This window comes from Malus domestica, chromosome 12, assembly GCF_042453785.1.
Source record: "Malus domestica chromosome 12, GDT2T_hap1".
Taxonomy (NCBI): domain Eukaryota; kingdom Viridiplantae; phylum Streptophyta; class Magnoliopsida; order Rosales; family Rosaceae; genus Malus; species Malus domestica.
Genome location: NC_091672.1, coordinates 7661933 through 7734021, shown reverse-complemented (window position 1 = coordinate 7734021; position 72089 = coordinate 7661933). Strand labels below are relative to the sequence as shown.

The 72089-nt window shown below is 36.0% G+C and overlaps 2 protein-coding genes and 1 long non-coding RNA gene across 4 annotated transcripts; 1 reads left to right on the top strand and 2 right to left on the bottom strand.

Moving 5' to 3' along the window:
- Positions 1 to 24020: 24020 nt before the first annotated feature.
- Positions 24021 to 24580, bottom strand: LOC139190022 (uncharacterized). The gene is made up of 2 exons (XR_011573989.1): positions 24306 to 24580; positions 24021 to 24207 (listed from the first exon to the last, which is right to left on the bottom strand). It is a non-coding gene; the product is annotated as an uncharacterized lncRNA (long non-coding RNA).
- A 1566-nt stretch (positions 24581 to 26146) lies between these two features.
- On the top strand, positions 26147 to 45264 carry LOC103454361 (DNA-directed RNA polymerase I subunit 1). The gene is made up of 21 exons (XM_029090480.2): positions 26147 to 26305; positions 26466 to 26641; positions 27171 to 27330; positions 27481 to 27753; positions 30429 to 30626; positions 30795 to 30965; positions 31544 to 31706; positions 34529 to 34719; positions 34798 to 35061; positions 35713 to 35801; positions 35918 to 36065; positions 36195 to 36413; positions 36635 to 37042; positions 37166 to 37310; positions 38058 to 38269; positions 39810 to 40012; positions 40874 to 41072; positions 41185 to 41447; positions 41916 to 42056; positions 43300 to 44113; positions 44390 to 45264. The coding sequence occupies exons 1-21, from the start codon at positions 26291 to 26293 to the stop codon at positions 44984 to 44986; spliced, it is 5049 nt and encodes a 1682-aa protein (XP_028946313.1). The 5' UTR covers positions 26147 to 26290; the 3' UTR covers positions 44987 to 45264.
- Positions 45265 to 45710: 446 nt separating this feature from the next.
- On the bottom strand, positions 45711 to 49425 carry LOC103454362 (target of rapamycin complex subunit LST8). 2 transcript variants are annotated; one of them, XM_008393957.4, is made up of 11 exons: positions 49297 to 49425; positions 48892 to 49014; positions 48467 to 48568; positions 48220 to 48332; positions 48009 to 48078; positions 47744 to 47821; positions 47145 to 47261; positions 46959 to 47056; positions 46637 to 46716; positions 46454 to 46513; positions 45711 to 46111 (listed from the first exon to the last, which is right to left on the bottom strand). In XM_008393957.4, the coding sequence occupies exons 1-11, from the start codon at positions 49306 to 49308 to the stop codon at positions 45984 to 45986; spliced, it is 981 nt and encodes a 326-aa protein (XP_008392179.1). In that variant the 5' UTR covers positions 49309 to 49425; the 3' UTR covers positions 45711 to 45983. The 2 variants fall into 2 exon arrangements, with proteins under 2 accessions (XP_008392179.1, XP_028946314.1); XM_029090481.2 differs by having other exon boundaries at positions 49155 to 49371.
- Positions 49426 to 72089: the final 22664 nt, after the last annotated feature.

Genomic DNA, 72089 nt, shown 5'->3' with positions numbered 1-72089 from the left:
TCAATCTCATCCATTGGTTTATTTCTTTAATTGACACATTCTCCGAAATCAAACAAGATTTTCATTTCATAACAACCATTGGATTGGATTATCTTCTCACAATTTAGTAATGTTATTTGTTTATATTTTCAGTTTAGGTCTCTAAACTACCAATGTTAAATTTCATTCCTTTTTTTTATGAATTGTTCAATATAGAAAATTAAACACAAAGCACTACATTTTTTTCTAAGCAATCACACAAAAAATAGTCGTTGTTTGTATATGTTTTCTTAATCAAACAAACGGTTGAAAATAAACCCTTAAAATCCTAAACGGTTGAAAAATAAACCCTTAAAATCAAGTTTTGGAATTAAAAATCGGGCTCACCCATTTCTAAACTTAAAAAAAAAAAAAAAAAAAAACCAAGATTGGGCCCTCAATTTGGTGTGGGTCCCCCTAGTTTTTAGGGCTAGATATAGCCTACTTTTTGCTACCCAAGGATTGAAGTTGCTAGTCCATGTGGTGGATGTAGCCCCATTTTCCAACCATTGGGGATGAAAATTTTCATTAGAGTTACAAATGCGGTAGCCTCAAGGAGGATAAAGCCTCCATTAGAGATGCTCCTATCACATGTGAAATGTTAAAAAACTTTGGGTTGTAGTGTACGAATAATTCTCAGACTTGAGGCATCATTGAATATCTTGTGCTTATAGATAAGAACTCAACTTCACCTCAAAGCATTTACTACCTCGCAAGTCCCGATATTGTTGCTTTGGTTCATGTGTATAAGTATAGAGATACATGAATGCACAATAAGGAATCTATAATCTTCTGGTAATTGTTCAATGAAAGGATATCCCTTGCAGCAATATAATGAAATCCCTTGAAGCAATTGAAAAATCTTTGGACAAATTACTTCTTGATCAAGCTATGTTTGTAACAACTGTTTCAGAATGGGATTTTACATTATTCTATACCACATAAATCTTGATCACAATACCAATGATAGAAGAACCAAATTGCATTGTAATTATAATCAAGGTTCAAAAGCGTATCATGATTATTTCATAGATACTTCTATCTAATTTGGGTAGGCATGACATATTGTTAAGTCTCATTCATAGCTTGTGAAATTAAATAATTTCAATAAAAACTTTTGTTAGAACCTAAAAGATCACGCACCTATGATTTTATAGACCATAAATTCTCACTAATCAGAGTAACGGAATGAAGGAAATACGCCTCTGGAGTTCATTCATGGACTAAATGACTCCAATTGGGTTGGGCCATATAAACGGACCAATAGTACCACCACACTTAATTGGACCCCAGAATGGTAGATAGGGCTTGCAAGCCTTGTCGAGAATGACATATTTGTTCTGCAAAACACAGAAGCTTGATCTGACTGGATCATTGGTTTCCTATATTCTTAATGATTCCTCCAATCTAGAGATTAGCTTGAGTTACAAGTGATCAAAATCCTAAGAAAAAATAATATATAATGCTAGAGATTATTTAGGATTTTGCCTATTTATTACTGATTCACTATCTTAAAAGGTTTCTCTCTTGACTAGTAAAAATACACCTTTTTAGTCTTCATAAGAGGTAATTTGATATCAAGCATCTCGTATATATATCACTCTCTCGCTCTCTTGCCCACTGAATGAGTTTTATAAATCCTTCACTAACTTGAACGTTGGAGAACCTTTGGCCGGTATCTTAGGGTTTCACAGCTATTCGTTCTTTCTTGTAGGTGGTCAATCAAAGGGCTCCACTGCCCACACCGTTGTGAAAGTTTTTTTTTTTTTAGTATAACGATATGTTTTACACTAAGGAAAGAGAGAAATTCGCGAAGCCACATAGTAGGCAACCTAATTTGGTATCGAATTCGTTATCTATGAGATTCGAACCTAAGACCTCTCACTTACAAGTGAAGAGAAATATCACCAAACCGTAGTACTGAGTGACACTATTATGAAAGTTTGGTTCCAACAGATTGTACTAAGGACATATGTCCATAGCGATTAGATTTGTCCCTCATGGAAAATGAGAGAAAAACTCCATAGTCGTTTTTCCTAGTGTGCCCCAAGAGATTTAGTCTATAATGATCTTGCTAGCACAGTCAAATCATTCACTCCATCTTCCGTCCACTACAACACGAATTGTCATTAGTGAGGTTCAAATGTCGTAAAAAATGGCGTTTGTTGTCGGAAAAAAGTCGTCGCTGGTTGACACATCCCGAATCAGATGTCCAGTTAGACACTGAAGTCATGGCATGCTGGCCAACATCCCGAAGGTAACAAAGCCATATTATGAAAATGTTGGGTAAAAGTGAGAATAAATTAAAACGGAAGCCTATAATTATTGGTGAGAGTGTGCAGTGCGAGATACACATGTATTACATAAATATAATATCAGAGCATAGATGCAAGTGCAGTAAGGGTAAGAATATTCTAATCCTAGGTAGTACAGATATTATACAATTATAAAAATTAAAAATTTCTACATTAATCGAAATGTATGTCAAAATCGCCCAAGATCCCTCGCTTGCCATAGAAATCTAGCTACTAAGTCCTTCAAGGGCGGGCAACAGAAAGTGTGAGCGGGAAAAAAAAGATTTAGTAAAACCTTTGTTTTTCTCAACATAATATCCTCTCACTGTAAAACCCGCATATAGTTTCCAAAATCATACTACCTATAAGTGTGAAAATCAAGTACCATATAAAACAATTATTTCCAATTATACGGTAAACCACAATATCATAACAACAGTCTAATATGCTTTATTCATATCATACTGCGTAATAGTATGAAAATCAATTACCGTAAAATCCAAATATTCAAATGTACGGTAATTCACAACATCTCCACTATATAATTTAGTATACTCATCACAATTATGCAGACGCAAGTCCATGCAGAAAGTAGCTACGTGGAATAGGCTGGGTGTAACAATCTACGCTCAAGTACAAACATACACGTGAACCTGCGCTAAGCGTATCAAATACGAGTCTTAGTTGCCCTATTGCAAATTAGTACAGATTGACACCTAGAATGGATCCAAGCATGAGCGAGTCTTAGTTGCCCTATTAAAAACATCACTGCGTAACAAAATGGAAAATCAGTGGTTGAGTAATAGTATGATTGTTGACATTGAGAGAGATATATTTGGTTTTATTGTTAATGAGCCTATTATACGACGTTTTCATGACAAGAAATTTTGTTGGCAACAATTGTACCTTGTTTGTATTGATAAATTATAAATGACATTAATATTGTGTACTATCTAAAAGGATTTGGTTGTCTATATTTTTTTGGGACCCTTTATCTTTTTAAATTTTGCCCCTTCCTGATAATTCCTGATTTCATCACTGATTCAGCCCCATTGGACAAACCCAGCACAAGGTAACCCCAATTTTCATTCCATTCTTTGCGTCCTCTTCGTTTTCGTTTTGTTTTTCATTGTTTTGAATTATACTCTGCAGACACATAATTCAAATGGGAATGCGTTTATTTTATAATTTTGTTTGGCCCCATTGGACAAACCCTAAATGGTTTGGTTACAGTCCTAAACTGAATTTTTTTTTTTTTTTTTTTTGTCAAAAGTCTTAAACTGAAATTCAATTGGTTCTTTTTAATTAGTGATAAACCACAACAGCAGTCCAGTCAGCAACCTCAGGAGTTGCTGTCTTCCCGCGGCTCTCAACCACATCTGCAATATCAGAAGTTGAATACAACTCCATCTCAACTGATGGAATCTGTTACACATTTCAAATAGATCATTTATCTTATTTACCTATGGATTTATCCTTGTAAAGGATTTGTTGCTGGAGATAAACCTCCATTGTAACTCACTCTCTTATAACTTATACATAATCAATACAGTGGCCGCACTCAGAAATAGTTTTTGATTTTTGATAATAGTATACTAATATCAAAGTTCTATGCTACTGTTCTAAAGTCTACTAGAACCATTAATATAAATATACATATATAATTCTACTATGCTTTGAGGACCAAAAATCGAATCATAAGACATCCCAAAACATAGAAAGAAAAAAAAAAACTTTATGCAAAGGGATTCCTTTTTTTTTTCTTTTTCAAAGAATGGAGATTAGGTGTGGGGCTTACTTCACATTGAACTTGAATGATCCGAACTGTCTATTTTGTAAGTCTCGTTTTGTAGATGATTCTTACAAAATTCAATTCAATCCGAAACCATTTGCCTATTTAATTATTAAGATAAAATTTCATTATTTCTTATATAACAAAGTATTCGTTAATTTCTTTGAACTTAAACTCAATTTATGCCATAAACATTTTTTATTTGGCTAATATTTTGTAAGGATGATATATGAAGTGCAACTTAAAAAATAGACGAATAATTAAAATTTGATATGAAGTGGGTCTACAACTAATCACCATTTTAACAAAAAAATAGAAACCCTTTGGATAAACGGCACACATATATTATATATATATATATATATATATATATATATATATATATATATATTTGGACATGATAACTGACAAATTTTAGGGTTTCTGGGAGACGACGAACTTCCTTGTCCATTAGGAATCTTTTCTTGCAAGAAAAGAAAAAGAAAAACTATCGCATATAACTAGAAATTCAAATTTCCATATTTAGTTTTTGTTTTCAGTTTTGCAAGAGATATTTTATTTTTATAATACGAAGATACTCTACGCTAAAGTGTGGAGGGTTCATACTAATTCAGACAAAAAACTGAGCGTAAATAATTATACATGTCATCCGAATGAAACGACTCAAACTTAAAAATTCCTACCTACAAGAGGAAAGAGTTATAGAATACCACTAGATAGTGACTTTGTTCTACAAAAGGATTAAGCTAGTCCTTGTCCAATTAGGACTAGAAACTTAGAATGATGTACCTATATATACAATAAAGATCGCCAACCCTAAACATCCACGTAAACTCTTCTTGCTAGGTTTTCAGAATTTTCTTTTTCTCATTAAACGCTTTCTCCGTCCACTGAAAATATCACAAACAGAAAAGCAAATAGTTATTGAATTCTTAATCTTGTAGCATAACCATGAATTGTGTTCGTGGTCGAGGAAGGCCCAAAAAGTGTTCTTCCACCAAGTACGATAATCATCGGTCTATAACTGAATACTTACCCCAGAATATAATTCGAAAACCAAGGACTAAAACCAAGTCAATACAACGAAAATTTCCTTTAGGTTTTCAAGTTGAAGGTTTGGCTGGATTCCCAACGAAAAAAAGGAGCGGCACGTCGCAGATTATGACTCCGGTATTTCTTCTAAATCTTGATTTATAATGTTTTTATTTACTCAAAAGAGGATGACATGATATTCTAGTCAATTTATCTAACGTACATCTGCAATATTATGACTAAAAGTTTAATATAACCTATAAGTTCTTACTCCTATGGTCTTCCAAACCCTAGAAATCGTGCTACGAATATCACTTCCAATCCAAAATTGCTCACAAGTTTTTTTCTTCTGTGAACACATTGCTTACAAGTTTCAAATAATTTGTGTGTATCAGGTGAAGGATATTAATGCACAAAGTGTGCACTTGAACAGCAAGTCAATGAACTACACAGACAACTCCATCACCAACTATGGCAGTGAACTAGATATCGAAAAAGAGAACAACCAAACAAGAGAATCTGACGTTATGGAATTTGAATCTGATTTCTTCCGAGATGTGCCAGAGGAAGATGAGTTGCCTTTAAATTTTGAAATACCCGGGCCAATTCCTGACTTGGTGGACTTGTATACTTTTGGAATCTAAAATTGTAGAGGAAGATGATTTGTATATATGAGTTTGGAGGGGTCGTTTGGTGTCCAAGATTCAATTAGATTGTTTATAACTCATAAAAGAGAAGGTATATTGAATTTAGAGATGAATTTTCAGTTTGAGGATTAGAAGCGGGATCAATGTCATGAATGAAACTTATCTCTTCTAATCCTACTATTTTAATTAAAGCAATTGTTGGATTACTTTCTTTAATGAGTAACTCATCTTGTACTTTTTCCTATGCAAACTTTCTTCAAACGTTAACCTAATCACTACAAACATAAACTGGACTCTTAGATAAAATCGTAATCAGCCATTCTAGTGGGTAAAACATGTATGTACTCCCTACATTAACTTTCTAAAGAAAAACCCTTGAGCTCGACACAATTGTTCCATTTTTTTTCCTTCAACATTCCTTGAATTTTGTGAGTTATTCAATCGAGTTAGTCATATACAATAAACAAATGTTGAAATAGCAGGGTTAAGTCGAATACTTGTATAGAGACTTTTAGTTTTGATGTTTCATCAACAATACAAGTATTAACAAATCAGAGGAATTTAAGAAAGAAGTTAGTGATGAAGTTGTCAAGATATTTTGAAAAAAAAAAAATGATGAGCGACCCACTACTAATTACCAAATACCAACCATCCAAATAGACTCTGGCCGCACGGATTCTTCAACCGGTAACAACTACATCGATTTGATCTTTTACATGTTAATAAAAGTAAATTGTTCGCCATCTAAACTACTAAAGGTCAGGCATATCGTCAAAGAAATCGTCATCAAGAGAATACGGATCTGTCAACAATTCATGCATCGAGCAGTCCTTCAATATGTGGAAGAACATTGCCATAATACTCGGCTGCAGAGACCATTTATTCACTGTTACTGTCATTCACTGTACGTTCTCCTTTCTTGCACCTTCGAGTTGGTGGCTCTTGCTCTTGGGTGCCATTATTGCCAAACTTATATAATTCCAACAAGATAGGAAGTGGCCCATCAATTTCATAGTCCCTTATCTGAGTTACATGATCAGTTACTTCACCCTCATACAGTCATACTTTGCCATTGCTTCTATATGAAAACAAAATTTTCAAAACGAAAAAAAGCATAATATAATGAATATTAGTTACTAGTTTGGGCTGGAAGAAATAATATGGGCTAAATTTATCTAAATTATTGGGAGGAAGATCAAACATAGAACTTCGGGTGTAAGCACAAAAACTTTTAACCAAGTTACAAGCCAAGTCATTTGACTCACTTTATCCCATAAATCATGTTTTTTTCTTCCCACTTTAACGCATTTAGCTGGATAAGATAAAGTGGGACAAAAAAAAAATCATTTAGGGGGTAAATTGAGTCAAAATGACTTTGTTCTCACCCATCTGATCTTCCAAAACTACCCTTCAACCAAATAAGACTAACTTTTACACTCAATTTTCTTGTTCTGACCCAAGCACAAATCCACCACCCACCACAGATCTAAAACCCTCATTTGGATTGTACTAAAACACTCATTTGGGATGGTCTAATATGTGAAGGCGGTGGGAAAAAAAGTTATCAACCAGCGAACCCAGCCTATGGAAGGCGGTGGGAAAGAAAGTTGGAATATTTTTAGGGTATGTTATGGAGAAGAGGGGCTGGAAGTAGTTGGGGAAATAATGATAAACAAAAAGTGTTCTTCCACCAAGTACGATAACCATCAATTTGATCTTCTAGTTCATTTTTATTTCAAAAAGCAGGAAAAAAAGAGTAGATTATTCACCATCTGAACTAGCTAGAATCGTCAGGAATCTCTTCAAGCACTTCTGGTAAAGTCTTGGATCAACATCTGAAAATAGATCTGAAAATTTCCCAAGAAAATTTCCAAGGCTCTTTTGGTGTCGAAATCACTTCTTCATCACTTACCGGAATCACATTTTCATCTCCTCTCTTGACCCTTTGAGCCTCTTCCACTGAAACGTCACAACCCTTTTCTTCTTTGGTGTAGAAATCGCTTCCGCTTTGTGCAGAAATCACTTTCTTGTCATTTCCCGGAATCACATTTTGATCTCCTTTCTTGACCCTTTGAGACTCTCCGCTGAAACCTCACAACCCTTTTCTTCTTCGGTGTCGAAGTCGCTTCCACTTTTGCTTTCCAGTGCAGAAATGGCTTCCTTGTCACTTCCTGGAATCACATTTTCATCTTCTTTCTTGAACCTCTGAGCCTCCACTGTTGAAACCTCACGTCCCTTTTTTTGTTGGGTGTGGAAATCATTTCTGCTTTCGCTTGCAGAAATCGCTTCTTTGTCACTTGCAAGAATTACATTTTCATCACCTTTCTTGACCCTTTGAACCTCTACCTTTAATACCTGGAATACCCATTCTTCATTGGTGTAGAAATCGCTTCTGCTTTCGGGTGCAAAAATCACATACTCTTTAGGTTCTTTTGTGCAAGTACTAATCCTCCTTAGTGTCGCTATTATTGAAACAAGTCACTCATGGGAGGAATTGGATCCGGAATTTCAAACAACGGCTTTACATTGCCATCAATCTGCTCCTTTTCGGTGTTTTTTATTAGCTTTGTATCTGCAATAGCTTCTTGATCTTTTTTCTGCGTGCCTTCAATTTGATCATGATCTTGATCAGCGTCCGAAGCAGCATCAGGTTGATCGTCAGTATGATCTTCTTCATGTCTCTGCTGCAACTCCAACAAGTTCTGCGTCAGGACTGGTTTCTTTACCCGCATTCTCTGCCATTTTGAAAATGAAGAATGAGAGAGAGAGAGAGGGGCAAACTTGGGGTTTGGGTAGTATTTGGGCGTACATAGAGAGAGAGAGAGAGAGAGAGATATAGGCTGGTATTTCTGTTAGTGACGGTTAGCCAAAATGTTGTCTCTACTTTCAAAAAATGTCAATTTTTATAATATCTTTCAAATATAGCAGAAAACCTGTTTGAACAGACCTAAATACCCTTATAATAAAACCAATTTACAAAAGCTAAAACCTATTTGATCTTTTGCGTTTGTTCAAAGATGGAGACTAGAGTTTAACAAAATGAAAATTGACAGAGACTGCAGAGGCTCCACCTTTACAAGTTCTCACCAGTAAATACTAGAGTTATTTGGATAGGAATTAAAAGAGGATTAACGTCTATAATTTTTTTTGGTTCCATATAATTTTTTTTGGTTCCATAGGTACTGTTTGGTACATGGGACGGGACGGAACGGAGTGGAACGAGGCGTACCGTCCCATGTTTGGTACGCCTAAAACGGGTGGAATGCGCTGTTCCACTGGACGAATTTTGGATGAATTTTCGTTCTACCTCACCCACCTAGAACAACTCGTTCCACATCCGTGAAATAAAAAATTATAACTTCTCCGTCTCCTTCTTCTTCCTCCTTGTTTCCATCCGAGGGCATCTTTGCTTCCTCTCCGTTCTGTCCCGTCCTGTCCCATCCCGTGCCGTCTCATTCCTTTCCGTCCCGTCCCGTCTGCATATCAAACAATACCATAGTTACGAATATGTGTACATTGACATCAGTTTCTTGCAATTAGGTTTTAACTTTTAAGATATAATACGTCTTTTCTAGATTTTTTTATTTTATTTTATTTTTTACGTTGAAATTCGTCTTTTCAATTTGATTGGTATGTAGTTCAGCCTAGTTTCCTTACTTTTATGTTCTAATTTCTTTTCTTTTATTGCTATTTCGGTATTGAATTTCAATTTTTTGTGAGGGAATCATAGTGGTTGTTTGGCCTTAGCATCTACAGTACAATAAAGTTTTATTATTTTTAAAATTCTTTAACCCAAAACGATAGAAGTTCTCATCGGGCTACCTCTCAAATTAGGAAGAAACCAAATAGGTTTTGGTGTGTATGTTTAAAGTTGTTGAAATAGGGCTCGGCTTGAAGATTTGGTTTTATTGCAGAGGAAGAAGATGAAGAAGGGATGGGCTGGATGGCGAGTGAGCATCACAATAAAATGGGTTTTAATTTTATGGGTATTTAGGACAATCAATCAGATTTTTGGCTATATTTGAAAGAATTTGTAAAAATTGACATTTGTGAATTTATTGGGTAAAATTGTAACTGTAATTGATAAATAAGAGGAAGTGGGAACAGTCTTTTTACTTGAGGGTTTATGATTTGTGAAATTTGATATGTCTACTGAGATTTTTGTTGCTGATGATTTAGCTCATTTCGATTTATCTTGCAAATTGGGTCCGGAATTTTTAGAACAGGCTCCTTCATTCCGTGGATGTCTTCTAGTTGTTGATATCGCAAGGTCACTTGGCCTGGTGACATTTATTGCAGTCTTCCTTCTTTTCTCGAGCTTTACGTGGTTAACCAAAAACAAAAAGTGCCAATTTGGTTAGTAGGAACGAGTACATAAAGAATTGGTGTATTAGTATGATTGGTGATATTTTTTTCGTTTGCTAACACATAAGCAATTTAGAGTTACATCACATGTAAAATGCAATTGAGTAAGGTAGGGTTTCTAGGTTTAGGAGACGTTGAATCTTTTCTTGCAAGAAAAGGAAAATAAAATTATGAATAACATATAGTTAGAACATCAAATTTCCCTATTTAGATTTTTTTTTCCTTTTTGGTTCTACAAAAATATTTATTTTGTGGAGATTCGGGATAAGAAAAATAACGGGTCAACTATCATATTTAGATATCGAAATCATCATTCAATTGAGTCTAATACTCCTACTTGTTGCAAGTAGAGATGAACTAGGAACAAGGCTGATTTGCTACTAAAGTTTATAGGGTTGGGCTAATTTCCTTTTTATGTTCAACTTAGGCTAATTTTGTTAAAAAAAAATTAAAAAAAAAAACCGTACTAGTTTTGAATTAGACAACTTGGGCTTATAAAACTACATGCTATTTTTTAAAGGAGTAATTAGAATCCTCTGCATTTTTGTTCAACTTGTTTTTTTTTTACAAAACTGAGTAAATTACACAAAAATATCTCAACTATGGGTCGAGTCACAATCTCATACTTTATGTTTTAAACATTGCAGTGTCATACATCAACTTATGAATTTGTTGCAATGTTAGACCTCTGTTAAATTTTCTGTCAATTTGACGGTTAAATGATGACATGGCAGCAGCGGAGCCCACTCATTTTCTAACTAAAATAAAAAATTAATCAATTATTAATAAATGGGGTAAATCTCTGTTTACTACCCTCAAGTTTTGTGGTTTTCAACATTTAGTATATCAAGTTTTTTTCATCCCATAGTCATACCTAAAGTGTTAATTTTGGGACAGTCTCATACATCCGTTAGTCAAACTGTTAAGTTTGCCGTTAACTGATGATGTGACGCCCATGTAGACAATGACTGGGCGCCATGTGTCATTAAAAAAAATTAAAAATTAATTAAATCAAAGTACTAAAAAAAAACATAAAAAAGCCATAACCTCTTTTTCCCCCTTCGTCTTTCCCATTGGAAAAGGGGCCTGATTCTCTCTCTCTCTTATGTTTCTTTCTCCTCTCTCTCTCTCTCTCTCTCAGAGTCATGGATGGCAATTGCGGGGTCGAAGGAGGAGGTCGTCACGACGTGGTAGGCCTGCTGGTGGATCAGTTGGGAAGAGAGCCTATGCATCGTCTCTCTTCGTCCGCACCCAGTGCTTCCCCTCCCTCTTCGACTCATGCACTTCCACTCTCTTCTCACCATCACAAAACTATAAAATAAAAAAAAACCTCATCCCAAACCATCAAAAATTAGAAACCCACGAAATTCAACATCATCAAATTCAAAAATTGAAAACCGATGGTAAAAAATCTGGTGCGGGTCAACCCAGATCTGGGTTTGGTGTTGGATTGCGATGGGTTCACTCCCCTGCATTTGGGTGTGATCAAGGAGTAAGCTGTGGTTGTGGCCGAGTCAAACCGACAACAACTCAGATTTTGACTTAGGGAGGCGATGGTGGGTTGCACTTGTGTGTGAAGCATCACAAGCTGAAGGTGTTGAATGTTTTGGTGGAATGTACAGGGAAAAGGAATTGAAGGTGGGTGTGCGGAGTGGGTGTGTAGAGGAGAGAAAGGAAGGGAGGGGATCGGGGGTTGAGGTAGGAGTGATGCGAGAGAAAGAGTGTTGTGGGGTGGGAGAAGGGGTGGGTGATGGGAGGGTGGAAGGGTGGGCACGGGTGGGATTTGGGGAAGACGAAGGGGTGGATGATGATAGGGTGGGAGAGTGGGATTTGGGGAAGAAGGGTTTTATTTATTTATTATTATTATTATTTAAATTAATTAATTTTATTTTATAAATAATTTATTTCTAATTTCCATGTGGATGACATGTGACCCCCAATCATTGTCCACATGAGCGTCATGTCATTAGTTAACGGCAGACTTAACAGTTTGACTAATGGATGTATAAAACTTTGTCCCAAAATTAACACTTTAGGTATGACTCTGGGACGAAAAAAACTTGATGTACTAAATGTTGAAAATCACCGAACTTGATGATAGTAAACAAAGATTTACCCTTAATAAATTATTAATTTTTTATTTAACAATTAAAATTAAATAAAAATAAAATAAAATGATTATTTTATTTAAAAATTAAAATTGATTTTAAAAAAAAAATCTCTCCTCCTGAATTGCCAATGAAGCATTCTCGTTGCAGCCATCCCAGTGAGTCAGCGACCACACGACAACTACCCTGAATCCCACGCCTTTGTCGATCTCGCCATTGCTGTGCAAATTTCTTTTAGAAAGTGTGTGTGAAAATGCATCAGAGAATAAATGCTCAGGGATGTTTGAGGGGAGAGATTGGCGGGACCCCCAAATCCTTCAAAGCTCCATCCCCGAGAACCCCCAAATCTACGACACCTCCAACTTCCTCCCCCACCGCCGCCTTTCCTCTTCCTCCTCCTCTTGGCGGTGCTCCCTTCGCTCCAAGGACTCCGTCATCTTCCCGCGCAAATCCTGCTCCCCATCTCCCTCCCCGGCCTCCAGCGCCGCCTTTCACTCATCTCCAAATCACACCACTCTAGCCTCATCAAGCTCATCGGCGCCCCCTCTCCGGCAACTACACCATCCTGTCGTCGTGGCTCTCTTGGATGCAGATCGCGACTGAGCTCGCCCACGGCCTCGATTACATCCACCACTGCTCCGGCCTTGACTCCACCTTAGTCCACAACCACATCAAGAGCTGGACATCATCGTCTACGCCAAAATCTGCCATTTCAGCACGGCGGAACTCTGCGGCATACCCAAATCTATAAGGTGGAGTCTGGTCGTTCCCCCCGCTTTCGCTTCGGGTGTACTCCGCTTAGATGCGGTAGTCCAAATTTGGTTGTGTCTAAGGATGACAAGGAAGAAGGGAATGACAAGGATTAGGGGACGGAGGAGGGAGTGAGGGGAGGATGAAGGGGAACGATTTCTGGAGAGAAGAGGGACGATTTCTAGGGAGAAAGGAGGAAAAAACCTTTTTTTTTTTTTTTTTTAAATTTTAATTTTTTAAATTAATTTTAATTGTTAAATAAAAAATTAATAATTTTTTAATAATTAATTAATTTTTTATTTCATTTGGCAAATGAGTGGGCCCTGCTCCTGTCATGTCATCATTTAACGGTCAAATTAACAAAAAATTTAACGGAAATATGACGTTGCAACTAATTCATAAGATAAGGTATGATATTATAATGTTTAAAACATGAGGTATAAGATTGTGATTCAACCTATAATTGAGGTAATTTTGTGTAATTTATTATGAAGATGCTTTTGCCAACTCAGCAATTTTCTGTTTATTTAATATATATTCACTTAAGCCGGTTAACAACTAATTTCCTACAATTTAGAAATTTTATATTCATGGTTTTTTTTTTATTAAAAATAATAATTTAACTAATTCTTAACTATCACTAAAGAGAGAGAACTTTTAATTTTTGTAGTCTCTTCCTACTTTAAAAAAGTCATTAATACTTTCATGAGAAATGTTTTTCAAACTTAAGATAAATTGGGTATGTTTGGATTCTAAATGTTCCAAGAAACAAAATATACCAGAAATCCAAATGTATTAAAAACCAAATGTACCCATATTATAGGTAAACAAACGTATCGATATAATCAAACGATCATACATGCAAACGTACCTTCAGTGGCAGAACCATCATGAGGTCATTAGTTGTCCTTGACCCCAACAACTTAAAAAACTCCATGTATATATATATATATATATATATATTTGTTTGTATATTGTATTTGACCGCTATAAATTACAACATTCTCCTCCTACTTCTATTTTCTTCTACCATATTTATCTTCATTTTCTCTCTTCTTGTAAAAAATACTTTAGTTGAAATGCTTTGGCAGTCTTCAATATTACTACATAATATCCTACATTTACCGCCGATAAGCCTCTACAAATGTCGACATATGTCGGCATAAACTTCGGCATATGTTGACAGAGATTAGAAGGTGCCTACCAGATGCTTGATGAAATGGCCCAATAAAGTTTTTTTGATTGATATTATGATCCATTATTTGAAAATCCTAGTTATGTCACTGCGTACCTTTACCATGTTTATGTACCTTTACAATCAATCATACCAATGAGTTTTGAACATTCTATTTAACTCACTAATATAAATCTTATAATAAACAATGAAAAGAAATAAATAAAAAAGAACATGTAAAATTGAAGCTCTAATAAAATGAATTTCTAAAAGGAACAGATGTTTAATCAACGAAATTGAAAAACGAGGCACATATATCAAAATGCCAATTTGCCCTAGGTTATGGTTCACCACAACCAAATTGTGTCTCCACCCTTAATTAAGAATATCAATAGACTGTGATAGCTAATCAGTTCTACAAAAGAATTCACCTAGTCCATGTCCAATTAGGACTAGGAATTTAGAATGATGTGCCTACATAAAAGATCGCCAAACCCTAAACATCCATGTAAACTCTTATTTGCTAGGTTTTCAGAATTTTTTTTTCTCATCAAACGTTCTCTCTGTCCACTGTTAAGGAAACATAAACAGAAAAGCAAATAGGTATCGAATTCTTAATCTTGTAGCATAACCATGAATTGTGTTCGTGGTCGAGGAAGGCCCAAAAAGTGTGCTTCCACCAAGAACGATGATCTCCAGCCTATAATTGAGTACTTACCCCAAAATATAAGTAGAAAACCAAGGAGTAAAACCATGTCGATACAAAGAAATCATCCTTCAGGTTTTCAAGTTGAAGATTTGGCTGGATTCCCAACAAAAAAAAAGAGCAGCACATCGCAGATTATGACGCTGGTACTTCTTTTAAATCTCAATTTATATTTACAATGTTTTTATCTCAATTTATATTTACAATGTTTTTATTTACCGTGTAAGAGAACGGCAAGGTAATCTGGTCGTGAATTTGTCTAACGTACATCTGCAATGTTATACTAAAATTTAATATAACATGTAAGTTCTTTTTGACTCACTACTATGGTCATCCAAACCCTAGAAATCCTTCTACTAATCTAATATCACCTCCAATCGAAAATTGGTTTTTTTTTTTTTCTTGTATAAAAACATTGCTCACAAGTTTCAAATAATTTGTGTGTATCAGGCGAAGGACATTAATGGACAAAGTGTGCACTTGAACAGCCAGTCAATGAACCACACAGACAACTCCACTACCAACTGTGGCAGAGAACTAGACATCGAAAAAGAGAACAACCAAACAAGAGAATCTGACATGATGGAATTTGAATATGATTTCTTCCACGATGTGCCAGAGGAAGATGTGTTGCCTTTAAATTTTGAAATTCCTGGGCCAATTCCTGACTTGGTGGACTTGTATACTTTTGGAATCTAAAATTGTAGAGGAAGATGATTTGTATATGAGTTCAGAGGGGTAGCTTGGTGTCCAGGATTCGATTAGATTGCATATAACTCATAAATGAGAATGTATATTGAATTTAGAGATGAATAAATTTTCAATTTGAGAGGATTAGAAGCGGAATCAACATGAATGAAACTTATCTCTTCTAATCCTACCATTTTAATTAAAGCAATTTTTGGATAATTTTCTTTAGCGAGTAACTCATCTTCTACTTTTTGCTTTGCAAATTTCTTCAATATATTAACCTAATCACTAGAAATATAAAGGGGTGTGCTATTCACACACCATTTTTTACTTCATACACACCTTTTTAATTTGCGACCATCTGATCGACTGAATTAAAGAAGATTAAATGACAGAAATTAAGAAGAGGTGTGTGAGAAGTAAAAAGAGGTGTGTGGATAGTACACTCCAACATAAATTGGATTTTTAGATAAAACAATAATCAGCCAATCTAATGGTTAAAGACATGTATGTACTCCCTACATTAACATTCTTAAGAAAAACCCTAAGTCTAACGCAAATTTTCTATATCTTCTTTCAAGATATCTTGAATTGAATTTATTAAGAGCTTGTTTGGGAAGTGCTTTTAAATAATTGAAAGTGTTTTTTAGAGAAAATATTTTTGGATTTCAAAAGCATTTTATCTTGCATTTTTAGTAAATATTGGTTTCAAAAACATTTTTTAAGAACGCTTTTAGTCATTTAAAAACACTTCCCAACCTGATGCTTCTTGTAGGAAGTACTTCAAGTGTTTTTTCATGATTAACTTGTATTTTTACTAAGGATTGGTTTCAAAAACATTTTTTTTTAAAAACGTTTTCGATCATTTAAAAACATTTTCCAAACAAACCCTAAATTATTCAATCCTCAGTCATAAACACCAAACGATCCTTGAAATGGCAGGGTCAATTCCTAACTTGGTGGACTTGTATAAAGACCCACTAGAGACTCATGGTTTGGATATTTTACCAAGGACAATAGGAGTATTAGCACATAAAACGAATTTAAAAAAATATTAGGGATGAAATTATCAAAATTTTAAAGAGACGAATCATCATTCCACTACTAATTACCAGATACCAGCCATCCAAAGCAGATTATGGCCACTCTTATTCTTCAACGGTACCGGTGACAACTACATCAAATTGATCTTTCTGATGTTGCCAAAAGTACATTGTTCACGAAAGAGATCCTCTACGGATCTCTTCCTCCAAAGCCCACGGATCAAGTGATCTGAGCCTTTGAAATTTGATCTAACAGTTAAAAACAGATAAAGTAAAAACTTTTAAAAGTTATAATAATTTTTTACCGTTTGATCAAATTTTAAAGATCCGAATCACTTGATCCATGGGCTTTAGAGGAAAAATTCCAGAGAGGATCTCTTTCCCATTGTTCACTATCTAAACTACAAAAGGTCAAGTCCGGTCATGAACACCTCGGGCAGCCTTAGCCGTCGACGCTTCAAGCACATCTTCGGTGTCCTTCCTATTTTGTTTTGGAAGAGCCCACCTTGTTTTATTGCCAAACTTATACAATTCCAATAGGTCAGGGAGTGGCCCATCAATTTCATATAAGCATGTTTTGGGACCTCCATTTTGCTCTTCATTGTCCCTTTTCTGAGTTGCATGATCAACTACTTCACCCTCATGCTTTGCCATTGCTAATATATGAAAACAAAATTTTCAAAAGGAAAGAACATCAGAACACATCACACATCAGAATATTAGTTACTAGTGCGGGCTGATCAAAGAAATAATATGGACTGACATTTCAACTTTGACGATATTTTAGTCAATATATCGTTGTATAAAAAATAAAAATCAAAACAAAAACCAAAAAATTTCAGAATTTAAAAATTTTTTTTTTTAACAAATGAATCTACACTAAGGGGGTGGAGGTGGGTTAAGTCTTACAATGAGTTTGTCATAATAATGTAGATTAGCTTTGCATTTGGCGAGAATCGAATCTAAGACTTCTCACTTACCTAAAATTCACTTGAAGTCTATGAAATTTCATTAAACATCATAAATTTATAACTCTTTTACAAAATTTTAAAATCTCAATTGAATACAGTCTTAAATATAATACAACGATATATTTACACTAATGGGATGAAGGGATAAACTCTATAGAACTCGTCATTCATGAGTTTTGAATCTAAGACTTCTCACTTACAAATAAAAGAAGAATATCACTAGACTATTGTATTAAGTTTATTAAATTAAACTTTGAAAATAAAACTACAAAGAAACTCACTCACTTCAAGTTACTCCCTACTAACGCCAATGTCTTGCTCTTTTAACGTTTTGTTACTGTTTTCATTTGATTATATATCATTTTAGGCTTTTTAATTAAAATGATCTCTGAGATTTACATAACTTCTGACTTTGGTTCCTGAGATTTGAAACCAATAGAAGCGATCCCTGAGATTGTCCATCATCAACCATTTTGGTAATTCGATAAAAATTATGTAAAGTCAGAATCAAAATAATGAAAATGAATTTAATAAACAATAGGCTAAAATGATTTGACAAAGATTGAAGATATTTTTGTTATTTTATTCTTATTTAATAAAGATTTTTCAAAGAATACCAAAATGATTGATAGTGGACAAAACCATGGACCAATTCTATCGATTTCAAATCTCAATGACCAAAATGATGAGTTATGCAAATCTCAGTGACTATTTAGGCTGAAACGTCATCTTTTTATACTTACATATTTATTTACTCTACAAAAGATCATGTGGGTGCCAACATACTATTTACGAGATTTGAGCTCAGACAAATAGAAATCAGCTGAAGTAATTGGTCTTAAACAAATCATTTACGAAGTCGATTTTAAGATTTCTCACTTACGAGTAAATAAGAATATTAATGCCGAATCTAAAATCAAAATCAACAAATTAGAGTTAATCTTACCTCTGATGTATCTTCTTCTATCCTGAACATTAGACAACCCGAATGTAAGCGTTGCATGTATTAAATGAAATTGAATATGAATGCGCCCAATACTGAATCACAGGCACAACTCTGATAATTACAACAACGACAACAAAAAAAACACCTTAAAGGTGAAAATAGTCGTTGCAAGCAAAGAGAAACATCAATTTGATTAACTTTAACATCCATATAAGAAAGAAATAAATATGTAGAAGATCAAACTAAATACGAGCTACACTTCGACTACATGTAGTTGACTAATCTGAACTATAAGTCATAACAAAACAAACCTTAGAGGCACTTCAGGAAATAATACCTGAAATTTGGTGAGCAATTTTCACTCGAAATAAGTTTTCAATGAAGAAATCTCAAAGAAATCAGTTGTATATCGGCCTTTGATTAAAAGGTTGAAGCTGTTACTTCTGTTTTTCAGCCATCTTCAAATAATGTACATACATGCTCAGTAAAATCTACGTCGAGTTCTACTACTTTATGGTATGTTTTTAAAAGGGTATCTCAAACAACAAATAATTGTCTGTAAAACACCTAATTATCGTCTGGATTATATCATATTTAATGTTTCAAAACTTTTCTAGAATTAGAGTTGTTCAATTGGTCTTATCCTATCATGTATGGCCCTATGACACTTTACGGTGTAATATGAGAAAATTAAAATTTTGGCCCATTTTAAAAATTATCATAAACGTGGAGGGCGTGATTTTACAGCTGTCTCTAACTTTGTTATATTTTACATCCCCGAGGTTGTAAGATTACAAAAAATGCCCTTAGAAGGGACAAGTGGAAGTCCTATGTGGACATTTAAGCTCATTTTTTATCTTCTTTGTTGCCATATTCTTGAAGTACTTATCGATACGAACGTGTGAGGCCAAATGAGACGTAAATCAAACTTGTAATGAATTTGCATGTGGAAAATATTTTAACTCACATAACTGAGTGGAACCTTTCAAATTTGCATGTGGAAAATATTTTATTGTTTCTATTTTGGTAAATGGGCTATTTATAGAAACTTTTCCTTTAAGGAAATTCACTCCCACCGACACTCCACCTCTTCATCGTTCTCTTTTCACACCCTCGGTTCACACTTTCTCTCATTCCCTCCCTCCCGTAAACTCAAAAAGTGGCGACGACGCCACCGTATTCTTCAGTAAATCAAGCCTCGAAACAATCACCATCTTAATCTACTCCTCAAACCCAACAGAACTATACTTTCTATTTTCTTGAACTTGCAGCCAAAGTCTGAGAACCACGAACCTAGTCGGGTTTGACTTTTCACGCGAGTTTCTTGACAATTCAAGTGGCGGCCAACCTTAAGGTTGCCATAAATCGACTTCTTATCAACGCATGTAACTTCTTAACCCTTTGGTTGTGAGGATACCCATCATATTAGTGAGTTTCGACGCTAATCTTCACAAATCCGTTTTTTAGCGAGTTTTTGCATATCACGGCGACCCATGTTTTGTTTTAATCTCGTTGAGTTGGACGAGATTATTACCACCATAGGACTTACAATCACCTTTAGACTCATATTTGACCAATTTGTGCTCAAATCTACCTTGGAGTAAGAAGATTCAGAATTTCAGGTTTCTAGTCGATATTGTTCGACCATTTCAACCATTTTTTGGACTCCCAGTAAGTATTATCTTGTTACTCTCTTCATAAGCTTCATTTTGACATAATGATCGTGAAAATTTGTTGGTTTTGACTTTGTTATGTCTCTATGAACATTTATGTGAGATACTAAGAATTTAGCGAACCTCCTATCGACAGACGGCAATCAGCAACGTCTCTGACGACTTGGGAGAGAAAGAAGACAACAAAATGTTCTGTAACGATGACGAAGTATTCTTTAACAATGTCAATGCGTGGCCGTGCATGATTGATGACAAAAAATATTCCATCTAATCAACGACGATGAAATATTCCACTGTCGGCGCGTGGCCGTGCATGAGACAATTTTAAGCACTTTCAATTCTCGTTTTGAGTAAACAAAAGGAATTTCGAGTATTTACGAACTTTGAGCAGTTTAATGATTAGTATAATGATTTCACATAAAGGATTGGCAAACGGGTCCTGAACCCGTTGGTCGAGGTGGGTCCAAGTGATTGGGAAGGTCTAAATTTTCTAAATCCTGAATAGGCGGGGCATAACACACCCCGACCCGGAATGTCCACTAGGACTCCGAATCAAGTTATACTGACTGACACCCGAAAGGTGACAAAGCCAAAAAATGTAGTGATGTGGAAAATGTGAATAAATTTAAACCTAAAAATGCCTAAGTATAAGAGTGCGCTGGTGAGCGGGAATGAATGCATATCACACGTGATGTCAGAACATAAGTAAAGTACATTAGAGTGGATTAAGAATTATACCATTGAAGGTAATCGTCTACACCAAGATTTGCTAAGAATCATCGTCGATACAAAAGCTCAGCAATAAAACCTGGAGGGGCAAAAAATAAGGATGAGCGAGTCTAAAAATAAAGCTTTTCGAAAACATAATAACCCATCACTGTAAAACAAGTATAATTTCTAAAATATACATACTACGTATAATATGAAAATACTTACCATAGCCAACTGTATTTTAAGAATGCCATATGTCACAACTTTTGTAAATAAATAGCTGACGTCTGCAATCACATATTCTCGCATAAACAAACATATCATATCGAGTGCTCATCAACACATGCTGACACACAAGTTCATGCAGAGGTATTTTGACATGAACATGACTGGGTGTAACAATAATATACGTTCTAGTACTACAATCACGTGAAAACTGACGCTATGCACAACACATATGAATTGGAGTTGCCTAATGCAACCCGTACAACAGGACTGGCACTTACAATGGATCCAAAGTGAGCGTACGGTGCGATGTGCACATACATGTAAAAGACTGGCCCTAGCCCGGGTAAGTACCAACACCGGTGCAACAAACGATGAACAGATAACGTAAATATAGTCATGCCACAATGATTCAATAACTCTAGTCAACATCACATTATTCATAGCCGTAAATTTAATGATTCCCTAATTCTTTGCGTTACGTCATTTCCTATAAATATTAATTTAACTACAACATTCATATAGAAAATTCATTATCAAATGTATATATGGAAACCAAGAATTTATGTATGTATATATCAAAGAAAAGACCCACTCACAAATCATGTCATAGAGTCAAACTCGCCTCATAGCATTGAGAGTCCTTGCAATGCGTTTCACCTAGAAACGAAACCATTTATGTAAATAAGTAACGAACTAACGTATAAACGCATTTTCGTACAAAATATGGCTAAGAAAGAAACTATTTTAAAATGGTCAAATTTCGGAAAACTGAAGGTGGATTTGGGTCTGGCACGTTGAGAAACCTAAGGAGGGACCTCGGGCTTCTCCACGTGCCGCCGTATGTGCCGCCACAAGGAGACTGCGTTGGTAGCCATGCGCCGCACGTGCCACTCGCGGTGGCTCTTTCATGCACGCCCACGCGACTGCGAGTGTGACCGTACTCCCTTCCTCGCAAAGGTCTACGTTTTGCAGGTTTTGGTTCGATTTCCAAAGCTTAATTCGAGCTCGATACTCAACCAAAATCAATGATTCAAAAGCCATTTTGAAGTTAGAAATGTAAGGAACAAAACCATACCAAAGTGGGGCCAAGTAAAGGTTTGTGTTGGTCAGAAAAAATGGCCTGAAAATGACCAAATGGTCACGGATTTGAGTTTCCAGAAAATCTGGGGAGGTTCCTCCATGGGTTTTCTGCATTAGATCACTCATAAATCTCATATTTAAGGTTGAAAAATATCACTAGGAGTTCACCTATGAGTCGGAGTTGCCTAATGCAACATGTACGACAAGACTAGTACCTACTTGGATCCAAGGCGAGCGTGATTGTAGCACTAAAGCATATATTATGATTACACCCAGTCCTGTCGTACAGGTCACCGTAGGCGACTCCGACTCGTGTGCTAGCATAGATTGATAAGCATCAGTTCATTCATACAGGTTGTATTAGGCGACTCTAACTTGTGTACTAGCATAGATTGATGAGCACTTGATTTTACTTATATTACTGTTGAGATTTTGTGATTTTGGATGTCCTGCCTTTAGTTACAAGATATTGTGCTGTAATGAATTCTTGAGATTTTGCAGACTACGGTAAATAGTTTTATACTACGTAGTAAGTATATTTTGGAAACTATACTTATTTTACGGCGAGTGGTTACAATGTTTTCAGAAAGGTTTATATAAAACTTTATTTTCAGGCCCACTCACCCTTCCATATTTTAATAGCTGAGCTTCTTTATCGACGAGGATTCGTGGCAAATCTTGGTATTGGAGATTACCTTCAATGGTATGATTTTAAATTCACTTTACTGTACTTTACTTATGCTCTGATATCACGTGTGAAATGAGTTCATTCCTGATCACAATGCACTCTTATATTTAAGCACTTTTAGGTTTAAATTTATTCATATATGCCACTACACTACACTTTATGGCTTCGTTACCTTCCAAGTGTCAGCCAACACAGCTCGATTCGAAGTTCAAGTGGACATTTTGGGTCGGGTTGTGTCAGTTGCGCCCACGTGTTCGTAGTGATGAGTTCTACAAGGGTATGCTAAAAGAATGTTTCATACGTCTTGCAATACGATGGTCAACACAAGTCAACACCCTCGCCTTTAAGGGTATTTTCGTCAATTCACTTATTTAAAATTAATAAAATCGTAAAATGAGGGACGGGTTGTCACATGGCATGTATAAATAATTGAGAAAACAGGCCCCGCCTGGACTGACACCCCAATACAAAACTCCAATGCATTCCATGCACAACGTTCTGAACCATTAGATTGGAGTGCAGAGAGCTCCACAACACCCTTTTTCAGCTCTTTTTCATATGGAAAATGGCCAAAGTGATTCAAAACCTCCTCTTCCACTATCACTTACTTTATGATACAGATTTACAGAAAATGACAACAACCTAGAAAAAAGATCAGTGTTGTTGTCATATTCAATTTACTTGGTCCAGTCGCTCTAGTTTTGGGCTCAGCTAGGCCCTTACCTACCACTAATTTCACATATTAAGATAGACTTATCCCAAGGATTTTAGAGGCCAGGCAAGGCAAGATGGCTACGATCCTACGACTTAATAGTGAGTCAGCTTTGTTTTCTAACCTATACTATATTTATATAGTTTCCATAACTGCTTTTATGGAATTTTTTTACATCATGCCATGCTTTTACTTAGAAGCATTGATGATGACGTTGATTTATGAGATTTATGAAATTATTGGTGGCATGTCCATACACATTTCAGCTGCTCATCATGCATGCTTACCTTAGGCCTCGTTTGGCAGCTCGGACTGTACTGACTATTTCTGTCGGATAGGATAAATAGCCACCGGATAGTACTGACTAAATTAGTCGGGCGTTTGGTGCAGTATCGGATTAATGACCGTATTATTTATACTGTGTTTGGTTTTATACCGGATAGGCTAAATCAAACTTAAAATTAAATTAAACTTATAAAAATAAAAATAAAATCTGAAACCATCCCTTCTTCTTCCCTGTTCTCTCCGCCGAACCCCTCAAACGCCCTCCCTCTCTCTCCCTTCTTCTTCCCCGCCTGCCTGCACATTTGGTGAGCAACCATGAGTCATCAGATCCACATCAACCCAAATCAAGATGCAACAAACGAAACAAACTAACGATTTGTTGACAAGGTTACCTCCTGCACTGCAGCATCGCAAGTGGAATGGACTGGCGGCGGTTTGACAGAGAGAAGGAGAGTAGTTTGTTGGCGTTTTGAGAAGAGAGGTTTCCCAGACACCATGCCGGGCAAGAGAGTGCATGCTTCTTTGCAAGACCCAGTTGCAGGGGAGGACGACGACGTCAACGGGGAGGACGACGACGGCGACGGGGAGGACGACGATGGTGAGAGAAGGTGACGGGGGGGGGGGGGAGGACAACGACGCCTAGAGAGAGAGAGAGAGAGAGAGAGAGAGAGAGAGAGAGAGAGAGAGAGAGAGAGAGAGAGAGAAGGCCGAGAGAAGGCGAGAGAGAGAGAGGGCCGACTAATAATCCGGGCCTTTTGGTTGGTTTTATTAGTCCGGTGTATACCGTACTAAATAAGCACACCGGTTAATTTAATCCGGCGCTTATTTAGTACGAGTGAACGCCAAACACCCACGTCCGTATAATTAGTCCTATCCGATCCTCTATCCGATCTGCCAAACAGGGCCTTAGAGTCTATAGTACTCATTTAGGCTAGGACTAGCTTGTAAATTCACCTTGCATTGTTACACTTACATTGGATCCATTGTAGGTGCCAGCCTATACTAGTTACTTTTGCATCTAGGATCGTATGTGAAGCGTTTAGCGCCAGCTTCACGTGCATGTAGTACTCAAGTGTAGATCATTACACTAGCTTATTCATGTAGCTACTTTATGCATTGACTTGTGTATACATTTTTATGAGAACATTGTTTTATATTGTTAAGACATGATGACACAAAGAAGAAGAGGAATTATGAAATATTTGTAACATCCAATATAAAAAAAGGGAACGTGCCCCTGGACATGTTAAATGACTAAAATCACTTGATTTTGAACTTCAAGTTTGTTGGTGTCAAAAGCTCGAATAAAGCCCAAATAGCTTCAACGTGTGATTTGTTCTAAGTGTTCTTTCGGTTTGATGTCACGAGATGATTATCTTGGAGGTCGCCAATAGACATATTGTGTTTGGATTTGTGTTAATTTAGCATGTAGATCTAACTTCTTAACAATAAATTATTGTACACCAAATAAGACACTAGTTCAAATAAGTTATTTTAATGCCTCGAATGAATCAGAACTTAAAATCTAGTGTGAAATATGTTGCCTAAGTTGTAAATCAAAATACGATAAGAATAAAAACACAAGAACTAAATTTAACCATTTTATGATGGAATCAAGATTACAATTGTTCACAAAAGAGATTTATGGTTGATGACTCAATCTACATAACTGAAAAGTAAAGAGACTTCAAAAATGTAATGAAAGCAGTTATCTCCAACAAGATTTAGGCCATAGAAGGAAGATTAACGCTAGAGAGTCTATCGATGTCACTTATGATACATTAGACTGAATGAGAAACATTATCTCAAGGAGGCGATCACCGTTGGCTAGCAGAACCATAAATGTTTTAGGTCTGAGGGATTGTGAGTTGTGTTTGCTTTGAAGAAAGCTTGAGATTATGCTGAGATACAATTATTGAAGAATCACTTGAATTTGTATAACCATAGAGACTGAATTTGACGAAGACCCATTTCTTAAAGATCTCCACCCTATGTATGTATAGTGTAAAAATGCACAAGGAAAAGGATTTGAAATTTGACATATGTCCATACCCGCCAAACCAAACCGCGATTGTCTGATGTCTTAGTTAAAATCGAACTGATCCGTTTTATAATTACTGGTCGAAGTCCGCATTGATCGGACCGTGTCCTTCTATGTCCATCTAAACCGGACCGTGTCCTTCTATGTCCATCTAAACCGGACCGTGCACACCCTAACAGGGGTCCGGTCCAGCAAAAGAAAAGGAAAAAACCCCTAATCAGAAAGGAAAGTAGGAAACGGCAAAACCCTCCCTTAAACCCTCTCTTTCTCTCTCTCTAAAATCAAACGTTCCTCTCTCCTCTTCTTCCTCTGCCGCCCACTTTCGCCGCAGTCGCCATGGCTTCCTCAGAGGTATCTCCCTCTCTCCTCTCTTTTTCTCTCTAGAATATATGTCTGTATACGAATTGTATTCGATTTTTAATTTGTGGGTCGTGGAGTTTTTGCGTTGAGTCGATTGGGAAAGTCTAATTCTTTCGTAAATTTATCTGAAAAATCCGAGCTTTAATTGCAGGTTCCGACGGCGTCCACTGAGGCGATTAAGTTTGCTTTCTTAACTGACGAGGAGGTGCGACAGCACAGCTTTCTGAGGGTTACCGACCCATCTCTCCTTACTCAATTAGGAAACCCCGTGGCCGGTGGGCTATATGATAAGGCACTCGGCCCAATTGATGACAAACCTGGCGAAAGGTACCCCCAATTTTCATGCCATTCTTAGCATTATTTTCGTATTCGTTTTGTTAGCTTCATTGTTTGGATTATACTGTGCAAACATGTAATTCAAATGGGAGTGTGTTTTATCTTGTAGTTTTATTTTTGGCCAAGTATATAAAGAGGGAATGAGGAACGGAGACGGATGAAAGGACGCGGTAGGAGGAATGGGGGGAGAAATGAAGGAGGTTATATGAAAATAAAAACTTGAAAGTGAAAACAACATAAAATTGTTTTCAGTTTTTGGTTTTTGGTTTTCATTTTGCGTGTCACTCCATAAACATCCCTTTAACAATTCTTCCACCGTCATTCATTCACCCTTTTTCATTCCTCATTTATCCCATATACTTTTCCGGTGTCACTGTACAAAATCTAAAAGCTAAAAGCCAAAATAGTTATCAAGCAGGCCTTAAATGGTTGATTTTTGTTGGTGAAGTTGTCATAGTTAAAAGAGTTCCTGATGTTTTGACTTACAGTTGATTGATTTAGCTCTTCATTTTTTATGCAGTTGCGGAACATGTGGTGAGAAGTCGCGTAATTGCCCGGGTCATTGTGGTCATATTGACCTTGCGTTGCCAGTTTATAATCCCTTGCTGTTCAATACTCTTTTCAAACTTCTACAAAGAACGTGTTTCTTCTGCTACCATTTTCGGACAGACCAAACACATGTAACTGAACTTTGATGAAAATAAATTAGTTTCTTGAGGCTATAGTCTTTTGTGCCGTTCCGTAATTTTATTGCATTCTGAAGTTTATATTGTGACCATTTCCACCCTAATTTATACCATTCTCTTCTGTAATGTTTTTGGTTGATTAAGGTTGAGAAAGCTGTTTCCCAATTAAAACTCATAATGGAAGGTGACGTCGTTGGGGCTAAAATGTTGGATTCTGACTCACCTAGTGAATACTTAGACAACGAGGGAGATAGTCACAGTGACAAGCATGCAAAGCAGCAAGGATGGACTTCTCTTCAGTTTACGGAGCTAATGTCTGTTTTTGATAAGGCTTTGCCGAAACAAGGGAAGGACTGCAACAATTGCAAGGCGAAGAATCCCAAAATCATCAAACCTACTTTTGGATGGTTTCAAATGGTATGATCTTCCATGCTTTGTGCTTGAAGCTGCTATAGGAGATATGTATAATCTGTTAGTATCTGCTTAAATAGTTTTTAAAGGAGAAGCATGCTTTTTTTTTTTTTTTATCAATTTTTAAGATTATGGTGGAAAAGCGGTATATGAATAATTTACTTATAATTTTTGTTTGCGAGTCTTATCAGTCATTTTTCCAAATTTTGATGATTGCCTTATGAACTTTTCTCAACACACAAAATTGTCAACACTGACGGAGTGGAAAGTGGAACAAAAACTTTGGCTTATAGTAAATTATGCTCTTGGTCTACCCTATTCAACATAAGATAAACTTCTTTCAACTAAGTCTATGCTGATTTGTGGAGACAGATCTATTTTTTTCCACAATGTTTGCAAATTTAGGTTTATAGTCTTATCCATAGGCATCAATGTCCTTGGAAATATATCTCTTAGGTTATTGTTCATTTTTTCAGCTGTTTTGTGGTTGGGAAGGGTTTTGGAAGATGTTTGGTATGGTGAATGATATTTGCGTTCTTTTCCTTACTCATTATCTATAATTCTAGTATTTTCCCTTACTCCTTTGCTCCCTTATCTCTTAATATAGGTAGAATTTGAACAGCAGGGGATTTCCAGATCTCGGCTTGGGTAGTTTTGGATTAATAATGTATTGCTGAATCTAGTTAGGCTCATCAAACATGTATTCGTGCTTTTAGAGTTTCCTTGTTTCTTTTATTTTCTTGTAATTCACATTTTCGGCTCACTTGGTGTTAGAAAAGATATTTGCCCTTATGACTCATCTTCTTTTATAGGGTCTATCCGGGGATACTAAGCCTGGGATAAGTTTAATCTATGTCAATTTCTTTGTAGTGGGCAGTTAAAGCTAATCTAGGTGGCTTGGTTTCAAGCCCTCTAAGAGGATTTAGGGTTGGTGTACTTTCTAAACTGAAGATATTTGTAGGTTTGGCAATTCCTTGAAGGTTTCTTAACCAAAATATGATTAGGAAGTTTGGTGTCCCTTAAAACTCTAGATTTTTGTATATTTGGCAATCCATTAGAACAATAATACTTACGAGATACTCCAGCCAGGAAACCACGCACCTTCCTCTCATCATCCATGTTTTATTTGATGCTGATGGTTATAGATGGTTTATTTATTTGGTTTTTTTTTGCATTGCCTTTTCAGTTCTTAAAATTTTGCTAAGGTTGCTGTGAGGCGTGCAACTCTTTGGACTACTGTTTTGCCTCAAATTTATATTCTTTGTTGGTTGATGTTTTTATGGGAGTTGCTGCCGCTATGATGGAGATGTACTGTTTTGTTTGTTTGGATGACAATAATAGTAGAATTGTTCAAGATAAGGTGGAGGAAGTGAGTTTTCTATGGAAAGAGTAGATATTTTGGCGTCTTTATGGGTTCAACACCAGAGTCTTTTGATATTCCCTTTAATTTCACTTATCTTTTGCTGGAGGGATGCAGTTGTAATAATTTGTTATAGTTTTCTAGTTTTTATGTTTAACCAGAGATGCATTGATTTCATGTGTTTTTCATTCTATTTGAAAAAAAGTTTGTGTTTCCTATACAAATAAGTCACTAGTATATATCTTAAAACAAAGGGAGAAAGGTACACTTGCACTAGAAATGTCATATCACTAGTATCTTGCCCATTATTGTTACCACATGTGGCATGGGATTGATGGGGTGACGGTAGAGGGCCCTGACGTCCTAAGTTAAAATTTTCATGTAATAAAAATAAAATGTAAAAAAGAAGAACAAAAGGTGTGGAAAGAGAAAGGGACCTTTCAGTGTATGAAAGCAATTCTGTGTTTTGACTGTTCTCTTGTTCTTGGTTCTTAGGTTCTATTGTTGTTTTATGCTCCATTGTCCAGTTGTGTATGCTTTATGGACAAGGCTGTTTAGGGAGACAAGGTTAAGCTGGGGAATCCCTGAATCTTGTGCTCCATTACTTTGGAGAAGCCTATGTCTTTTGGAGAAAGGAAAGGGGGCTTGGTGCTAGGTCAGTGAGATGTACTGAAATTGCTTTGGGTTGTTTGGATGGAGTGAAATAGGAGATTTCTTAAAGGCCTAAGTTGGAAGATGTGGATTTTTAATGGGAGTGTATTTTTAGGATTCTTCACAGGCTTCAGTTTCTTTAAATATTGAGGACTGGTGCTATTTATTTATTCTAATAGGGATGCTGTTGTTAATTAGTTTTGTCCTTTTGTTTTGTTTCTGTTGGGTTTTGTTTTGTTGTTTCTTTAGCTGGGTCTGGGGTGCACCCTCCCCCCTCTGTTGTACGTTCTCTCTCTTTTTAATGAATTTTGACTTTTTATAAAAAAAAGAAAAAGAAAACAAGATTGTATTGTTATTATGCTTCTTGTTTATTTTCCTTTGTTTTCTTTTCATCAGTTACAAACACATTTTTATTGGCTTCTTGTGTGGCGTAAAATATAGACTTCTTGATTTGATTATAATGTTCTTCTCTGTCAGGTATTGAGTACTTTTTAGTTATCCTTTGCTATATATATATATTGAACTAAGATGATATCTACCAAATTACCAATCTATTTATCTCTGTCTTTAAACACATGGATGGGCCTATAATATATAGTATAATTTACACGTTTCTCAGCCTTATATTGTATTTATAACTAGCTTTCCCCTTTATGTGTTGGTGATTTAGAGTGGCGCTGAAAATGCGAGAGAAAATGTTATCAGAGGGTGCAACCTGGTGGGACCCCTAACTGGTCAAGATGAAGGGGATGAGAATGAAAATGTTGACAATAATGATATGGAAAAGCACAATGGAGAAGGAAGCAAAGTGCCAAGTGAGTTCCTTAATCAGACAACTTCCTTGTCGGGAGATCTATTACCAAAACAGGTATTTTCCATGCCAGTGTTGGCATGACAATAACATTATGATATGATATATGAGTGAGGTTAACCTATAATTGCTGTCATTGATCAAAGTCTATGCTATGTGGACATTCAAAATAAAACTTAATTCTTATTAGGAAGGAAGAGCTTTACAATCGCTCATTTCTTTCAGGTTCAAGACATCATAAAGCTTTTGTGGGAAAATGAAGCTGAGTTCTGCTCTTTTATTGGTGATATCCAATGCCATGGAATTGGAAGAAAAGCAGGTCACTCTATGTTTTTCTTAGAGACTGTACTTGTGCCACCAATCAAATTTCGTCCTCCTTCCAAGGGTGGTGATTCTGTACGTATATTTTACTTTAGGGACTCTCTCACTCTTTCTAAACTTATTTGTTTCATTAAAACTATATCCCACATTGGGAAATGGAAGTCTTGCTTAAGACTTAAAAGATCTTTGGGCCTCTCCACGCTTTGACAATTGGTTTCGAGTTAATCTTTGTGATTGAAGGGTCCTTCGGTAATTGGACAGTAGTCCAGTTGAAGAGGCAGTTTTGTGGGTTTGATTTAATAGACCTACCAATCTTAAGCTCAAAATTGATTTGCTCTTAAGAACAACTTTGCTGAATTTTTTACCTTTATTTTAAGTTGTTTTTTTTCCTTCAACCCTCCTCTGGCTTTCTTGGTTCATGCGCCACGTGCTATATTGTCATTGTGCATTTTATGGAACCTTTTCTTAGGAAAGCGTCTTCTTTTCTTTCTAAGTTGAAAATAATAGAATTATGGAACTCCTTTAGAGAAAATAGTACTCTTGTCCACACAAAAAAAAATAGAGAAAGTAGTACTGCAAGTCTGTAATACAATGATTTATGTCCCACCTCCTTCTCTGAATTCTATCTGTTTGGTCATGTTTTCACATTTTAGGTGATGGAGCATCCTCAAACCGTTTTATTAAGTAAGGTGGTGCAGGCAAATAATTCTTTGCAAGAGTCTGTTGTTACCAAGTCCGACCCCTCAAAGACAATTCGGCAGTGGAGGGATCTTCAAGAGTACATAAATGTGATGTACAATAGCAAAACTGCTACTGGTGAGTGAATGTGTATTTCAAGTTCTCTGTTAAGTGTTTTAATATTTAGTTCTAGAGTTTCCTATTTCTTTTGTTTATATAAATTCATTGCTTTCTGTTTGTTTTATTTTCATGTTCCAACTTATATTTTCATCTTGGTTAAATTACATAATACTACCTCAACTTTGTGTCTCATAATAATCTCATACCTCATCTTTTAAACATTTCAATGTCATACATCAACTTACTAATTCGTTGCAAAGTTATACCTCCGTCAATTTTTCTATTAAATGTTGTTGTGGCAAGCATGAGGTCCACCCCTTACCCAATTGGATTACAAAATTAATTTAATATTGATAATTAAGAAAATTTAATTATTTAAAAATGTAAAAAATCATAAAATTCAATTGAAAAAATACAATTGGTATTGGTACGGGATTCATCGTTTTTTTTTCTTCTTCACCATTTTTCTTTTTTTGGTCGAATTCTTCACCATCTTCTTCTCTGCTTGTTCTGGTACATGGAATGGAGAATTAAATTAGGGATTGGCTTATGGCTCAAACGGATGCTGTATATTAAATAGGAGAGCCATGGATGGGGGATCTACGAGGGTTCAAGGTTGGTCGGTTAACACCTTGGATTTTTGGAAGATGGCTGGGGAGAGCCATGGATGACCCCTTGGTTTTCTGGGCAGCGGGCATGTGCAAACCCGGTGCTCGACGAAATGCGGCAACCAATGTCGGCAGTACTGCGTGAGGGTTAAAGAACAGATAAGAAAAAACAGACGCAAAAACTCAAGCCTTTCTGTGTTGTGCGATTCGTCCCTTGCCGACTATTTTAAATCTTCAATTCTTGGGCATGTTCCGTTGTTCGTCCGCTTCAATTTCTGGTACTTTCATGTCTGCTCTCTAGCCTCTAGGGATTTAGGATTTGAAAGATTTTATGGATTTAGAGATTATGGGTTTATGGATTCAAATTTAAATTTTAGGGACTCAGATTCCTCGAGTCCTCCGCCTCCCTTAGTCGCGCTTGTAGTGCCATCTCCCTATTTTCCGGCGAGATGATCTGCAGTCACCTATGATCTATAAGTTGTCCATGACGACTAGTATTCTGGCAACGAGACAATGAGATGATGTTTGATGGAAGTGAGGATCGAGATTTGGAGTGGATGAGGGGGTTTTTTATTTCTGGAATTTGGGTTAGGGTTCTCGAGAGGTGGAGTTCCAGGTGGTGATCTTCTTGGATGCGTCAGACATGGCTTTGTTTCTCTGCAAGTGAGAAACAAAGCTAGCTGGTGTGCTGAGGTTTGGCCATGGCTGCCATTTTTGCAAGTGAGAGTAGCGAGAGAGGGAGGGAGACAAGTGAGAGGAGAGGGAGTGATGGAGGAAGAGAGGATTTTATTTAATTGTTAAATAAAAAAAAAATTTATTAATTATTATTTGATTTTTTATTTTAGTTGGGAAAGGTGGAGTTCCAGGTGGTGATCTTCTTGGATGCGTCAGACATGGCTTTGTTTCTCTGCAAGTGAGAAACAAAGCTAGCTGGTGTGCTGAGGTTTGGCCATGGCTGCCATTTTTGCAAGTGAGAGTAGCGAGAGAGGGAGGGAGACAAGTGAGAGGAGAGGGAGTGATGGAGGAAGAGAGGATTTTATTTAATTGTTAAATAAAAAAAAAAATTTATTAATTATTATTTGATTTTTTATTTTAGTTGGGAAAGGGTTGGGCACCGCTCCTGTCACGTCATCATTTCATGACTCAATTGACAGAAAATTTAACGGAGGTCTAACATTGCACGAATTCATAAGTTGAGGTATGACATTGTAATGTTTAAAACATGAGATATGAAATTGTGGTTCGACCTATAGTTGAGTTAGTTTTGTGTAATTTACCCTTTCATCTTTTGGTGGTGCAACATAGAGTAGAAGTGTAAAAACAGAACCATAGGCAGATACTGGAAAACGGTATGATACGGATAACCAAAAAAAGAAAAATATTTATGGTGTGAAAAGTTATGACAAAGATTGATTCAATTCCCCATTCACGAGGAACAAATAGAAATAGTGTGAGGAAAGAGTGAAATGAAATCAAAAGAAAAACGAGGAGGAGGAGAAGAGAGAAATTTAAGGCATCTTGCACTAGTATGATAATTTCAATCATACCAAGATGATATCATATATGGATGCTAAGTGTCAAGTGCGTGATTGATGTGGCTCAACAAGGCTATGTGTGGCCCCTGATTTTCACACTTTTGATGGTTCTTGATTTTTTAGAATGCGAGTGGTGATGAATTGAATTATCTGTGGGAAAATTAGGGGTCAAAGATGGGTTATGGTGGTAGTTACGAGGTTGTTGAGGATGGTAGTGAGTAGGATTGTTGTTTTAAGTAGGATAACCTCCCTTGAGTTCTTGTCCATTGTGTCAATATGTTTTATATTAAGGGCTTGACATAGTGGGTCCTACTGTTGATATCCTATCTAATGAGTCCAGTCCTTATTAGATTGCTTCTGACATATGACAACCACCAGCCCAAATGGGTAACCGATTAGTCAAGGCCAAAAAGTGATCCAAGCAAATCTCTCCAATGCAGCCAGAAATTATCAAAAGCCAAAGCGCTGGTGAGGGCTGCAAATCCCATGTATATCTCACTGACTTTGCCTTTTGGCATTCATACCAATGGAAATGGGACCCACCACCTGTTATGCAGGACAATTGAAAATGACCACTTGGTTTACAAGATGATAGAAATTTCCTTTTTTACACTATATTGGATTAATTAGTTCATGATCTTTCAAATTATTCCCTGTCTGTAGCAGTTAAGTAGTGACCTTTTGAACTTCTATTTAGGTAAAGGTCAAAAAGATGCAGATCCTGGAATATGTCAGTTGCTTGAGAAGAAGGAAGGCCTGTTCCGGCAGAAAATGATGGGCAAACGGGTTAATTATGCGTGTCGGTCTGTCATATCCCCAGATCCCTATTTAGCTGTTAATGAGATTGGAATTCCTCCGTATTTTGCAACGAGATTAACATATCCTGAGGTAAGGTTTACTATTGGCTTTGTAGCTTCGGACGAGCATCAATGTTTTCTTCTTAAATTGATGTTGAAATTACTGCAGAGAGTTACTCCGTGGAATGTTGACAAGTTGAGGAATGCAATTGTCAACGGTCCTGAAATCCATCCTGGAGCTACACAGTATGTGGATAAGTCCTCTGTGAAGATGTTGAGACAAAACCGGAGAGAACGCATTTCAACAGCAAGAAAATTACCTTCTTCAAAAGGGCTTGCTACACAACACGGAAAAGGATCTGATAATAGCTATGAAAACAAAGTTGTTTTTCGTCACTTGCGAGATGGGGACATTGTGCTTGTCAATCGACAGGTATTGCTTCATTGACTTTCGTATGTATAATGTCCTATGCATATATTTGTGATGAGGAGTTTTATATCCAGGCTGATTATAAGCATTATGGTATGAAGCAGTTGGTATTGTGCTACCATATAAGTGGATAAATTGCTTACATTGTTTGTCTTCCTTTTACATATAAAGGAAAGAAATTTTGTATTTGCCCAAAAGAGCATTATCTAATAGTTAAATGTTTGTTCATTTTCAATAAGTGGTCACATTGGGGCTTTATGTATAAATGTTTGTCTTCCTTCACTGAAGCTAAACGCTTATGGTGCTAGGCTTTATACGAAAATAATGAGATTGGCATTAAATAAATAATTAAGGTATTATGTTAGATAATATATTGTTGCACCTATTTATAAGATAAATTCTACAATTGCACAATGCAACATGCACGGTGAATAGTTATATAGATTCAAATATTTGTATGTATTCATAGATTAAACATAACAAATTGATGTGGTATAGACTATAGTTTCTTAACCTTTACATCAAAAGTTTGTTAGGTTAACTTTTCTTTTCTTCTAAAATATATTGTTTATGTAATGTAAATTCTGGATTATAATTTGATTAATCATTAGTTTTGTGGTTGAGTGCTTAGTTGGTTTCTGTTTCATATTGCAGCCTACACTTCACAAACCCAGTATAATGGCGCATGTAGTTCGTGTATTGAAGGGGGAGAAAACAATTCGCATGCACTATGCAAATTGCAGGTTGATATTTCAAACACATGCATCCATATAATAGTTGTTTACATATTCACTACCTGAAATTTGTTTTTGGCGTCTATAATCTATTGGCAAGTTTTGATATAATGTCGTGGTTTCAGTACGTACAATGCTGATTTTGATGGTGATGAAATGAATGTTCATTTTCCACAAGATGAAATTTCTCGAGCAGAAGCTTACAATATCGTAAATGCAAATAACCAGTATGTAAAGCCTACCAGCGGTGATCCAATTAGAGCCTTGATTCAGGTATTGAAAAACTATTGTGGTAATTGATATGCAACTTTAAGAAAATATTTAAGTACTTGTTATATCTTGAGCAGTTGCACCAACGCATCTTTAAATAATTGTTTATGGTTTATTCTTTTGAAAATTCAGGACCATGTCATAAGTGCTGTCCTCCTTACAAAGAAGGATACCTTTTTGCGCTGGGAGGAATTTAATCAGCTTCTTTATAGTTCATGTGTTTCAGCCCGTCGGTCAGATGCTTTGTCTGGAAAACCAGATCAAAAGGTTTTCATGTGTAACATTGAAGGCACAATGCAGCCCCTTCTTCCTGCTATTTGGAAACCAGAGCGTCTTTGGACTGGAAAACAGGTTATTTTAAATTTACTCAGCAAATTTGTAGCAGAAAAGTCAAAATGTGACTTCCACTGAAATCTGAATTTTAGATTTTTGAATGCATAACTTTTTGTGATGTCCTTGGGTTGTTAAATGTATACCTGTGTTCTCCTTTTTGTTTCATTTATTGTATGTTAATAGTACTGTTGTGATGTTCCTGGACTTTGATTTTAAAACTCAATCTCTCTTCTTTCCAGGTCATCACTGCCTTGCTAAATCATATTACTAGGGGTTCTCCGCCAGTTACTGTAGAAAAGGATGCAAAAATCCCACGTGGTTTTTTTAACTGTAATCTTGAAGAAGAGAAATTTGATGAAGAGGAACTACAGAAAAAGAAGAAACGAAGCAAAGGAAAACAAGCTGATGAATGTGGATCACAGGAGAAGAAACCAGACAAAAAAGTAGATAACGATAAATCAAAGGACACGGGGGTTGTAGATGAGAACAGTTTATTAATCTATAAAAACAATTTGGTGCGCGGTGTGATTGACAAGGCTCAGTTTGGTGATTATGGTTTGGTCCATACAGTGCAGGAGCTCTATGGCTCAGATGCTGCAGGAATATTGCTTTCTGTATTGAGTCGTTTATTTACTGTTTATTTGCAGGTTAGTTGGGTTCAATATTTGTTTTGCTGTTATGTAGTTAATTTTATTTCATGTTAACCCTTAATTTATTTTCTCTAGCAAGTAGCAACTATATAAGCTTGCATTATGTTGTGTATGGTTCAGATGCATGGGTTCACATGTGGTGTTGATGATCTTCTGGTGATGCCCAGCAAAGACACAAAAATGAAGGAACAACTTGAAAGTTGTGAAGAGATTGGTGAAAAAGTTTTCCGTGATTTTATTGAGGTCGAAGATGATAAAAGAAAAGGTATGCCATTGTTCTGTAGCAAACATTTCTGTCAAAAACATATATAGGTTGATGATTGTGAGGTCATTGTACAATGTGAGAGATCTAGGCTCACTTGACATATGCTTCCATTCTCTGCCTTCTCAGAATGTTCTGATATTTTTCATTCCTCCAAGTTCATCACTTTTCTAATCCGATTTTACCTTTAACGGTCAACACAGTAGAAGGTTTCTTGTTGATCTCATGCACGCATAGAACATGTGTTTCCTGAAAATAACAACCATTTCTGGAATTCTTAAGGTTTCGTAATTTCTTTGACACCGAAGTCCAAGCTATCTCATTCTTAAAACAGAATCAGTCAAACTGAGCCAACTTACCCATCTCTATAGCCCCATAGTCAAGACTAAGCCCATATTCGAACTGCAGATACATATGTTATTGTTGTACCTAATATATATAGTATCTTCGCTTTCAGCTTCAGTTAAAACATGGGAGATCGGAGTATTTAATCTGATTTTTCTTATGAAAAATGGTAGCGGTACTAATAGTTACTAGGGTAGCTTCAATTCGAATAATTTAAAATGCCATTCAATATCAAATTATCGTCTATTCGGACGAGCATTTCAATCTGAAGAAAAACTTTGTTGAAATGAAGATCTATAATTTCTGATCAGTCTTTCTTTTTAAGTTTTTACACCTTGTGTTTTCCCCCACTATTCTCAGTTCATTTGTTTTAACGGATGCATGATATCTTGATGAAATTTGCAGATCTAGTGGCACTGCAATTGAACATTGAAAAATTTATACGGAGTAATGGAGAATCTGCCTTGGCAGCCTTGGATAGGAGAATGATTAGTCAGCTTAATAACAAGACCTCCAACTCTGACGTCTTCAAACAATTATTGTTGAAAGGGTTATCAAAACCGTCCGTTAAGAATTGTATCTATCTTATGACCACATCTGGGGCTAAAGGTAGTGTGGTAAGTTTCTAGTGCTAACTTCATACTTTATTCTTTTTATGAGTAACGTGCTGCATGATAGTGCAGTATTAGAATACTAAAGAGTAAGTTATGTTTTTGACAGTACTATAATTAGGTGTATCTAGGTGGCATGACAGAATGCACTAAGACATTTATTTGATAAACGTACCTTAACGATTTTTCAAGTTACTAGTATGAAAATGCAAGGGATGTATTCCATGTCATAGTTAATCAATATCTTAATAAATCTTTTACATATTGAGTCACGTTCATAAAAACTATTTAACCATTTAAGGATGATATATAGACAGTCCTGCTCTCCTAAGGTCCTCATTTTGAGGACTTGTGAGGACTACATGCATATTAGGCACAAGATTATATTAGTTTACATCCAAATGCTTAAAATATTTGACAACGTAATCAAAACCAACTTAAAATTCACGAACCATAAGAAAGCTCATTTTCTTGTTTTGCTTTATTAAGTTGTCAAAAATTTTAAGCCTTTGGATCTAAACTAATACAGTCTTGTGGCTAATATGCATTTGGTCCTCACAGGTCCTCAAAATCAAGACCTTAGGAGAGCAGGACTCAATATATTGAACTTTAAATTGCGTTTCTCACTTGAAAAATTTTAATGTTTTTTTCCCTCCTTACAAGATGTGCTTCCTGATAAGAAATAAGCATCACCTGATAAAGTAGATAACGTTTGTAGGTTGTGTATAATATGTTAATATATGCATATATGCATTAATTCCAAGTGATTTTTTTCCACGTTTCCTTTTTTTTCCTGTATATATCCTGATCATAAGTTAATGGTTTTTATTATAGTTTCTATAAAATATTATTTAATATTTTATTTTCAACATCATGTGCAAAGCAATGTAAAATGTTAATAATATGCTAGATATATATGATAGCTATGAAGCATGAATAAAGAAAGGTATGGCGTACTCAATATTGATAAGATGATAATTCACATGGGTATGCATTGGACACTACAAATTGATATCTGATTTACTTTTTGGAAAGTTTGACCTGGATTCTTACTTGATTTGCATAGGATACAGAAGGGGTTGTTCTGTAAAATTTTTTACGAAAAAGGGTTCAGCTCAGGGTGCTTTTAAAGATTTTTTTGAATTTTTTTTCTTTGTTAAATGATGTTTGGGTGGTTTTAAAACGTCAAGGAGTAACTTGAAGGCAAACAAAAAATGATAAAGAGAAACGGAAAAAAGAAAGAATATGTTCTATATATAATATTGTATTTTGTATGATATAAATATATAGTTATATATTATTATTGCTTTGATTCTTGCGGTACTCGTATCTTAGTTTTTGGATAGTTGTAGTTCCCTGTCCCATCGTATTATGTAAGCCATTTCAGAGCAACATTGTATGGTAGTTATGGTCAAATTGAACTGCCTAATGTGTACTCATTACCATCTGTAAGCTATTAGTTGTAATTCTTCTGGTAGAATTATTCGAGAAACTTTATAAATTAATTTTGCACCTATGCATTTAATGTTTTTACCTTCTTGATTAGGCCAACCTCCAACAAATAACTTCGTATTTGGGTCAGCAAGAGCTAGAAGGCAAACGGGTGCCTCAAATGGTTTCTGGAAAGACCTTACCGTGCTTTCACCCATGGGATTGGTCATCTCGATCTGGAGGCTTTATTATTGATCGTTTTCTTACCGGTCTTCGGCCTCAGGAGTATTATTTTCATTGTATGGCTGGTCGTGAAGGGTAATTTAGATCTCTTTTCTCAACCCTTGTCTAGGTTATCTTTTGGAGAAATGATCATCCTTTCTGTTCATTTCCCTTTTACCTTTGTCGTACAAAAATATAAGATGCTGTTTCTTTGTTAATGGAAGTTAAAAGCTTTATGACACAGCATTTGTAACTGACGTGCAGTTGTCTTGAGTTATGACTGAATAGAAAGGTTTAAACTCTGGTTTTTGGTCATAGATGAGATCAAGCAGACGGATAATAATTTATTGAGTTATGACTGATAAACTCAATCTCTTTTTCCCATGGGGAAGTGGGAGAAAAGAAGGAAGCAACTATTGATTCCCCGTTTTTAAACTTTTCCTTCAGCCACTTGGTGCACGTATAATTTGATTTCTTCAAAAAAAGAAAATTGGGGATAATTATTTTGAGAATCCTAGTATCAAATTTTTTGTAGTCCAGACTGTCCATCAGGAGAAATTCAAACTCATTTTGATGCCATTGACTGGTAAATGGAAGCAATGTGACATTATTGCAAATTTTTATTGAAAATATTCTCTTACAAACCAGACATTTTCACTTGTATTGTGGAATTAGTTCATCCTCCATAATAGGATCACTTTGACTTATGCATGCATGGGGTGTTTCTGCGCGGTTGTGTGCAGTATATCAGGTAGGATGAGATAGCATCTGTAGAAAACATAGGTAGGTCACCACCGCCTCCTGCTTGAGGTTTAGGAGTACATTAGGTGGAGAGCAATTTTTTTCCCCTTTTCTACTTGGCAATCAATTAGAACCTAAGGTGTACTGTGTGCTTAGTAACCATTTGAATGATTGTTTTTCTTTCCCCTTTTTTAACTATGATGTTTATACTGCTAGGTTGGTTGATACAGCTGTCAAAACATCTCGTAGTGGGTACCTGCAAAGGTGCCTAATAAAAAATCTTGAGTGCCTAAAAGTTTGTTATGACCATACTGTCCGTGATGCTGACGGTTCCATTGTTCAATTTTATTATGGAGAAGATGGTGTTGATGTCCATTTGACAAGCTTCCTACAAAAATTTGACTCCCTGGCAGCTGTAAGAATTTGGTTCAATTATTTATTCAGCCGTAAATTCAATTATGCATAAGCTTCCGTACGGACTGTTTTTCAATTATTTATTTGCTATCTATTGACTATTTTTTTCTCAGAATAAAGAAATGTTCCAGAACAAATTCCATCGACAAATCGACAAATCTGATCCTTACATTTCTGAGCTGCCTTCAGCTCTCAAGTATAAAGCAGAGAAGTTCGTGCATGATTTGTCCTTGAAGGAGGAAAGTTATAACTTATTCAGCCAAGTGGATTTCTTGAAGTTAATGGAGCATAAATACCTCTCTAGTCTTGCTCAACCTGGAGAACCAGTTGGTGTTCTTGCTGCTCAGTCAGTAGGAGAACCTTCAACTCAGATGACGCAAGTTTTCTTCCATGTCATTTTGAATTCTGCTCATTGGTTCGGGGTTTATTATTCAAATGGCTACATAGTTTTGCTGTTCTGTTTCTAGAGTGAATGTTACTTACTCTATTTCCCCCTGAAACCTGTTGTGATGCCCCTAAAAGTCACTTTAGCTCACTTTACCCCTTTAGCTCACATTTTGCTTAAAACAATGCTGTTTGGAGCCTATTGGTAGTAGCTGCTTTTACATTAGCTAGGTTTCTGTTTCGACTTTTTATTTTGTCTCTTGATGTGCCAATCACTTCCTCTATAATCCTATTTTTCTCAGCAATAATCATTTATTTCAGAAAAGAAGACCAAATGTAAAAGTTTATCTGGTTTTTAGCCTTATGATACAATGAAATTAGTCTAGTTATGTGCTTTATTTATGAACCATGATTTTTTTTTTATTAATGTTGATATGTATCCTTTGCTTATTGTTTTCAGACTGAATACTTTCCATCTTGCTGGAAGAGGTGAAATGAATGTGACACTTGGAATCCCTCGTCTTCAAGAGATCTTGATGACAGCTGCAAATGAGATTAAGACTCCGGTTATGACATGTCCATTGCGAAAAAGGAGATCAAAGTGAGTCCTTAATTGGTTGTGGTGCACCACTTTTGCCTTTATTTATTTATTTATTTTTATAGTTTATTGTTAATGATAACTGAACATAGTGTACATTGATGTATTTTCTTGTACATCTTGAAGTAATATTTTCCAAAATTACGGATTACAACAAGAACAACAACAAAGTCTTGTCCCACTTAGTGGGGTCGGCTGTGTGAATCCTACAACGCCAAGTCTTGCGTTAGCTCCAAGTACTCCAATATTTTTCTTGAAGTCTCTTCCAAGTCTTCCTAGGTCTTCTTTTACCCCCTTTGCCCAGAGCATTTCTTATCGGAGCATACGTAGGTCTTCGTTTAACATGTCCAAACGGACCAAACCATCTTAACCTATTTTCTCTCATCTTACTTCAATTGATGCCACTCCTACTTTACCTTGGATATCCTCGTTCTCAATCCTGCCCTTTCTCATGTGCACACTCATCCGATGAAGCATCGTCTTTGCTACACTCATCTTTTGCACATTTTGATGCTTGACTCCCCAACATTCCGTGCGGTAAACCATTGCTGGTTGCCAACATAGAGAATTTTCCCTTGAGCTTTAGTGGCATACAATGGTCTTCCAACATTACGGATTGATTCTTATAAATTTCAAAGGGAGTGCCACAAGCTATGTAAAAATCTTATTTTCACCAAAAGCTCCAAGTCATAGTTAAAGTGAGGATAGGTTATGGGAAGGCTTCATTTTGTCTCAACTCCAATGCAACTTTTATTGCAAAGCTATCGTTGGTGATACGTAGTTATACTCATATATGCCAAACCTACTTTATTTTGCTTGAGTTGAATATTAAAATATGCATCTCATCTGTTGTTAGTAGTTCTATAAAAGTTCCTTGCACTTGAAAAACTCAAATTAACTTTTACTTTATAGACAATGGACCATTGGAAGAGGTTTCTGGGATAAAAATATAAGAAGGTAGTTGTCCTTGCAGGGAAAAGGATTGCCTCATCTATGATTAAGGAGGGGCCCGAAAATGGTGTTTATTGATGGTAGAAAGAAAAACCTTGTAGATTTGTTCTCGGTAGCAGAGCTTATGTATTTCTCAGTGTTTACTGTCACTAAACCCCGCTGAGATTGCGTTATCCAATTGTTGAACTTTAATTATTTTCATGTCCTCTTGTTTTTTGTCACTTGGAAACGTTTATAGACTTTGAACCACTCTGTTGTATTTATTGACTTTGAACCACTCTGTTGTTATGTGCAGGGAGGAAGCTCAGCATCTAGCTAATAAGTTGAAGAAGATCACTGTGGCAGACATAATAGAGAGTATGGAAGTTACGTTGTTGCCATTTGTCCTTCAGGGTCTTGAAACTTGCCGTATTTATAAACTTCAAATGAAACTCCACATACCTGAACATCTTCAAAACATCATTCAAGATATATCAGAAGATTGGGAGGAAATCCTAGAGGTTATGTTTGTTAGGGCGTTGGAAGATGCCATACAAAGTCATGTGCTCTTGCTTTCCAAAATTAGTGGTATAAAAAATGTCACTGATGCACCACAAAAGGCATCAAATGAGATGGATGAAAATATTTCTAAAAGCGGACATCAACATCAGGAAGAAGACGATGACAATGATGGTGCAGACGATGGTGAAGGGGCCGAGGATTTTGGTATGGATGCACAAAAGCGAAAGCTGCAAGCTTTTGATGAGATGGATTATGAAGATGGATGTGAAGATGAAGTGAGAGATGGAGATCTGACAGATGGAGATGAAGTCGAAAATGATGCAGATAATGATGAGGAGAATGATGTTGAAACTGGTAAGGATGGTGCAATTGAGGTTGTAGATGCTACTGATGAAATGCCTGCAAATCCTTTAGAAGAGGCTGGAGACCTACTTAAGACCAAGTCAAAGGAGAAAAAGAACAAATCAGGAGCCACAATTAAAAAGAAAAAGATCAGAGCTCAGTTAGTAAGAAAAGATACCGACAGGTCAATATTTGTGTCAGCGAAGGGGTTCCACTTTGAGGTCCATTTTAAATTTACCGATGAACCTCATATTTTGCTGGCTCAGGTACGTTCAGTTTTACTCTTCCACTTACTTTCATTAGAAAACTTGCGTACATAACACCCACAGCCGTCACCCCTTATTGCCATTAGCTAACGTTGGATTGTTCCATCAACTTAAACATTGCCCTAATAAAGTTATAGAAATGTTAAAAGAGCATGTACAAAAATGTCGTCAACTTATGAGTATAATTATTAGATGTGCCGTTCGGCGTACCTATTTATTTTGTTGTTATACCTTCACTTTCAGCCGTGTTGAAAACTGTTTGAATTTGTTATTTAGATTGCTCAGCAGACAGCCCAGAAGGTTTGTATGCAAAGATCTGGCAGTGTTGATGACTGTAAACAAATAACTTGTGACGAAAATCAAGTCCTCTTATACGGAAAGGATCCTGAGAATAAACAAAGTTATTCATCCAAGGAAAAAAAGGAGATGGCAGCTCTGCAGACCACTGGAGTGGATTTCCGTACATTTTGGAAATTGCAAGATGTTCTTGATGTCAGGTATTTATATTCCAACAACATACATGCCATGCTGAACACTTACGGAGTTGAAGCCGCCAGGGAAACTATCATCAGAGAAATTATGAACGTTTTCAAGTCTTACGGGATATCAGTCAACATTAGGCACCTTACGCTTATAGCTGACTACATGACTCACTCGGGTGGTTATCGACCGATGAATAGATTTGGAGGCATAGCAGAGTCGATATCTCCGTTTAATAAAATGTCTTTTGAGACAGCTTCTAAGTTCATTGTCGAAGCAGCATATCACGGGCAGACGGATGACTTGGAAACGCCATCCTCGAGGATCTGTCTTGGATTGCCAGTCAAGGTAGGCACTGGATGTTTTGATTTGATGCAGAAGATAGAGGTTTAGCGTACGGAGATCTGATCTGAGCTTGTTTCATATGAACACAATTTTGGTCGGTGCGCCTATCTTGGCATGTCATTACAGGGCTCGTTTGTTGTCTTATGTTTTGTTTTTTTTTCCAGAACGTACTGTCTGATATCTGTTTTTAGTGGACACAACAATCTTGGTGTTGTAGTTTTACTTTGGTTTCAATTTTGTCCTTGTAGTTTTAATTGCTTCGAACGAATCTCAACTTCTGTACTTAATTAGTTCCGAATTAGAATTTTCACTCAATTTTCTAAAAACTGCGGGTTGGAGTGTGAATAACAGCTCCTTTTAAAACTCATTAAAATTTTGGTAATTAGCTAAAATGATTCACTTTTGACATTTGAACGTATCGATCATATCAACGATACAATGATGATATAACGAGAATATGCTTAAAATGAATCATTTCAACAATCAAACGTCAAAATTTGACCCCTTCAGCCAAAAACCCTAAAAAAAATTTGACATCACAACTTCCGAAAATTCAAAATTTTAATTTCAAATTCGTTTGACAATCAAGTTAGCTTTTCACTTACATGAGCGTTTGACTGATATCTCGTAGGCTGTCTTTTACATGAAATTCTTGTGTTGTCAATGACGCATCCATAAATCCACTTGGTACTAAATATTTCGTCCGCATAAGCAAAGAAACAGGCAGAACAGCAAACCAGAGATTGTTTATATTTACTACGGTCACTGGATGTCGATGAATCGATGACACGGGATAAGTTTCAATATAACAAAGTGTCGAAGAATTCCAAAGAAAGTTGTATACATCATTATTTTCAGCTACAATAGTAATACACATAATGCACATTAGGTCGGAAATAACTGCATGAAAGAAGATAGTGTAGCACCACATCGCTTTTATGAAACTCCGAATTGCATTATAAACACTAAAGAAATTGCTTGTAGCCGGCAACGCGTGCATGCTCCGGGCATCCATGCATGCAGATGAGCTGAGGACGACTGAGGTTCAAGATGCAGAAGGTTCGGCTCCATCATGGAGTGCACAACAAATGGTTGCTTTGTGATGCCCTTGATACACCCTGATATCTTCGCCGGTGGACATGGACCAAAGCCTTGCTGTTGTATCAGAGGAAGCTACATGGATGGATGATAGATTATTCAGTCGTCGTCATATTAGTTTCAATAATTTTCCTAATATAATTGTCACCTTTTTGCTTTTCAAGAAAGGAGAACGGAAACAATGAATATAAATGTTAATTTATCACGCAAGTTATGTGTTGAAAAAACGACTTTGATAGTGTTTATTGACAGCAAAAGGATGGATACTGCCAAATCCGGGTTTGAAAAATGACATGTATAAACTGAACTTTAGAACTTTAGTCAAAATCCTTAATTAGAAGCAGATTCCTCTCTACATGGTGCATCAAAAGACAGGCACGTTCATAATTTTCATGTCTTATGAAATGAAACTAATACCTGTTATAAGATAGGCACCATCTACCGAGAAAACACAGTCCCAAACCCATCGTGAATGACCTAGAATGTAAAGAAACAGTAAAAGATCAATTTATAATATGGCTATTTTTCAGTAACCATTGGGTTTATCGAGTAATTTGCAGACTGAAATCAGCACTTTTGAAGAATGTTACAGAAACATACCTACTAAAGTTTTCTCTAATGTGAAACCATCTACATTCCATATCTTGACAGTGTGGTCCGAAGAGGCAGTCGCCAAGTATCTACTAGTACAAAGCTTATAAAGATTATGCCAAAAACTCACAACAGCAAGTACAACAGCTAGGAACAGAAGGCAAAATAAAAAAGTAGATATCATGTGAACCGAAACAGAAGTATACAGTAAAAGAAAAAAGTTTATTTGCCTCAATCAGGTAGGAACAGAAGACAAAGAAAGAGCAGATATTATTTGAACCCGAAAAGATTAGAAAAAAAAAAGGAGGTCAATATCCTTCACTAATCAAACCTGTGGGGTTCGCAGAATTCAGGTGAAAGCAGACATTTAAGAATGTAATATCCCTTGTGTGCTTGCAGTTTATGAAGTGGTGCAAACTCTGTCATTGTCTGGAAGAAAAAGTACTTGACGTCAAAATGAATTAACCATGATATGAAGATAACCTTAGATAATGGATCCAGTGGATGAGAGTATTACCTGGGTTCCCCGCAACAAGCGCCAAACGTAGCATGTCCCATGATTATTTGCTGCAACAACCAAGCTCCCATCCCACATAACTGTTAATGACCTTACAGCTGTATCCACCTCTGGAACCTAGGTTAAGTCCAAAAATCAATGTTAAACTTATCATGTACAACCTTAAGATGCTACAGATAAAACAAGTAAGCTTCATATGAAAAATATATAATATCAAGAGTAATAAACTCTCCTAGCACCACAAATTCACATTCTAATCCTTGGTAAGTACTATCCAAAAATCTATTTCCACCAACCATCTACTCTTGCATACAGGACACCACTACGTTTTCATTTATTTATTTTTATTCCTTTATATTTTTTCAAATTTATTTGTTGTTATGTAAACAATTGCACTAGTCTAATGATTTCGCGTATTTAGATCTTCCTTTCACCTAGTGACATACCAAAGCTCTGGAATATTGGTTTCCGGAAAACACTCACTAACGGACCTCTTGAAGTTATTACAAGCTGAAAACAGGGTGGACCTCTTTCTAGCTTAGTAATTTGAATAGTAGAAGATGAATAGGGATACAAAAGTGCAGCAAAATGAAGCATACCAATTCACAGCTGCATGAATTTGCTGTCAAGTCCCAAACACGAATATTGCCATTTTGGTCCCCAGATATTAGTTCAGTCTGTAAAAACGAATATAAAAAATGTTAACATCTTTGATAAACAATCAAAACTATTACAGACTGCAAGGTGTTCCTTATTTTCATTTTCCTTCTTAATAATTTCAGAAGTTATGAAAACAGTAAAACCGGATAGTGAATTAGCAACATTTATTTATTCTATGGTGGAAAGGAAGAGACAATGCTTGACCTGATTCGGGTGAAGCACAACAGTGTTAACAGCTGCACGACTTTCATATTCCCTTTGACAACCTGGGGCTCTGTAATTAAGTCAACATATAAGTCTAAATCATATAAAATACAAGAACAAAACTTAATGAGATACAGATTAAAACAAGCACACACGTATGCATATATATATATATATATATTATACTTATATATCTGTTGGCAGCGATTACCTCAAATCCCAAATTTTTACTGTACCATCCTCAGAACCTGAATACATCCAGTTCCCATCACATTGAAACCCTACCGCCATTACATTATTACTATGTGACTCATAGCTCATCACCTACACAGTCATACAAGGAGGAGGCTCATAAGTTGATAGAAGAACTAATATAAAGCATCCAAGATTTTCCACTCCCACCCCCCTCCTTAATATGATGCAAACAAAAGCAAGACTAACGCGTGAGAAGGACGAACCGGTTGAGGGCTATTTGTATTAACATCAAATAATCGAATGTGAGGATTTCCAGCGGCAGCCAGGAAGCGTTTATCTGGAGTAATCTCAAGCCTATTAACTTGCTATGCTCATGAAAAAATAGAAAGTCAGATCCAGCATAAATAAATCAAATAAGAAAAAGAAAGTAAATCCATCAGAAATTTCACAATCGTTTCAGAGAACACAACCAATGGACTATGAACTGGAGGAAACTCAATGACCTACAACAAACGAAACCATTCCGTTCCACAAAACTCAATCCAACTAATTCTGCTTAATTCAGTCGGATTCAAAGCAACATTTTACTAAAACCCAGAATCCATAATTCATAGCACAAAATCATACACACACAATGATCATTTCTTTCTTCAATCAAAACAATTAAAGTAGGAAGTGAGGAACAAACCGAATCAGGGTACTGGATGGTACGGTAGCAGCGGCCACTTTTGGCCTCCCAAAACCGAATAGTGTGATCATAGCTAGCCGTTGCAAGGATCACCGATGGTTGCTGGCTCATCTTAACCTCCTCCTAATCATTGTTCAAACAACTAATTTAGCAACCATAATCACATCAACAATAACAAGAAAATCGAAATTTTTATATGCCAACTTTTTAATTCAAAGTTCAAAAAAAGAAATTTATAAAAACCAAGTTTGAAATTGTAATACCTATTCATCAAATTAAACAGAAAAAGACATTAAATTTAGGTTGGTAATGATGGGAAATTGATGGGCATAGTGAAATTGGGGATTAGGGTTTTGAGTGGTTTTTGGAAAGGAGAGAGCTCCATGGAAAGCAGAAAGCACAGACCTGAGTTGACATCTTGTGGGCCTCGTCACAGAAATGAATTCCTCATGGGCTTTTTCTGCGTCTCTAATTCTCTTTTGGCACTTTTGTACCTTTGTTTCCTTTCTTTATTGGGAGTTTGGCTAAAATACCACTCTTTTAATAAATAGCCCCTTTTTGTAAAACCAAAGTCGATACGGCCACAATTAGCAATTAATTGCAAAGAAGCCCTTCCTGTAAATAACCACCACGTATTTATCTGCAATTTATTAAACTCCAGGGCTTCTCTTTGCAAATACTCAATAGTTGTGGCTTATATTATAAGAAAAACCAATGAAAAGGGTTTAAAAACTTTGAGTTTTAATGATAAGGACAAAATAAAAGGTAAAGCGAATAGTACCAAGATTGATTTTTTTTAGTGTAAAAATGTGGTTTTTCATTAAAGTGAACAATACCGGAAGCTTTTTGTTAAAGTTTCCTAAACTTTTTGTAACTACGTAATTAAAATTCTAAAAATAACGAAATTAAAATAAGAATTAAAAATCGCGTAATTATAAAATTTTGGTGTATTTAGGGTGGTTATTTAAACGAAGGGCTTCTTTACAAATACTCAACAGTAATGGGTTATATTATATTGGACTGTATGAAAGGGCTATTTTAGAATTGGGTATGTTTATACAAATTCCCTTTATATGGAATTATTCTTTTTACTTGGTCAAAAGTTCATATGGAATATGGTGTCGAGTGTCAACTTCGCATGGAATATGTTTCCAGCTATCGAGCTTCAAGGAAAGAAAGAAATCAAAACGGTTTTGATTTGCATAGAATAATAATAAAACCATACCAAAGATTAAAATTCTTGTAGGGTGCTTAACAGTTAACACAATAACACTACGGTTTTGATTTGCAATCTTACATTTGATACAATCCTAATCCTAAATCACTGATTACTAATTTTGTTTAAGAAAGAAATTAATATTCATTGGAACAAGCCGTAGGTTACAACAAGGGAATTGCTAAGTTGACACTATCATCACATTAGCCATGTATGAAATTTGCATCCACACATACTTTAAGTCCAAATAAAATAATTAAATGTATACAAAAATGGATGAGTGAATGAACAAAATTCCCCCTATACACGAAGCGTGATAAAAGACACCAAATTTTTTAAGCCAAAATTGCAAATCAAATGATGTGGTTGTTGATGATTGAATATTACTTAAGCGTTGATTAACATGCTTATTTCCTATTAATGACATATCATTTAGTTTGCGAATTTGATTTAAAATTTTGGTTTCCCTATCGGCATTACCCAAATCTTTTAAGCCCATATGAGGGTCTTTGACTAACATCACACCGGTATTTTAAACTAATCGACTATAAGTCATTCAAGTCATTCAAGTCATACATTTGGCCTATTGAAATTTGCTCTACCTAATCCATCTAGATTAAAATCAAAATGCAATGCGACAAACCGCCTACAACTTTTTTCTCGAAGCTGCAAGCTTTGCCATGCAGATAATGAAGCTTTACCTGTCAAGGTGAATCAATGAAGTTCTTGGCAGGGCCCCGGGAAGGTAAAACAAAGCAAAATCATGAAATCCTTGACAGGGATAATAAATTGGAGTACTCATACCGGATGGGAGTGGTCTCTACTCCCTCAGTCCACAAAATAATTAACCTCATTGTCAGGCACAACCCCACAATCTTTTGTTGGTTGGGGAGGTGTCAAATTTTGCCCTAACTCCAAGTGCCTCCTCATCTTTGATCATGATATCTGCACAAAGTTACAAACTACAAACTTCTGGTGTATGCAGACCATAATGAGTGGGGCCCTTCATTTTAGGTGGGTCCTTCAAGTTGTTAAAAAATATGAGATGAGAAACCCTAATGAGAGCTAGAAAGAAAGTAAAACACGGTAGAAAATTCTGCTCCTGTGATGGCTATACAAGCCTGCAGAAGTAGGAGTAAAACTGAAAGAGAAAGAATTTAGATGACGAATGATGTCACATCTTCAGGTGAACAGTTTTGGGTTCAGTCAGTAACTTCTTAGATGCTTTCTCTGTCACTTCTTGAATCAGATAAATGAGTGCAACTACTTGTATATACTACTACTGCGTGTGTTGATGCACCCAGTTTTTCCCAATGGAGGAGTTAAGGATTTACTATACAAATTTTTCTTGAAAATGTTGGATCAACTTTGCTTCTTTCATGTTAAGCAACTTTCATCACTGAGAAAGGACTGCGGGTTCCTGCTGCATGCAATGGATTTTATTTTGTTTTTCGGTGAGGGTCCTTGAGGGACTAAGTTGAAATTTAGCTTGGAACAAATTATGTATAGGGGCCAAATGATACTAAAATCCGTATGAGTTAGCTACCAGTTTGTAACTGGATTCCGGATCAAACCCGTGTAAGTTATATGGGCTAGTGTGGGGTTCGTAAAAAGAATGGCAGAACCAGAAAGTATTTTCAAAGGGTACGTCGGTGACAAACGTAAACTAAATCAGTTGGTTAAGACAATATGCGCGTCCCTTTACACTCAAGTTCGAACAGATCAACCAATTAAATAAGCCAAATTGAACATACATGAGGGGATAAGTTTTTACATTATAAAGTCTATCCTTGTATCTTTCCTCCCTACCACCCTCATTGTTATCGTGGGTTGATTTTCTCTTTCCTTCCTCCACCCAGACCAACTTTTCTTTAAGACTTTGATTTTTTTCCCACAACTTCTTCATATCCATACCCATCTTAATTTTCTACATTCGGCAGGCCTTCGCCTCATTCAAGTGGTGCCTCGAGGAGGAGCCTACATTCCCTTTATCAAGAAACCCTCACGAATACCCCAAATCCAGTAAGGTTTACCCAGCTCCCCCTTATCTGGTTGTATTGGCCTCAACTTAACCGTTTGTCAATACAATTGCAAATAGGTCTAGTGTGAAACTACTGCTCATTACGACTTAAAAACGCGCCTAGGTTCAACACTTCAAACAAAAGTCTAAGAGTTCAACTTGGTGAAATTATGTGTTGCATCGCTTTCTCACCGAATCATTCATCGGATTCTCAGTTGGCCTCACTTGTTCACAAAAATCGAGGTCCTCCAGTTGTGGTATAATTCCATGCGCCCAAACCAGCACATTAACAAGAGATACACGTTAAACTATAAATTTCGGTCTCGCTTAAATCCAACATTAATATGTAAAATCAAATTAACCACAAGTACTTCATGTTGGTAGCATGTACAAAATGCCTAATTTCAACAAATCGTACTTATCATGGCATTTATCAAAGGCCATTTGCAACATTTTTCTAGTCACGTTGGCGTTGTTAGGAAAGTACTTTTTGCCGGATCAAAGCCCAGTAAACAAAGCAAAGTCTTGCTTGGAGAATTTTGCAATACTTAAGTAATAATCTAATAATTAATATTCACATTGTTTGGTTACAAATTTTAATCTCCCTAACATTACCGTTTGCGTATTGATTTGAGGTTTGTGTTAGACTAAACAAACTTTAAAATTTAATTAATTTATTCACATTTCCACATGTATTATCCGATGGTCACAAAAATGCATGCTGAAAACTATCATAAGATAAATGCTAATGAGACTTTCTCAAAGTGGAACTCTCCATACACTCTCTGCCACCTCACGGGTTGACATTGATTCTTGTATCAATATTATAAATATTATATCAAAAATATGAGATGACAAAGAATCCACGTAGAGTCTCGTTTTTAAGAGAGTATTCTTATCATTTCCCTTATCATAATAATAGTATTCCTATCAGTTTTTTATTTTTATATTTTTGCCTTATTTTTTACTATACCTTAATCTCACTTTTTTCTCTTAAGAAAAAATATCACTACTATACAATCTGAAACCTAAAATTAGCTCCATTTTTAAGTTCAGTGTATTCTATTAAATATCTGTTAAGTTTGCTTGTGTGGCATGAATGAGAGCCGCTTCACGAATCAGAACTCACATGTGGCCATTCACTTAAACTCTGCTGACTGGATAAATTAATTCCAATTCCAAATCATTTAAAAAAAATTTCTAATAAACTGGAGAGAAAAAGGAAAAAAAAAAAAAAAACAAAAAAACAAAACCCCTTCCCCAACCCATCAGCACGAACACCATCCTGCTCCTTCTTTTCATCTTTCTCTCTCTCTTCTCCCACTCTGTTATCTTCCGCTATAGACTCTGGAGGTGGGTTTGGAGTTCGCATGGCGTCGTGGAAGAGTTGGGCGGGCAATTGCTGTGCTATTGGCGGTGGCAAATAGTTTTAAGGAAATGGTCATGTGACAATTTTTTTTATCGGTAAAGAGGATCCACTCATTCCGCATAAGTAAATTTAACATTTTAACAAAATATAATGAATTCAAATAAAGTGAAAGAAATATTGAGTTTCAAAATATAAAGTAGCGATATTTTGTTAGCAAACAAAAAAAAGTGAAATTTAATTTGAATTTTTAGGAAGCATAACAAAAAATTAACAAACTTTTTTTAGTGTGTCTAAAACTTATAACCCTTAAATTAATTAGAACAGAAGTAAGAAAAAGGGGTGCCTTAAATTGAGTTGAATCGGTTTCCAAAAAAAATTTGAATTGAATACACATGGTAACATGAATATCTGTTGTAGTAAGCAGACGTCCATCCTTATGTTCTTAGGGATTTGCAATGGCAGGACAGAAATGTTTGGAAGTCTCAAAACAAGACATGGACATGGAAACTCAAAGTCGACCGATGCATGTCTTACGATTACAATGCAACGCACACACACTCGTGCTGTCTTGGAAACATAAAAGGTTTGAAGGAGAGAGCATGGGATGGTCAAACGCCCTGCAGACACTCTTTTTGCCAAATCTTAGATTTTGTTCCCATCTTTCTTTTTAATAAAATATAAAATATGTTTTTATCAAAGCCCATTTCTCTGTTCACATTTCATTTTCCTAGTTGTGTGGGTCTGAAATTCCCCTGAGATTGTTTTTAATCTAATCTTGTGTATTATTTTACCATGGAATGCAATCCCACACGCACATTGTGTTTCCCCCACCCCCACCTTCATGTTCTCCATGCATGTACTGAAATTGTGCTTAAGTGTTGGATTACCTCAAGGAGCCGCTGATTCTTTCTGAATCCAAATAATTTAAAAGGTACCAATAATATTAAGGATAATACTTATGTGATTACCTTATATACTCTTTTTTTTTTGTTTGGCCAATTAATTGATGTCACGTTTTTCTTATTTGTTTTTGAAACAAACGATATTATCTACACTAAAAAAAATGAGATGTGAGCTTAGCCTCACAATGGGCTAGTAAAATGAAGCTTGGCAGATAATTTGATGCTAAACAAAATCAACTGTATAAACATTAATTGGTAACAGCTACTATTCTGGCGAGCGAGGGAGGGCAGAGGCTTGGCGAGAAAGAGGACAAAGAGATGGGCGAGAGAGAGAGAGAGAGAGAGAGAGAGAGAGAGAGAGAGAGAGAGAGAGGAGACAACTACGCGAGGAAGAAGAAGAAGGCTGTCAACGTGATATAAAATATCAGACCTTTAAAATATCAGACCTTTGCTCAACTAGTTCGTTGGGCAAAAGGACTAAAATTTTGCCACGTGTATTCTAACCTAAAAAATTTGTTGGGCAAACTAATGTAATTTGTGGAAAAGATTGTGTATAAAAAATCACCCAATTAAAATTTTGACGAAAAAAGTAGTGGGCATAAAAGCTTTGCCCAATGAAATGTACAATATGTTGTCGGGCAAACCCATAAATCCGGAGGGAAATTTTGATTTTTTGGTAAAAAATGGGGTGAATTTTAAGGCTTGCTGGAAGAAATATGTAAATTTCGTCGGGCAAACACCAAAAATTCAATTTTTTTCAATTTTTATTTATTTTAAAAAATTAAAAGATCATTCAATTTGATGATCAGATCAATTCAGTGTGCTGTTTTTAGCCCTAATTAGCGTCCTTGCAAAAATCATCAAAATTGAAGCAAAAATAACTGTTAAATTGTGATTATATGCTTGTAGTTGTCCAAGGAGTTCATCCCGTTATCTAATCCCAAAAACTTGAATTTGAGTGATTTTTGGCATATGCCATCTCAAAGTATATACCAACTAGATTGACGGTTGGATTGTTGAAATTAATTTTGTAAACTGTGAAAATCATTGAAGAAATTGAATATGCAAAAATGTCCCTTACCTTTGCCCGACGAAAGGTAAACCCTCAATCAGAAAATATACATTTGCCCCCAATGAAACTTGAAGGGTTTATCGCATAAAAGGTGGCATATTATATGCTAATTTTTTTCCTTGGCGTGAAAACTTCACCCATTAAAGATAAGTTTGCGTGTCGGATGCTGTTCGTCGGGCAAAATAAAGGGTCTGAAAACCCAAAATGTTGATTAGTTTTACCTGACGAACTGCTTTATTTCATTGGGTAAAGTCTTTAGTCGGACAAATGGTAATTTCTATTAGTGATGGTGTACTGTGCGTGTGTATGATTTTGTTTTAAACAAAAATATGGGCACAGGCTGCTTTTGATAAAACCAAATACTTAAATAACTGATGTGACAAATTTACAAGTTGTTGAGCATGCATGTGTTGTGATCAATCACTTGTACTGGTATTATCATCCTTTTACGCAATAGGAAGTGACTTTGCTTTAAGGTAAAGGAGGAGATAGGATCCTCATTGGATTCTCTTTGTGAGGATCTCGGAGATCCTTTAATCTCGTTCTTTCATCTTATATCGTGCGGTTAGAAATAATTTTAAATTATAGTATTTAAATTGAATATAAATAGTACCTGAAGAAAACTGACCGCACGATGTACGATGAACATACATGATTAAAGGATCTTCGGAATCCTCACAAAGAGGATCCGGCGAGAATACTATCTCGTAAAGGAGAATGTCCCAACCAAATAAAGGAAAAGGAGAGAAAGATTTCATTGTCTTTTTGTTTGATAATGTATGCTCAAACCCAAATCCCTTTAAGCAACTAATAGGATCTAATAGGATTTTGGCAAAGTTCCCTACTCTATTAGATGCATACATCCATTAATTTTTCGATTTGACGGTTAGAATGTGATTATCGAAAAAATTATGTTTCTCCTTGTTTGATCTGAAAATGAGACAAAATCAGTTTCAAAGGATAAATTCAGATTAAATAGGAGGCATTTCAATTAATAAGCCTTAATATTTCTAGCAAAACCTTTAAACGCCCCCTCCCCCTCTTTATATCCATTCCTTTTGCCTATTACAATTGTGGTAAGCCCACACATATCTATCCAGTAAAAGCGCTCTCTCTCTCTCTCTCCGCATTAAGAGGTGAAGTGGGTACAAGTGCTGGTTAGCTTTGCAGCAAGCCAGCAAGATGTTAGAGTCAGTATTTATGTGTTGTAGTACTTTGTGAGAACTGCACGTCGGCAATGGGGCAATTTTGCTTTTCCCTTCAATTCTCAACCATATGTAAATAGTACTGTATATACACAGTGGCCAATACAGACTCGTGGGGCCGCTCTATCTCCATCTAGCTAAAGCCTCTCCTTCAGTGCATGCAATTAACTTTACTCGTTGTTAGTGTCCAGTTCTAGCTTAACTCTATTCAATTCAACTCAACACACTATTCGATCTAGTTGTAATCAAATGTAGAAATATTGAACTTACATTATTTCCTAACGAAAGAGCGAGATCAATTTTATTTTCTGGACAAATTACGAATCAACAAACTATGAAAATATGAAGAAATGTCTCGTATCAGAAGTTTATCAAACTTTACATGAACTTATATAAAATGTTAAAATACTCTTTATATTTCTAATTAATTTCATGGTGGAAAACCAACTTTCATCAAAAACAAAAACCAACTTCCTTTGTCACTACGTTCCCATAAATCAAAATTATGAGGTGAGAGTGCGAGACCAGATAAGGTGAGGAGATTGGCAAACAATCATGACCAACATAAGCCAAGGCAAATGGCCACCAAATTCGCTTGTTTGAGAACGTGCATGCCGATCGAATCTCAATCGTTTCAAGAGACTAGCTAACATTGTTGAATGATGTAAGTGACCCTTTACCATAGAAAAGTGTTGTGCATTTAACTTACTAACGCCAACGTTTTTCTCAAAAAAAAAAAAAAAAAAAAAAAAACATTGTTGAATGATAGTTTGAAGACACCAAGAAATATCACACCAAAGTGTAAGCTAGCTTACACCCTCGCCAAATGAACAAAAATAGGAAATTCATTGCCAAATGGTGTGCATATCAAGCTGTAGTTAGCTTATCCTCCTCAAGCACAGATATATCTACCAAGAGCAATTATCTTACTCACTGTTATAAAAATCCTCGCCTAGCGCTGCTGAGACGGTTGGTCACCGCCCCGATTAATGCCTAGACGTTTGATCTGCTAAGGCACCCGCCTAGACAGCCTAGGCACCCGTCTAGGTTGTGACTCACTTAAACAGAAAATAGATAATTTTCATTTTGGAATTTATTTATTTTTTCAATAAATTGTAAGAGACTCGTTGCATACTTAAATGAACACACATTATATCCTTGTTCCCCATGTTTTCATTATGTTCCAACACTTCATAATTTATATGTCATTCTATTTTGTAGTTTATGATGAAATTATATATATTTAAAGTATATGCAGACATTTATTTACACGAAATATAATAGATTTACTTAAATACGCCTAGTCCACCTAGACCCTGCCTAGCTGCCTAGGCGCTAGACCTCAGCCTGCCGCCTGACTAGCGCCTAGCGTCTTTTAGAACCTTGATCTTACTAGCTGGAACCAAGAGAGGGAAATCCTCCAGGGAGTGAACAAATATTCTCATCCTGGCCCTCACCCTCACATGTAGTCTCATCCATACTGCACGTGGAGAATTAACAAAATCTCCTTATTGCAGCCTCATCTTACCTATTAGTTTGATAAATGATGCATAAGAGATGAGGATTGAAGGTTTTGAATTTAGGCCCTCCAAAAAAGTAGAGCTTTGATATTATGTCAGACAATTACTGGAGCATAAAAGCTTAATGATGAGCTATTAGAAAATGAGTCATCAATGTATATCATGCTAACTTACATAAAAACTTTCATTTTAGTAGTAGTTGGAACTTGGCTAAGATTAGGCTCCCACCACTATTTTGTTGTTGTTATTAATATAGAAGTAGGCTCGAATTTAGGATTTCCAATGTTTAAAAAATAAGTACTGCTACACATTAATAGCTATTAGGTTCCCAAGCCAATGTTGATATGAAGTAATTCAAGTACTTAAGAACTTACATGAACTTGCGGCAAAGTCTTGTGTTTAATTCAGTCTCTCTCCCAATAAAAAAAATCTACTAACGTAAGTGCATTTCTTTTTTTGTAAGACGAGGATTAATCTCTGCAATCTTTAATTAAGAAAAATTAAGGCTTATTATATTAACACCCCACAAATTGTTGAATAAATCCCACATACTTAATACACCCCACATTTGCTTACCCTCGCACCTCACATTCTTAATATACACCTTACATTTTCTAAATGCACCCCGTATTTTCTATACACCCCACATTTCTCAAATCTTATAAAGCTTTTAATTTGGACAAAAAATGACGACAAGAATTTTGACAAAAGGTGCCGCTTGAGATTTAAAACATATGTGAGTTGTTTTCAATTCCACCATTAAAATCCATGTCGTCTATTTTTAATATTTGGTGGTACTTTTGGGTGTTTAATTCTTCATGTAATCCGTGTGATCCCTAAAAGATGAATACGAACATAGAAGCTTGAATAACGCAGCAAAAGCAATATTAAATAATTATCGATGTCGTCAAAATCAGTAAAACAATAAAGAATATGAAGTCTTACCTCATCTGAAGCTTCCGAAACATCGATTTTGTGTTTCATTCGTCAAAAATAATCTTTCTCAATCAACATGTTTGTAGTTCCATTGATATATCACATACATGTATCTTATGTATTAACACACGCCACATAGTATAGTAGAAGATTCCCCGTCCCAGTAAAATCAATTTTTCTTCCAAAATTTTTCACCTCTACTTTGAGACCTAATAAGTTCAGTCGGGCTAAATATTCTTGACCTGTCCTTTTTTCCTTGTTGAACCCTTGGTCTATCTTTTGGACGAGTACAAACAAAACACAGCTGTTGTGGGAAACCGAAGGTAAAATCTAGGCCCCTTGTAGTACCTCCAAGAACAAGAGGGTCTGGCAATATTAGTTGAATTCAACTAGCAAGCTAGGGAGAGTACGTACGTACAACTATTGTTAATTATATTCTCCTGAGAGAGAAGAGAAGAAAAAGGAACAGTAATGACCTGTATAATGAATGAAATAGGGTAACAACTATGCATATTGCAACTGTGTGATTGGGACAACCCCTTGAGCTCTCAGTTGGCTGAGCCGACCACTGCTCGCGCACCAATGGAAATGTTGGAGGCTTCACCCAAACTACTTGCTTCTTGTCAAATTGTCCATGTTTCTCCATTATATCGCTCTTTATTTGATAATGATGTATAACTTGAAATAAAAATGAGATAACGAGATGCATACATGAACACACACACATTCTCACAACTCTAATTGGTTGTGTACGTAGTATTACTTTTATAAAAGTAAACCAGAATTTGAGAGTACGTACCACATATTTATATCGTGTTGTATACAATCTGATGTGCCACATATTTATATCGTGTTGTATACAATCTGATGTGCTTAATGATGTATATACTCAACATATAATGAGATAAATTTATTAATTAGTCTGGCATGTACACCTACAACATGGTATCCAAGTATGGTACAAACATATGGTATCCCTCATGTTTTTTCTTCTAAGAAAAATGGTATATACTGAAAATTTATTTATCGATGTTATGTGTTTGGATATAATAAGATAAAAAACTGAAAAATGAAGTGCTGGGAGAAAAACATTGATGATTTTATCTTTTAAACTAAAGGTTATTAATGTTGTACCCTTAATATATTATCTTTTTATTTATTTTAATTATTCTATTTTTATTTATTTATTTAGGGAAATGTAAACATACTTTTAAAAAAGAATTAGGAAAAAGAAAAGAAACTAAAACGTACTATACTCCAATTATGATTGAGATGATGTCTTTATGATCTTAGTCCTTATAAAAATAAATAAAAATCACTTAAGGGGAAATGATTTTATTAATTTATTTGGAAAATGATTTTCACCATCTTTTTTAGCCTCTCATGCACGCTATCCTATTAAATCATGTTTCTTGTTTTCATTTGATTTAGTTAATCTAATGATAAAAAATAAAGAAGGGTTTGAGATAAGTTAAATATGATGTGTGAAAATTAGCTTCCTATATTTTTTTGTTACAATGGAGGGATTCAAACTCTGAATTTGACCTGCTCATGCCTATCACCTTACTTCCCACACCACTAAGCCTGAAGTGAAATAATATAATTGGAAAAGGAAAATGCTTTATATTATATCACTACTAGAAACTCCATTTGTTTGACAAAAGTATGGTTGACAAAACAAATTTCGTCGGGCAAAGTACCAGACGAAATAAATAATTCATCGGGCAAAAGTAGTTAATGGTTTGGTTTTTTAGAGACTTTAGGCAACGAAAAACATTTGACGGGCAAAGTGAGTTTGTCGGGCAAAGATTTCGCCTCAACGTAACTTTGCCAAATGAAAATGTTCGTTTGCTAAAGTGAAAGTATGTGTCGGGAAAAGATATATTTTATGGTTTAGGATTTAGGGTTTACAGTTTGTCAGGCAAAGTGAAGATTTTGTCAGGCAAATGTGAAATTGGTACCAGACGGAATATCCTGCAAATAAAAATTATACTTTGCACAGTAGACTAGTTAAATGAGCTAGTCAACTTTGTGCAACCTTGCCTTACATGAGATGAACTCCTTCGGCCTTCACGAAGTGGCAGCTTCTCCTAAGCTCATCACCCGATATCAACTCAAATACAAAATGATATGATGTTATGATGTTATGATATGCATATAAAATTTGGATTCAACAACAAGTCAGTTTCTCCAGTCAAACAGTTGAAAGAAGAAACTGATAAGAATCCAAGATGGGTCATTTTAAAGATTTGAAACCTAAAGAACTTGACCACAAAAATAAAACAAAACCAAGAAGAACAATGCAACCCTATTCTACAATGAGGGGGTGTTTAATGCATGAACATGGTTTTGTGGATAGGGTTTATAATGAAGAACACAAGAGGCAACCCAACGTTTTAAAACACTCTTTGAAAATTTCCTAGCCAAAACAAATGAGCAAATAAGAAGATTTTAAACAAGCATTTACAAAGAAGGATTTATAAATATTTGAAAGAAGAATATTACCCAGAAAAATGCTTGATGCTCCTAGGGAGATCTAAGATAGAGAGGAAAAACCCTCTCAAAGTTATAAACTTTCTCTTCAATGAGGAAATGAAATCCTCTAACCCTATTAAAACAAAACCTTTGATTGCTGCAAACAAGGTACAAAGAGACACTTGTCAAATGTACAAGCAATCTGAGCAGATCAATGGTGAAAAGCTCAATCATGTCTAAAAGGTGTCAGTCAGCCTATGTGGGCTGTCTTAAATTGTGTGCCCAGATAGTTGGACAATAGCGAGAAATTCTGACTAGACAAGGTCGTTGGTCGAAATGCATCAGTAAGTTAAACATGAAATGCATATGCATGAACGAACCTTTTGAGGTGAAATATGCCACATCACATTTACTTTAGCAGCAACAACCTATAATCAAAGTATATCCTAAAGCTAGATTGAGCATGTGTGAGGTTCAATTACAATATTTGACAAGGAAAGCCAAACCTAAAAATCTTGACTTCACAATCTCCCCTTTTGGCGTTCTTTGACAAAATACTTGAAGCCTATAACTAAATTTACTCAAAACCCACACTCAAGAGAACATCAATCTATAGAAGAAGACCAAGGAATAACTCCTGCAAAAGAACAATTCTTGACAAGAACAAGTGAAATTTATCATGGGTAAAAGGCTTGCAAAGGTAAGAAACACAAATTTTACTTGCCCATTTTTTCATTGTAAGACAAAAGGCAATGTCCAAATAGGCAGTAAATAACATAACAAAGAAGCATGAGTAGCAGAAGCACAACTGATCAAAATTAGCAATAAATCATATAAGCATGCTCAGGCACAATTGAAACATCAATATGACTAGCAACAAGTAAGCGCATGTAAATGAACCAAATCCCCATAAAGGATGCATGCGATATAAATGAACTTCCCCAGAAATGATTTTCTTCATGCAAACAACTCCCAAGTAAAGCATAAGTGATGCAACTTGTAACACAAAGTCCTAAAAAGGAAAACTACTCCCTAAATATTAGTGCTCACCTAAACAATTCACTCCCCCATAAGCAATACTCCAATGACTTTCAAGCTAGAACATAGGAGATGAACATAGCAACATAACTCCTTAGAATGGAACTCGTCCTCAAAGATAGTCATCCAACCCAAACTAACCGAAGGTATCTTCTTCCAAAGTATGGACAAAAGCTGCAGTAGTAATAGAGTTACAAAATTCAAAGCATACAACCTCTAGGGTTTTGATGAATAGACCATAACCATAGATAACTCAAAAGGAATGGTGGAGATGAAGTAGAGAATTGAAACTTGACATGAGGGAAGCACAAAAAAATAGAGTTAGGAAATGAACTTAGTACACACAGTATAAAAAAAAATCATACTCCCCCATAACATGAGCTCTCAACAAAATACTATACTCCCTCAAAATGAGTGCTCTCATAAGGCACCATGACTCTCCCGTAATACCTAGATGTGAAGATGGAGAACAAGGCATAATATCAACACAGTGATATAATGATGCATAAGTGCAATTAGGAGATACTCAGACTTAGTTGTGTCAACATAAGTGATGATAAGATAGTCATATGGTGAAAACTTGAGAGACATGACTGAGATGATTTCATATCAAAAAAATAAAAGCATTACTTGCATATTGACAATCCCAAATGACCTAAGTAACCCTAAATTTTTTCAATCTTTTGACATGAACCAGTTACTCGACAGAAAAGGAAACATGTCCATTTAAAAATGGTTTTGTGCAAGAGCAAACAACAATGTACTCAAACAATTTGGACAAAAAAAAAGAAGATTAAAAAGATATGCATAATCTCAACACCAATAAACTACAACTAACGAGACAATCCACATGGGAATTGAAACACGAAGTAGTTTTAATATCTATGCTTCCAAGGTGATTAGCAATACAAGAACTTTGAGAAATAGACATGCAGTGTAACTCTCAAATGACAAATCTTCAAAGGCATATATGAACAGTAAATCATAGATTAACACATGCTCATAATGCAATAATAATGTGTCAATGTATAGGAAGAGGGACATATGATAGCCTTCTTGAAATCATAGCTCCAAGCCACTAGGCCTAAGGTTAATTCAAAGACTAACCGAACTTTTAATAATTTATTAAGTTTAAGAAACAACACTTCCTTCATAATATGAACAAATGACAAGACTCGCAAAGAGCAAAACATAAGCCTTGAAAGAAAGTGAACTTTGGTGTGGAACTTTGAGTGAGGCACCAATTTGAGATATGGCACATGTCTTTGGACCTTGGGAAGACAAACATATTCTTTCCAATTTTATTGACAATCCGGCAGTCTCTTTGGAGGAACACACTTCATCAGTCATTTTGTCACACAACTGACTATTGATGAGGCTTGACTTCAACCTATCCACATAGTCGACATTCTTTAGTTGAGGAAAATCCGGAATATTGACATCACCCTATTCAGTTAATTGAGACTTATCCCCACAACCAAACACAATGTCACCACCATCAAAAGAAGCAAAAGACAAGAAGGCATCTTTATCTCTGGTTATATGACGAGAACACCGACTGTCAAAATGCCACACATTCAATTTGGTAATTAAAAGTGCATTGAGTATCACAAGACATTTATTAAAAACTTTCTTGATCCATTTAGAGCTTGGCTTCACATGAATCGAACTAGATGACTGAACCAGTTGTGAAATTCTATTAGCTTCAACAACTTGTCGATCAACTTGACCATTCAAGGTATCACTCTTTCTAGTTTGAAATAGCCAATACTTTGGTCGAATATGACCTACTTCCTCATAGTGATGACATGTAGGAAAAAATCTTCTCACCAGACTAGGATTGACTTCAATTGCCACAAGTTTTGATTCTTTTACACACTTTGTCTTAGTAACCATGGAGCTTGAAGTACTTTCAACAGAACCAAGACCACTTGTATCACCATATGACTTCCCAACACTTAGCACCTTTTCAGCTCCAATACTCAGTTGAATGACCATGTTGTTAGCTTCAGTCAATTCGATTAACTGTGTCAAGTTAGTCTCATGGTACATTACATTGTTGGCCGTCAATACATGACCTTGATTTAGCATGTTTTCTTGAGATTTATTTAAGTCATGAACTTAAGCTTCAAGGGCAACAGCAACTTCATCATTTTCTTCTCTGTCATCACAAGCAGAGCCCATTATGTTTAGAAACTTGACTTGACCTCTAAGAGAAACAACATTTTCACCCAATTCCATTTTGATAAGTCGGAGTGGCTCATTTTCATTATGCAGCTTAGAAACTTTTTTGGACAGCTCAACATTATCCACTTTAACAACGCAAGTCTTATAAAAAAAATGAGTCATGATGGATACATAGAACATCATAAGTCACCTCCAAAGGATCATCCAACACACGTTCATCAACACAGAGTTGGCCTTCTTCCACTTTTATCATCCAAGAAGATTTGCAACTTCTCATTCCAAACAACGTAATCCATTACATCGAATAAGGGAGGAAAGTTAGATGAACCATCAAATCAGTCACGATCCATAATGAGATTCCACCCAATACCAATGATTCCTGGAGATCACTCTATGTATATTTAGAGCAAGGTTGTGATACCAATTTAAATTGGTACCAGGTGAAATATCCTGTAAATAAAAATTAAACTTTGCACAGTAGACTACTCAAATGAGCTAGTCAACTTTGTTCAACCTTGCCTTACACGAGATGAACTCATTCGGTCTTCACGAAGTGGTAGCTCCTCATGAGCTCATCACCTTGTGGCACCGATATCAACTTAAATCAAGAAATGATATGAAGATTTGAAACTTAAAGAACTTGACTACAAAAATAAAAATAATTCGAAGAAGAACAATGCAACTCTATTCTACAATGAGTGGGTGTTTAATGCATGAACATGGTTTTGTGGTTAGGGTTTCTAATGAAGAACACAAGAGGCAACCCAAGGTTTTAAAACACTCTTTGAAAATGTAAAATTTAATAGCCAAAACAAATGAGCAAATAAGAAGATTTTAAACAAGATTTTACAGAGAAGGATTTATTAATATTCAAAGAAAAATATTACCCAGAAAAATGCTTGATGCTCATAGGGAAATCTGTGATGGAGAGGAAAAACAACCCCTCTCAAAATTATAAACTTTCTCCCAAAAAGGAAATGAAATCATCTAACCCTATTAAAACAAAACCTTTGTTTGCTTCAAACAAAGTACAAAGAGACACTTGTCAAATGTACAAGCAATCTAAGTAGATCAATGGTGAAAAGCTCAATCCCATCTAAAAGATGTCAGTTAACCTATGTGGGTTATCTTAAATTGCGTGCCCAGCTAGCTGGACAACAGCGAGAAATTCTGACGAGACAAGGTCACTAGTCGAATGCATCAGTATGTTAAACATGAAATGCATATGCATGAACAAACTTTTTGAGGTGAAATGTGCCACATCACATTTACTTTAGCAGCAACAACCCATAATCAAAGTATATCCTAAAGCTAGATGGAGCATGTGTGAGATTCAATTACAATATTTGACAAGGAAAACCAAACCTAAAAGTCTTGACTTCACAAAATGTGAGAGACATTTTGTCATATTTGATTCCTTTGGTGATTTTCACAGCCTGCCAAATGCATTTCAACAATCTATCTGTTAATGTAGTTGGTATATACTATGAGATGGCATATGCTAAAAATCACCCACATATATAAGTTTCTGGTATTAGGTAACAAGACGAAGTCCTTTGATTGTTAGAAATGTACCATCACGATTTAACAATTATTTTAGCTCTAATTTAGATGATTTTTTACATCTACACTCCTCGACCCTAGAAAAATATGATGAATGGACCTGAGTGGTTACTACAAAATCTTACGTTCCACTTTATAAAAGTGTATAAAATAAACTCTAATTGTTTGTTGAAATTATTGTTTTGATAGGATATGCAATCTACGTAACTAATTTTCACGATCCAACCGGCAAACTTGTTTGAATATAGTACGAGATCATGTACGTCAAAAATCACCAAAAACAAACTTTCAAGAACAGGATGAAATTTTTGACGGTTACAAACGTATCATCACAATTTAATGGCTATATCACCTTTGATTTTGATGATTTTTTGCAATGATGCTAATTGAGGGTTAAACTACACACTGAATTGACATGATCATTAAATTTGATAATCTTTTAACCGTTTGAAAATAAAAATAAAAATAGGGAAATTTTGAATTTTTTGTACCAATTTCGTCCGACAAACTTACCTAATTTCATTGGGCAACAATACTAAATTTGTCAAGCAACCTTTCAATTTCCTCCCACTTTTTTCTCAAAAGAATAAATTTTCCCCTAGATTAAAGGATTTACTTGACGAACTGTTGTAAAATTCGTTGAGCAAAAGTGTTTTCCCACCACTTTTTTGCCAAAAATTAAAGTGGGTGGATATTTCTATGCAATCTTTGCCGACAAATTAGTCATTTTTTTCTGACAAAAAAAAAGTTCATAATACACGCCTCACATTTTTTACGTTTGCTTGGCAAATATTTAGGTTTGTCAGATGCATGGGTTTGTCAGGCAAAGGACCTGAGGTTTTATGATCGAAAGCCTTTTTTTTTTCCTCGCGCTGTTTCTTCTTCTTTCTTCCTTCCCCTCTGCAAGTTCTCATCCCCTCTCAGGTCTCTTTTACTCACCATCTCTAGTCTCTTTCACTCTTCTACTTTCTATTGTCTCATCCCCCCTCTCTCTTTCTTTCTCTCTCTCTCTCTCTATCTATCTCTCTCTCTCTCTCTCTATCTCTCTCTCTCACTCACTCGTGAGCTCTTACAAAGGTATGTTTTCCATTTTTGAATTTAATTTTTGTTATATTAGAAATTTTATGAATATTGGTGAATTTGTGAATCTTTGATCCTTTAGAAATTGTAAATTTTTTTCTTCTGGATATTTGTGAATTGTACGAGGAAGAGGCTGGGGTAGGTTGAGGTGAGTACGAGGAAGGGGGGTGCGTGGGTACGAGGAAAGGGATGGTGGGAAAATGGGTGGGAAAAAGAGTAGATGTGAAGACCCGTAGGGTGGGTGTGTGGTGGGTTGCTAGGAAGAATTTGGAGAATGGGAAAGGGAATGGACTGGGTACGAGGTAGGCTATGGGGTGGCTAAGTGGTAGGGTAGGCTGTAGGGTGGTGGTGTGGGGTGGGTGGTTTGGGGTTGGTGGGCTAGGCTATGGGCTGGGCTTGGGTGGGCTCGAGCAGTTGTTTTTTCTAATTTATTTATGATATATTATAACTTTTAGGATACTTAGAATTATTAGAAAATTTTAGAAATATTAGAAATTTTTAGGAAATATAAATTTTTTTATACAAATACTAGAAATTTATAATAATTTTAAGAATTATTTATTTTTTAGGAATATTAATGTAAACACGAAAATTCTGTATCGAATGAAACGAGAACACGTGTACAAAGTAGATTTGTATTGATTTGAATTTGTAGGTTACAATCTCTATTTACAATTTTCCTTTGATTTAGTCTTCAAATTTGATGTAGATGCATGATTGTTGATCCAAGGGTTACAATGACTTGATCTCGAACGAACGGTTGAACGATTGCTTCAAGTTTTGAGCTTGAAAAGGTGTGCGGATGGTCTTCACCTCAAGGGTGCGGCAAAGGTAGTATTTGATGCAGGATTTCGTTGCTTCAAGAGTCTTAGTGACTTGATCTTCAAACGAATGTTGCTACAAGTTTATAAGCTTGCAACAAAGTCTTGAAGGAATCGGAAAAAATGCTTGTTAATTCTTCAAGGGAGTGCTTCGGCTTTGGTTAAGAGAAAGCTTCAGCTTTGGTTGAATGTTCTTCGAAGAGAGCTTTGGCAGCGTATTAGTCTTCAAATGTTTGTCAGAGGTTCTTATGTGTAGAGATTTTTTGACCCCTATGCTTGTGGGAGGACCTTGTATTTATAGGCTTATCAAGGCTTGCCCTTGGATGGATTTGGCTTTCATTTATGCCCTAATTCATCCATGGGATAATTTAGGCATGTTTTGTGTCTTAATTCCCTTGCTTGGCCGAATTTAAGAGCCCTTGTTGCTTATTTTGTGAGCAATCTTCAATTCTTGCTTGTTTTATGAAGATACCTTTTCTTTTCGATTTTGAGAGTAATTTGGGCCATTTTGTCAAATTTAAGGATTGCTTTTGAGCTTCCTTTGCTTGATTTGTGCCACATGTCATTGATGACTTGTCCATTTGTGATAAGTCATATGCCACATGGAGCTTTGTGATGCATCATTTGTATGCAACGAAATGTATATGTCTACAAATGCCCCCACTTCAAGGCACTTTGTAAGCATGTGCTTGTCACATGTAGGAAACGAGTTTTGAAGTCCTGCAATGTGAATGTTCTAACTCAAGGGTCATCGAGACTTGGTCTTGAATTAGTTTGCTTCTTCAAGGTCTGTAAAGGCATATTTCTTGAATTGAGACGATGAATTTTGTTAAGGGCTATTGAGGCGTATTTCTTGAACAAAATATTCTTCAGGGCTGTTGAGGCTTGGTCTTGAATAAAATGAAAATTTTCTTCAAGGGCTGTAGAGGCTTGATCTTGAATTAAACGAAAATTTTCTTCAAGGGCCGTACTTGATCTTAAATTAAACAAAAATTTTCTTTAATGACCGTAGAGGCTTGATCTTGAATGAAATGAAAATTTCTTTTTCAAGGGCTATAGAGGCTTGATCTTGAAAGAAATTTTGAAAATGGATAAATCGGTACCTACTTATTGTGCGTATTTGATTTCCCATAATCTTTGACAAAATACATTTGGTGTATTTTGGGACTTGATTTTCTTTTCCTTGTGGTTGTAGGAAACAAATGTTTTTCCTTCCCTTGGCAGGAATCCTCCTCAATTTTGGTAACGAGAATGACTTCCTTTAAAGTGTTGGAAAGCTTTTGTGACTTCCTTCATGGTTTGGGAAAGCTTTAATGCTTGTCTTTGGGTAAGTAGGATTTGCATTTTTTTTTCACTTTCCCTTTTTTTTTCTTTTCCCATGGCAAGGAGGTGTCTTTTTCTTTCCCCTTTTGATTTCCTACAATAAGGAGGGTGTTTTGTTCTTTCCCCTTTTGATTCCCCACGGCAAGGAGGACATTTATTTGTTTCTTGTTTTGATTTCCATGGCAAGAAGGACAACTTTCTTTCCTCTTTTTGATTTCCTATAGCAAGGAGGAGTTTTTCTTTCCCCTTTTGATTCCCTATGGCAATGAGGTATTTTTTCCTTTCCTTTTTTTTTTGTTTTGGGAAACATGTCATTTGACTTGCACACCCAATTTGAGTTTGATTTCTCTTTTGGAAAATTCTGTAAAAATATGGGAAATGTAACCAGCATCTGTGTAACCAACTAGGTGAGAATCAACTCGAGGAGCAAGGGGGCGGCGACTTCTTTCAAGGATTCATGGGTGTAGAATAAGCCCAAATCCATCGTACCCTTGAGGTAGTGAAAAATGTTTTTAACACCATTCCAGTGTTTGGGTGTAGGTACGTTGCTGTATCTAGCCAAAAGATTAACAGCGAAGGAGATGTCGGGTCTAGTGCATTGAGCCAAGTACAATAAAGCACCAATTGCAATTAGGTATGGAACTTCAGGCTCCAAAATCTCGTCCTCATCCTCATTGGAATGGAAGGGATCTTGTTTAGAATCTCGAGTCCAAATGACCATATCCGCCCGGATTGTTTCAATCCGTAAAGTGATCACCTCAATCTAATCGAGAGGGTGTTCGGTGGTGTAGAACTGTTTGAACCAGTCAATGGAAGTCATTTTGGAACTTTCATGTAGATTTCCATATCTAGATCCCCATATAGATATGCGGTTACCACGTCCATAAGCTGCATACTCAGGTTTTTGGAAACTACCAAACTGATAGGATAGCTGAACGTTATAATGTCCATTACGAAAGAATACGTCTCCTCGTAATCAATCCCAGGGTGTTGAGAGAAGCCTTGTGCTACGAGGCGTGCTTTATATTGCATTAGGTCATTCTTCTCATTACGCTTCCTCACGAAAACCCACTTGTAGCCCACATGCTTTACATATGGTGGAGTAAGAGCTACATACCCAAACACTTTACATTTCACAAGCGAATCGAGTTTGACTTGGATTGCTTGTTTCCAGTTTGACCAATCGGTTTTATGTCGACATTCATCAACGGAAAATGGTTCAATGTCATCGCTAAGCATGATGTTAGTAGCAACTGTATACGTGAATGCATCATCGACAATCATCTCATTTCGATTCCAAACCTCATCTAATACTGCGTAATGGACCAAAATTTCACAATCTCAAGAGGTCGGTTTGTCTTGTCTAAGCCATCACCGTAATCTAGAATAACCTCATACATTGGAACAAATGAGTAAGTGGTGGTCGAATTCAGACTAGGGTCACTAGTTTGTGCCTTTTTCCTATTCCGGGGTTGTGAATCCTTTGAACCAGGGGGTCTGCCACGCTTCAGGTTAGGAGCAGATGGTTGGCTAGCCACTAGTATACCGAGCCGCATGGAAGGTGCGACCACCCCACCTTCAGGGACGGTCTGACCTTCTAAGGCGGTGTTACAGCGTACGTTAAGTATATATGATCTCGTCATATTTTCTAGATTAGTAAAAGCATCCAACATGCTTTGAGCAATGCTCTGAAGATCAAGAATATGTCGCACTTCAGTTTCAGACTGGGCAGTGTAGGGATCTAAATGAGACAAGGTGGGAGTAATCCACGACAATTCGCGATGTTCTGTAGGAATGTTAGTGATCTTATCTCCCTCTAACGATGGAAAGGTTATCTCATCAAAGTGACAATTCGCAAAACATACAGTAAAGATATCTCTTATCAAGGGCTCTAAGTAGCGAATAATTGATGGCGAATCATAACCGACATAGATTCCTATTTTTCTCTGAGGACCCATTTTGGTACGTAGTGGTGGTGCTATTTGCACATAGACTGCGCACCTAAACATTCGTAAATGCGAGACGTCATGCCCATATCCAGTAACCAACTGTAACTGTGAATGAGGTTGGGTAATGGTAAGACTCATGCGGACCAACATAGCTAAGTGCAATATTGTATGGCCATAGGCAGATACCGACAATTCGGTTTGCATAGCCAAAGTTAGAGTTATTGTTCGAAGGTGCTTTATGAAAGCTTCTGCCAGGCCATTTTGGGTGTGAACATGGGGTACAAGATGTTCAACTTCAATCCCAACTAACATGAAATAATTGTCAAAAGTCTGTGATGTAAACACTCTAACATTATCCAGTTGAATTAACTTAATCGGATAATCAGAGTGGTGAGCCCTAAGCTTAATGATTTGTGCTAGGAGTTTTGTAAAAGTAGTGTTGCGTGTGGACAATAAGCAGACATGTGACCAATGCGTCGATGCATCAACCAACACCATGAAGTATCTAAATGGTCCACATGT

Bases quoted from the DNA above. Each gene is read 5' to 3' on its own strand.
- LOC103454361 (XM_029090480.2), top strand. The intron at 34,720-34,797 runs GTAAGGTTTACT...AAATTACTGCAG, and splicing joins CGAGATTAACATATCCTGAG to AGAGTTACTCCGTGGAATGT. The intron at 41,448-41,915 runs GCAAGTTTTCTT...TATTGTTTTCAG, and splicing joins GAACCTTCAACTCAGATGAC to ACTGAATACTTTCCATCTTG.
- LOC103454362 (XM_008393957.4), bottom strand. The intron at 48,569-48,891 runs GTTTGTTCCTCA...TCATGAGCATAG, and splicing joins CCATCCAGTACCCTGATTCG to CAAGTTAATAGGCTTGAGAT. The intron at 46,112-46,453 runs GTATTAGTTTCA...CCATCCATGTAG, and splicing joins TGGTGCCTATCTTATAACAG to CTTCCTCTGATACAACAGCA.